This window comes from Chenopodium quinoa, unplaced genomic scaffold, assembly GCF_001683475.1.
Source record: "Chenopodium quinoa cultivar QQ74 unplaced genomic scaffold, ASM168347v1, whole genome shotgun sequence".
Classification (NCBI taxonomy): Eukaryota; Viridiplantae; Streptophyta; class Magnoliopsida; order Caryophyllales; family Amaranthaceae; genus Chenopodium; species Chenopodium quinoa.
This window is the reverse complement of record NW_018745170.1, coordinates 1,291,397-1,342,339: the sequence shown is the minus strand read 5'-3', so window position 1 is coordinate 1,342,339 and position 50,943 is coordinate 1,291,397. Positions and strand designations below refer to the sequence as shown.

At 37.3% G+C, this 50,943-nt stretch overlaps 4 protein-coding genes across 4 annotated transcripts; 2 read left to right on the top strand and 2 right to left on the bottom strand.

Moving 5' to 3' along the window:
• The first annotated feature begins 13,276 nt into the window (after positions 1–13,276).
• Positions 13,277–15,653, top strand: LOC110710283 (leucine-rich repeat extensin-like protein 4). Its single transcript, XM_021888555.1, has one exon. The coding sequence runs from the start codon at positions 13,428–13,430 to the stop codon at positions 15,588–15,590; it is 2,163 nt and encodes a 720-aa protein (XP_021744247.1). The 5' UTR covers positions 13,277–13,427; the 3' UTR covers positions 15,591–15,653.
• Positions 15,654–18,909: 3,256 nt separating this feature from the next.
• LOC110710299 (protein FAM32A-like) lies at positions 18,910–24,284 on the bottom strand. Its single transcript, XM_021888581.1, has 3 exons — positions 24,023–24,284; positions 21,435–21,574; positions 18,910–19,377 (listed from the first exon to the last, which is right to left on the bottom strand). Exons 2-3 carry the CDS (start codon positions 21,571–21,573, stop codon positions 19,142–19,144), a joined length of 375 nt encoding a protein of 124 aa, XP_021744273.1. The 5' UTR covers position 21,574; positions 24,023–24,284; the 3' UTR covers positions 18,910–19,141.
• A 1,463-nt stretch (positions 24,285–25,747) lies between these two features.
• LOC110710316 (probable plastid-lipid-associated protein 8, chloroplastic) lies at positions 25,748–30,291 on the bottom strand. The gene is made up of 5 exons (XM_021888599.1): positions 29,998–30,291; positions 29,294–29,353; positions 28,395–28,518; positions 26,516–26,695; positions 25,748–26,296 (listed from the first exon to the last, which is right to left on the bottom strand). The coding sequence occupies exons 1-5, from the start codon at positions 30,229–30,231 to the stop codon at positions 26,109–26,111; spliced, it is 786 nt and encodes a 261-aa protein (XP_021744291.1). The 5' UTR covers positions 30,232–30,291; the 3' UTR covers positions 25,748–26,108.
• Positions 30,292–45,501: 15,210 nt separating this feature from the next.
• On the top strand, positions 45,502–49,356 carry LOC110710179 (disease resistance protein RGA2-like). The gene has a single exon (XM_021888443.1). It carries the CDS (start codon positions 45,922–45,924, stop codon positions 49,216–49,218), a length of 3,297 nt encoding a protein of 1,098 aa, XP_021744135.1. The 5' UTR covers positions 45,502–45,921; the 3' UTR covers positions 49,219–49,356.
• The last annotated feature ends 1,587 nt before the right edge of the window (positions 49,357–50,943 follow it).

Here is a 50,943-nt window from a genome sequence, read left to right as displayed (position 1 = left end):
ATTAAACACACGCGTACATTAATTGATGAGCATTTTTTTCCAGCTTTAATTGCACTTCTTGAGAGCTAAGGCTCGGATTTCGAGGCTGTCTGAGACGACCGGATGATCACTTCTCTCCTAAGAGGAGCCTGATCCCCTTTACTTTCCGCTCTTTTTACATCTGAACACGTTCTAACTTGATCGTCGGAGGCGGAACTCCCACCCACAGGAGTCTCCGTTGTTTTGCAGGTATAGGCGTCCAGAGGTCAGTCTTGGTGTTGTAACTCTCCCGCAGGACACATAAAAAACCCCGAAATATTTGGCGGCGTCTGTGGGGAGAGTACTTCTAAGATGGCTTCACAAGAACCTATACCGCCTCTTAATGAGAAACGGCCTATGACCGACGTCCAGTTCTATACAAACCAGGATACAGATGACGACTATGACGTCGATACACACACGGCCCTTGAAGGGTCCCTAAAAACTAGGCACATCCGTCCCATCGAAAGGAGGGAACGGAATGACGAACAGGCGGGCCCTAGTGAACCAGTCGACCAGTCGACTAGTCAACCCCAGGTGGCCGAAGGCTCCACCCCTATCACCAAAAATGAGCTCATGACTCTCATGAAAAGTTTCAAAGGGGAGATTAAGGACCTGATTGATAAACGGATGGCTGTCTCCACCAAAGAACAGTCGGCCAAAAAGCCCTCCCAGTCTGGGAGGAACAAGCCGGTAAAAGACCGAGAGGCTACTCCTTACCCTAAACTAAGGGAAGGACAGAGGCCTTTGATAAATTTAGCCAAACTCCGGTTTCTTGAGCCAGGGAAAAGGAAGGTCATCCGACATGTACAGCCGGATGGTTCAAATAAAACTTATTCTGATGCCCGGATGTTAATCTAACAGAAGAAGAACAGGCAACTGTCAGAGTCGGCTTCAACGTCGAACTTGCAAGACAGCTTACAGAACACCTCAATGAGGTATTCACAATCAAACCGAGAGAACCAGACAGGCGGCATGTCCGCTCACTTTAATCCTCAGATGCTCCATGCGGCCCCGTATACGCCTCAACTGCCATACCTGCTGTATGGACAACCTTACATGCAGCCGACACTTTTCGGGGGGCAGGCGGCACATAATGTCCAACCCTTGGACTGGCAGCTCCGACTCCTAAGACTGGGGGAACAACCCTCTGCGTTCTCCAAGGAAATAACTGAGTCCGCACAACCGGCCTAGGTGAAAAATGTATTGGTAGGTACCTATGATGGTACCACCAATCCAAAAGATCACCTTATGGTATACACAAACCTCATGTATCTACAAGGTTTGGATGATGCCGCATGGTGCCGATGCTTCCCGGCCACATTAAAAGGCGTCGCCCAACAATGGTTCGACAACCTACCAGTCGGATGCATAAATAATTTCAAGACGCTTGCATACTTGTTTGCATTCAACTTCTCAATGAACATCCCTGCTAAGAAAACAAGTCTTGACTTGGGTGTAATTCAGCAAGGAGAGAAAGAAGGGCTTTAGTCATACATCAGGCGGTTCAATTTGATGAGAATTCAGATTCAAGGATTGTCTGATGAAGTGGCCTATACAGACTTTTTCAAAGGTTTAAAGGACGGGTCGGCCTTTAAGTTTGACCTTGTCAGAAAGAGGGTTGCTACCCTCTAAGAAGCACTGATGGAGGCGGACACCTATATACAGGCGACCGAACATTGTAACGTCAGTAAACAGTCGGACTCCGAGAAGTCTGACAAAAAAGAGAGTCGGTCAGCACAGCCGGCTAAGAAGGAAAACAAGAAAAGAAAAGAAGTCTGGGTGGCTGATACCTCTGAACAGTCGTCCTAGAAGAAAAAGAAAGAATCTAAAACATACACCCCCAAGTATGAGTTTAACAAGGATTGTCACTCCATCCTCATGGAGATCAAAGACCGGGTGACCATTGAGAAGCCGGCTGCTATGAAAGGTTCCGCCAAAAATCGGAACAAAAAGAAGTACTGTCATTTCCATGAAGACGTTGGCAATGACACCAATGACTGCTATAGTCTCAGGCGGTTGTTGGACCGCCTGGCCGACAAAGGGGTGCTCTAATCCTACATTCCGAGGTCCAAATTTACCTTGCAAACTAACCCTAGGCAGTCGTCCAAGAAAAAGTCTCAACCTGCTAATAGTTTTGATACTGACGAAGAACAGATCTAAACAATAGCAGGCGGCTATGCTGGAGGCGGTTTAACCATTCGGGGAACCAAAGACTACATCAGGCGGCTAGATGTCAGCTTAGTTGATGAGGGGCAGGCGTCTAAGGACACTTTCCCTGAAGTATTCATCTCTGAGGGAGACAGGGGCAATGTCAGGAGGCCGCATGATGACCCCATTGTCATCGAATGTAAAGTAGCCAACCGAAAGGTTGTCCGAATCCTCATAGACACCGGCAGTTCCTCTAATCTCATCATGCTTGACCAAGCTCAAGTACAAGCCTGAGAGTATGCACAAGGTCTCTCATCCCTTAGTGGGATTTGGGGGCAGAGTTGTGCATCCGGTAGGTCGAATAGACTTACCCATTCGGCTCGGAGAAAAGGGAGAAGGACGCCACTTGGTGGTCCGGTTCTTAGTTATTGAAGAGCTGACCGCCTATAACATGATTTTGGGTCGTCACACTCTAAATGAATCCAAAGCTGTTATCATTCCTTCCTTTATGCTTCTCAAGTTTGAAAGGGATGATGGAATAGTCGGCTCCCTACAGGGAGACCAAAAGACGGCTAGAGAGTGCTATCTCTCTGACGTCAAACTCACTCTGGTCGCATCTGGCCCTAGTGGAGAAACTATAGACCTTGAAATAATCAAGGACGTAGCGCCTGCTCCCATAGTAGGTGGCAAAAAGAGAAAGGCTGACCAGTTGGTGGCCGTGAAAAAAGAAAAGCAATAGCAATCACTAACCGGAGAACGGCCGGATGAACTCCGTCCCAGCCGGCTAGTGAGCACATTGATATTGTTCTGGATAACACTCGTCCAGAACGTATTGTTAAGGTGGGGACGAATGCTTTTGCTAAATTGGTTGCAGACCTGCACAACCTATTAAAAGAGTTCAAAGATATCTTTGGCTTTGAAGTGGACGAGATGCCAGGCATCAGCCCAGATCTAGCCGTCCACAAACTTGCTATGGATCCTAAAAAGAAGCCGGTAAGGCAAAAGAAGAGGAACCATGGTGAATAAAGAAGCCAGGCGGCAGCCGCCGAGGTGAAAAGCTGTTAGATGCTGGATTCATTCGGTAATGCTACTTCCCTGATTGGGTTGCCTATGTTGTCCTTGTAAAGAAGCCGAATGGTACATGGCGCATGTGTGTAGATTGCACGGATTTGAACAAGGCATGTCCGAAGGATAGCTATCCCCTTCCAAAGATCAACAATCTGGTTGACTCTACAGCCGGCCATGCCTTGATGAGCTTTATGGACGCCTATTCAGGCTTTCATCAGATACCCTTGTGAAAGAAAGATCAAGAGAAGGCGGCATTCATCACTGATCAGGGGTTATTTTTAGCTATATTGTGATGCCGTTTGGTTTGAAGAATGCGCCTACTACCTTACAGTGAATGATTAATACAATTTTCATTAATCAAATTGGACGGAATGTGGAGGAGTATATTGATGATATGATAGTCAAATCCAAACTACAGACGCGTCATCTTACAAACCTCCAAGAAACATTCACCACACTCAGGCGGCACCAGGTCATGCTCAATCCCAAGAAGTGTGTCTTTGGTGTTGAGTCTGGGAAGTTTCTCGGATTTTTGCTTGATCAAAGGGGGATAGAGGCCAACCTAGAAAAAATACAGGCGGTCATAGACATGCAGTCGCCCCGCACTTTAAAAGAAGTTCAAAAATTAACAGGTTGTCTGGCGGCGTTGGGGAGGTTCCTCAGTCGGTCAGGCGACAAGTGCCTCTATTTCTTCCAAGCTATTAAAAAGAAAACAATGTTTGAATGGGGGGCGGACGCAGAGGCGGCCTTTCAAAAGTTGAAACAACACTTGCACTCTTTGCCAAGGCTAGTTAGTCCTTTGCCAAAGGAAGTGCTGTACATGTATCTAGTCGTCTCTGACCATGCGCTCAGTGCTGTTCTCCTTGCTGAAAGAGGCGGCACGCACGGTTTATTTCATCAGTCATGTTCTACGGAATGCAGAGCTGAGTTACCCCATGGTTGAAAAATTTGGATTTGCCCTCTTTATGGCAGTCAAGAAGTTAAAACCTTGCTTCCTGGCGCATCCAATAGTGGTTTACACAGACCAACCAATCAAGCGGCCAATGACAACCATGGAATCGTCCAACCGAATGATCAAATGGGCGATTGAAATTCAGAGCCTTGAAATCTCCTTTGAACCAAGAAAAGCAGTGAAGGGACAGGCGTTTGCCGACTTTATTGTCAAAATGACAAGGCCGACTGATCCTGAAAACCTTGAACAGGTTTAGAAGGTATATATGGACGGGAGCTCCACCCTGAACGGTTGTGGTGCAGGCGTCATATGTCAGTCTCCTGATGGAGACAAATATGAATATGCACTACGTTTCAAGTTCCAAGCCTCAAATAATGAGGCAGAATATGAAGCCCTACTAGCCGGCATCCGCATTTATAAGGCGGCTGGGGCAAGGAAAGTGGACGTCTGTTTTGATTCACAATTGATTGTTAGCCAATACCATGGTGACTATGAAGCCACACATCCGGCTATGATCAAGTACTTACAGGAGGTCAAAGAAGAGGCTGGGACACTTGATGAATTTCATCTAAGTCAGGTGCCCAGGTCCGAGAACAATCAGGCAGATGCTCTCTCCAAACTTGCATCATCCGCCTCTTGTGATACATCTAGGTTTGTCTTTTGGGAAGTTATGGAAAAAAGAAGTATTGAAGAAGATACCATTGGAATACTAGACCGAGGCTCAACCTGGATGGACGGCATACGGGCTTACTTAACAGATGGCACCCTGCCGGATACCTACCCAGAGATGGTCGCAATGAAAAAGCGTACGACCAATTTTGAAATCCACAATGGAGAGCTTTTCAAGAAAGGCCATCTCCAACCTTTTTTGAAATGTGTTACCCCAGAGAGGGGACGAGAGGTCCTAGAAGACTTGCATTCGGGCTTCTGCGCCTCCCACATAGGCGGCAGGACCCTAGCAAAGAGAGTTAGGCGGTAAGGTTACTTCTGGCCTACCCTGGAAGCAGACGCCATGGAGATGGTGAAAAAATGTGACAAGTGTCAAAAGTTTGGCAAGCTTATACACCGTCCGACCACTGATCTGATGGCCATCCATAGCCCATTACCATTCGCCAAATGGGGCATGGACATTCTGGGTCCGTATACCACTGTTACAGGCGGACGAAGGTATATTTTGGTTGCTTTCGATTACTTCACCAAATGGGTAGAGGCGGAGGCAATCAAAGGCATTAAAACAAATGATGTTATCTCCTTCATTTGGAGAAATGTCATCAGTCGGTATGGGGTACTCATGTCTATGGTCTTTGACAATGATCCCCAATTTGAGACATCTGCTCTCAAGACCTGGTTAAGAGACCAAGGGATCTCTCACTGTTTTGCATCAGTCGGCCGTCCCCAAGCAAACAGCCAGGTTGAAGCCTTTAAGCAGTTAATCTCTGATGACATCAAAAAGAAAATTGAAAGATCTAGTGGCCTATGGGCTGACAAGCTACCGCATGTTCTGTGGGCCATCAGGACGATTGAAAAAGGGGCGACTGGTGAAACTCCATTTCTTATGGTATATGGGGCAGAAGCTGTTTTGCCTATTGAGCACTATGAGCCGACTCTTCGAGTTATGTTATATGATGAGGAGGCTAACTAGGAGGCCATGCGGCTAGCACTAGACACCCTTCCAGAACACAGGGGCAGTGCTACTTTGCGCCAAGAGATCTACCGTCTGAGAATGACGAGAGCCTACAATAAAAGAGTGCACAACCGGCCCCTGAAAGTGGGGGACTTTGTGTTGCGAAAAATGGAAGCAACCGGTAGGGCCAATGAGCAGGGAAAGCTGACTCCCAATTGGGAAGGCCCCTACCGGCTCTATGAAGAAGTACGAGGTGGAACCTACCGCGTGGAAACACCAGAGGACAAGCAGCTAGCCAGAACTTGGAACGTAGACAACTTAAAAAAGTACTACTTCTGAGACTTGTAAATTTTTTGTAAATGAAAGCACATCAATAAAAAGTTGCTATTTGTTGTCAATACTTTGTATTTGTACGCATCGTCCCAAAAGGGAGGGACGCCTGCCTAATAAGCAGACGGCCTTTCTATTTTCCTAGCTACTACTCCAACATGAGTGGAAATAAGCTAAGTCTAGCAAACTTAGCAGCTATGTGTTGTTCCACTCAGAACAAATGAGGCCTATGGCCGGATGATCTAAGTCAGGCCTATGGCCTGACGATCAAAATGAGGCCTATGGCCGGATATTTTTAATTTATAAAACAATATGTCTGTCCTTACATGAGCAGGCGTCCGGCGCCATCCATTTGGGTGAATTCGTCGCAGAGAGCATCTCCCATTTGGGTGGCACATTGCTCTGTGAACTGATCAAATGAGACAAAGATAACAAAGACTACCGACTGCTCAAAAAACATGCGGTAATCTATAATATCTAAGTCGGATGCCGACTGTTGTTGCTCAGGATTAACACAGTCGGAAAAATTTGAGGATATAAGCTAAATTCCACACTTAGCAGCTAATTGAGTAAAAAGCTAAGTCTAAAGCTTAGCACTTGTGAGGAAACAACATGCGGCTAACGGCCGTCTACTTCTTCTATTTACTCAAACCAAGGTGACAAAGATTGATTAATCCCAAAGGTTAACTCATAGTCGCTCGACCTGAATACCCTAAAATGGAACCTAAACGGTAAGAACGAAGCCGCTAGTCCTTTTGATAAACAGACGACATTCGGCCTCTATTCTAATTTAGGTTAGCGAAACAATTAAAGCTACCGCCTATAACCCAACAAGCGGTTGCTACTTTGGTTAAACATCCCGTTTGACGCCTGTTTCTGTACTGATACCAAACCAACGGACAATTAACAATCAACTAAGTACAAAACTTAGTATTTAAGCGTGGTTCGTCTAAAAGAACTATATTGAGGCCGAGAGCCGGATCATGCTGAGCGTATGACCGTCTGTCCAATGGCCGTCTGTCCGCCTTGTTTGGGGCAATCACCATAGTGAGTAATTGACTTAGAAATCAGCCATACTCTTGAAAGTATCAAAAATTTCCAAGTTAATCCATCAGCCTTTGAAAACCCGGCGCACAGCCGCCGAAGGGCAAAAACAGTCGGTATACCAAAACAATCGGCATATTGAAAAGTATTCAAAGCATTCATAAAAAAAGGCAAGCTATACTTAACAAAATTTATGAAATGCAAGAATTCAAAGCAAAGTGCAAATTGAAAAATCCGACAAAACTGCAGTATTCATGATTTTGTCACTATATTCCTGGGTGCAGGTGGTAAACTGACTCTTCCAGCCTTCATAGCTGGCCTCCAAAAAAAGAGCCACCCAGGTCATTTCCATGATGACATTACAATCGTCCATCATGTCCTTGATCAAGGCCTGCTTCTCCTCGTTGGCCCTAGAAGTGTATTTTTTGGCAAGCTGGGTTTCTAGGTTAGCCAGCCGCTGCTTTAGTTTGTCCACCCGAGTTTGGAGGCCGTCTGCATCCTGCTCCGCCTCTTTGAGAGGCTCGAGTTTGTCCTCGAGGTCCTTGACCAGTTGTTCCAGCTCAATGACCCGCTTCTTCGCAGCGTCCAAGTCAACCTTAACCTGCAGGTTGGCGGTCGCCTGTGAATATAGTATGTCAGTCGCCAATATTTCATTTTGGGCAATCTGAAACATGGCCTTATCATGAAAAGAGGCAGAGCGAGCATTCACAGCTTTTACCTCCTTGGTCTTCTCGTTGATGGGCCTGTGAAGACTGTGCACTCGCAGCATAGACTGCACTCAGCCAAAAAAAAGACGTCAGTTACAGGCGGCTCACAAGTTATATAAACTAGAAATAGAAAATCTTTACAAGTATACCTCAGCCAGAAGAGAGAGGATGGCGTCCAGGTTGAGGGTGCCGACTCCTCTAACTGCCTCCCTGTCCTCATGGGAGACGGCTTTCAGCATGGACTTGGCCAGATGTACAAGATCCGGCCTTTGAGAGGCATCTGCACATTCAACATTGTTTAAGTACTTGGTGTAAATTCGGCCAATAGACCGACTGCTGATTGAATTTGACCTTCAAAGGGTAAGGGAAAGGAAATAAGTCTTTGATACCTTCAGCCGCCACTTCTTTCTCCTTGTGAGGTCGGTTGACCTCAGGGACGGCTGAAGACTTGGGAAGATGACTTCTCCCTGACCTACTGGCCACATGTTTCCTAGGTTTACCAGGAGTGGTCACGTCACCAGCCATCTGTTTCCGAATCTTCGGATCCGGTTGTGAGTGAGGGGAGGGGTTGTTGGGGTCGCCCTGCAACAAAAGCCACAGAGTGAGAAGCAGGTGACAACAAATATATTTTGACTTAAACAAATGAAAAAGAGGCTCACCTTGGGCGCCTGTGAAGCAGGCGATTCCACAACAGGCCGCTTGCCCAGGATGGTCGAGCGGTATTAAGGATCAGCTTTCTTTGATGTCGAGAGATTCTCCATAGCTTTATCTGCAAAAGATGAATCAAAGAGTTAGTTTGACACAAAATCAACCAAGTCTTACAAAACACTTGAACATACGGTCAACTACCTTTCGGCATCTCTCCACTAAGGCCACTGGCGGCCAGATATGTCCCATCGTATAGCCAGTTATACTTGGGAATATAATTTTGGGGAACGAACTCCCTCGCCCCATTCTCGGGATTTGCTTGGATATCCACTTTGAAGAGGCCTTTGTCAAGGATATCCTCTCTGGCTCTACGAGGAACAAGCGGCAACTCAGATCCACCTGTTAGGAAAGGTAGGTTCCTGTTCCACCTGTTAAATTTTTTATTTCTGACTTTGTCAGGGATGGAGACAATGTAGAAGGTGTTCCTCCAATCATTCCATTTGTTTTCCTTCCCCAAAGTCATCATATAGCCCTTGTGGCTAGACAACTGGTACCATCCGGTCGCGCTTGTTTTTGGGGTCCGGCAGAGGTAGTGTATGTGGGCGAACGCTTCAAAGCTGGGGTCTACTTCGTGCATTTCTCAGCCGGCAACATAGCCCAAGATGTTGAACCAAGAGTTTGGGGCCAGTTGCCAGACTCCCAGCTGGTATCCGTCCAGGATTCGCTCCACAGCCGAATGTAGAAGAAATCTTAGGCCGGCCTTAATAGCCGCCTCATAGCAGCAAAAACATTCGTCCCCGTAGCTGGACCCCTCTGGCCAATATACGGTGTCCTCGGCATTCGGCGTGCATAAGATATAACCATGCCCCATGACATGGTAAGCTCTGAAGCTTCCTATTTTATCCGCCATCGTTTTTCGCCTGCCTGCGGGAACATGATGATAGTAGGCGGCATATTGCTCTCGGCGGGTAGCAGACGGCTCCGCCCAGTCTTCTCCCATTTCTACTGAAAGGGATTCTCTCGCTGTTGCCAGCCGAGAGTGCCTTTCTTCAGAGTCGTCAGAAAATTTGCTTGAAGTACTTGGCTCAGAGTCACTGCCTGAGCTCACAGACCTAGTGTCCGCCTGATGGGCTAGATCAACAAAGCCCGGCATATCATTTTGAACCTCCTCCCCTGATTCTTCTAAAATGGAATCACTAGGGATGCTTGAGCGCTAAGCGGCACGTCAGATATCTCACTGACAGGCACATAGAAGTAGGAGCCGTCTGAGTTGGTCACCCTTGTAGTTCTTTTAGTTCTGGGCATGGTGTCCTGCATAGACACATAGACAGTCGGACTTGGGGCAGTTCGCAAAGGGTGGTCCAGCAAGGGGCAGTCGGCACTCCTAGTTCTAGAATCAGCCGTCCCCGGTGACCGGCTGATCACTAACCTAGGCCGTGCCGTGTGCTTTTGGGAAACCATTTCAAAAAGAAAAAGAAACAAAGAGAAAGCACGAAAGAAAAACAAGTGGTTACCTTTAGTCTGTAAAGATGAAGGTGCTTGAAAAATCTTCGGCGGCTGTAAGAGCAGGCGGTCTGGTAACAGGCGGCACTCATTCTTTCTCAGAAAATGACAAAATTCTCAAGAGTTCTGTCTGAAATTTTTTTGGAAATATCCAAAAAATGATTGGGACATGCCTTATTTATAGGGGGGTGAATTTCAAGGGACGGTAAAAAAAAAAAAGGGGTAAAATCCGTTGGCCAATCAGAGTGTGACACCTGTCACAGGCGCCACGTGGCAAGCCACGTTACCCCCTGTGAAGGGCATCTGATTAGGGGATTTTTAACCCCGCCACGTGAACCAAGCAAACTCTGCCACGTGTCATCTACGTGGACTAACCAGAGTCCGCCACGTGTCACCTCGTGAGGGGTCCAAGGAGGACCAATCAGGCCACGACACGTGGCAGACAGATTGCCAATTAGGAAAGTGGCCTTTAACGGCCCAAATTCCTAGTCAAGCCCAGTCAGTCCTAGGTTTCCGAAACCTAGTACTGGGCACGCATTACGAGACCCTATAAAAGGGAGATGTTCCCCATGAGGAACATCACTCAGAAGTTATTAAACACACGTGTACATTAATTGCTGAGCATTTTTTTTCCAGCTTTAATTGCACTTCTTGAGAGCTAAGGCTCGGATTTCGAAGCTGTCTGAGACGGCTGGATGATCACTTCTCTCCTAAGAGGAGCCTGATCCCTTTACTTTCCGCTCTTTTTACATCCGAACACGTTCTAACTTGATCGTTGGAGACGGAACTCCCACCCACAGGAGTCTCTGTTGTTTTGCAGGTACAGGCGTCCAGAGGCCAGTCTTGGTGTTGTAACTCTCCCGCAAGACACATAAAAAACCCTGAAACAACACCCAACTCACTTCATTCTCAATTTAGCAACTCATGTGAAGTCTAATTTCCCAATGGTGAGACTCTCTAAAATACACTAATGTTATGCCCCAATAAATCCATATTATAAGTTTTTCAAAAAAAATAAAATAAAATAAAATTTAAATAAATTACAAATATATTATAATATTGATAAAGGGTCCACACTTTTTGTCAAATGAGACTCAAAATTGAGTATCTAAACTTAACAAGTTTCTTTTGGAGTTGCTAAGTTTAGGTACCAACTTATTGGTATCCTTTGCAAAAATACTCTCTTTCTCCTAATAAAGCTCCCTTAAGTATCACCATTGGAGATGGTCTAAGAAAGTATAAATAATGGTACTCCCTCCATTTCTAAATATTCGAAATAATTTAGATAATGTACGTGACAATCCTTAAGTTTAAGCTTTGACCATTAATATATGCAACCATGTATAATTTAAAACATATATTGATATATATTAATCTAACAGCATATTACACGATAATTAATATTTGAATTTCATGTATTGGTAAAAAAAAAAAATGTAGTGAATGTTAGCATATAAATAGTGTCAAAGTAAAACTACATGTGGCTAAAAAAACAATCCGGCCAGTAAGTTAGGAAGTAATCAAGGTTAAAAGAAGATGTGCATTTGAAAACATCTTTACTCTCTCTTTTACATTACGAAAAAACATTTGTTTATATATAGCTACATGCTAATAAAAGGTTATTAGCAAAGTAAAAGAAATAAATGGTACAAAAGTTAAACTGTTATATTTAATTTAAAATGAAGGAAGTAAATGAGAATTGGATTTATTAGACCAATTTTTGTACATTTTTATGAGTTTAGATTTGAAATTGATCCACAATCCACTCAATAGACAGATTAGGCCAAACTTGATTAAACCTTGATTAAAAAATTTACTTTCAACATTTTTTAAAAGATATCTAAAGTACTTGATTTGTATAAACAAATTTAAAACAAAAGTTTGTGATACTTTTAAAAATACGAGAATATGTTGGTTCAAATAATGTAATCTACATTTCTCTCATTGTTTGATGTTTTGATGTATTATTATTTAATTTTGATGTACTATAGAACCATCTTAATATTGGGAATATAGCACTTGCGTCATGTTTGGTAGTCAAGAATAATGTGAATTTCTATCATACAAATATTCGGATACATTGATTCCATACATTTAGCATTAGGTATAACCAAAGGCATATTATTGCTCATATATATCAAATTAGCAAATAAAAAAAAAAATAAAAAAAAAAGGGTGACAGAATTGGATATTATTAATGGCATCAATAAATATTACTGCGTATTAATTTGTAATTTTGTGTAGATGCCTCATATCAATGCTTTTAGTAATGCAGTGCAACTTTAAACCTTAAAAATGTGTACTGTGTTTCTTTATTTTCATTACTCATATCAAGCTGGCTTAGACATTGATTTTATTGATAAAAAAAAAAAATGTAATTTTATCATGCACTTTTAAATTTAGTGCCCAGTCAAAGAATGTATAAGGATTTTATGACTAGTATTGATTTGCAAACAACTTAAAAAGGTTGCAGATAAAATTAGATAAAAACAAGTTTAAATAAGTTTATTTAAAGTAAAGATTTATCAAACTTCATAATTTATTTCTAAATAATACTTTGTATGTTATAAAATAAATTTAGACAAAATAAGACGAATAAAACAAGTGTAAACGCTTATACGCGGCCATTATTAAAATTAAAAAAGGCACGAATTTCGGTGCAAGTAAACTAGGTTATTCGGTGGTGGATCCGCCATTCAAAATGATCACAGCTAAGCCATGGTCTCCATTATTATATATCTTCCTATCTCTTTGTTTTTTTAGTTTTACCTCTTACCAACCAAACCCTAAACAACAAATCTTTTTATTTTCCAAACCAAATAAATTTCACAATAAAATAAAAAATAAAAATTAGCCGCTGCCTGCATCTCCTAGTATGGCCCCACACGCTAACTCTCTTCTTTATTTTTATTTTTTTTTGTAAATTTTATTATTATTAATATTTTTTATGTTTATTAATTTTATTTTCTTGAAAGACGAGGAACTCACTAACTTAACATTCAATCAACACACAGACATCCAATGTATTTTCTCCCAATCACAGCTCACCAACTCTTTTAATTTCCTTAATTTTCTTCCTAATTTTTGTAATTATATATTATGTTTATAAAAATTATTTGAATAATAAAATACTAATAATGGGAAATAGTCTACCAGTACAAAAATTAAATGTCTATGTCAGGCCAGCAGCCCAATAAATATTAGCTTTAAATTGATATAAAAATAATTAAAACTAACTAGTAGTAGTCCAGTAAAACATTATTTTATATCACGTCAACAAATACCCAACAAAGTAACACCATATATCAACACCAAGATTCATTTCTAAACTTTCAAAAATTGTGCTTTCTTTCTTCTCTCTCTTTACACCACCCCAACATAGATGGCTCCTTCTCCATCTCCACACATCGTCCTCTTATTGATTTCCCTCTTCATTTTCTCTTTCGTACATTCGTCGATCGCTGATGGCAGCGTCGACGGCTACTACAACCCGATGGACTCGTCGAATGGTCCCGAAAATGTAACGGTTGATCCCAGTGTTCAGTTTGAGAATGATCACCTTCGTAAAGCCTACATTGCTCTTCAAGCGTGGAAAAACGCTATGTTATCGGACCCCTCTAATTTCACGGGAAATTGGGAGGGTCCTGATGTTTGTTCGTATAATGGTGTCTTTTGTGCAATGCTACCTAATACGAGTTCTGACTCGTATTATGGTAATACTTATGATAACACCCCAACCCGGGTTGTTGCCAGCGTGGACCTTAACCACGCTGACATAGCCGGATACCTCCCCGACGAGCTCGGATTATTATCCGATCTCGCGGTGTTCCACATTAACTCTAACCGGTTTTGTGGGACCGTCCCAAAATCATTTTGCTCAATGTCACTACTATTCGAGCTAGATATAAGTAACAACCGGTTCGTTGGTAAATTCCCTCCAGCCCTCCTAAATTTACCCTCATTGAAGTATTTAGACATCCGGTTCAACGACTTCGAGGGGCCGATCCCACCCGCCATCTTCGACAAGCCACTCGACGCCCTCTTCATCAATAACAACCGGTTCAAGTACGGGATCCCGAAAAACATGGGTAATTCCCCGGTTTCGGTTTTGGTCATGGCTAACAATGAGCTAGGAGGGTGCATTCCCTCTAGCATTGGTGACATGGGGTACACCTTAAATGAGATTATAATGTCCAATGATAATCTCTCGGGATGTTTACCCGAAGAAATCGGTAACCTCAAACACGTAACGGTATTCGATGTGAGCTACAACAATTTATCTGGGTCATTGCCACTAACCATTAATGGAATGGCTAGCGTGGAACAATTAGATGTGGGTTACAATCAATTTACTGGTGTTATCCCAGAAGCTATTTGCTTGCTTCCAAACCTCCAAAACTTTACATACTCCCACAATTACTTTACTGGCGATGCACCCTCGTGTTCCGCCTTGGCCGGGACCGGTAAGGTTATCGATGGATCTCAAAATTGTATCATTGGTGAGGCGAATCAAAGGTCCGCTGAGGAGTGTGCCTCACCGCTGGCTACACCCGTTGATTGTTACTCATTTGGTTGTATTAAGAAGCCTGTGTATACGCCTTCGCCATCATATACTCCTACCTATTCACCACCACCTTACACTCCTAGTTACTCACCATCGCCGTCTTACACTCCAACTTACTCACCATCGCCGTCATACACACCACCTCCAACTTCTTTCGGTGGAGCATCGTCAGGGTCATACTCACCGTCTCCGTCGTACACACCATCACCAGGGTACAACACACCGTCTACTCCAAGCTATAATACTCCTTCCCCATCATACCAACCACCAACCTACACTCCTTCACCAGATTACTACTACTCCTCACCTCCACCACCGTCAACACCGTCTTACAACACTCCGAATTATCCACCTTCATCATTACCCCCACCACCACCCGCCTCAGGGTACACTCCTTCCCCTGCATACTCAACACCCCCTCCAGTAGGATACAATAGTCCATCGTATTCACCATCGCCATCAAACACACCCCCATTAACCCCATCATATTCACCATCGCCGTCTTACACACCACCATCAACAACCCCTTCATATAGTCCACCAACAGATACCCCTACATATTCACCATCACCATCATATAGTCCACCATCAACAACCCCTACATATTCACCATCGCCGTCTTACAGTCCCCCATCCACAACCCCTTCATATAGTCCACCAACAGATACCCCTACATATTCACCATCGCCGTCTTACAGTCCACCATCAACAACCCCTACATATTCACCATCGCCGTCATACGGTCCACCAACAGATACCCCTACATATTCACCAACGCCGTCATACAGTCCACCAACATATTCCCCAACACCATCATACACCCCATCAACACCGGAACACCACCATAAACAATCTCCACCACCAAAAGGAAAATGTCCATCAGAACAATCACCCCCGCCATCACACGGCGAAACACGAATGCCACCAGTTTACGGTGTTTCATACGGTTCACCACCACCTCCAATCTTCCCAGGCTACTAATTAACTACACCCCATTATCTTCATATCATATTTTGTAATATGTTATAATATGTTCATTAATTATTTCTTGGGGGTTGATCATACATTCATCTCATCTCATCACATTTTGTCATAACAAATCCTTCCAATGATGTCAGGAAGTTCAAAAAAAAAAAAAAAACTTGACAGATTCTTTAAATTATACGTTTTTTTTTTTTTTTTTTTTTTTTTTTTTTTTATTAATAATATGTACTTTGATAGATTCATTAATTTTACTTTTGTGCTTCTTTGTGTTACATACGTATACATACAGTAAATTATACCAAGTAATTACACAGCAAATATACATAATATAAGTTGATCTGATTCTTCAATATTCGTTGACAGCTATAAATTTTTTTTGTACAATAGTTTTCATTATTAGTTTATTTTAATTTAATTTGTTGTTGATATGAATTAATAATGTTAGAATTATTACTATTGATGATATCTGTCAACTCCCTTATATTATTGCTTTCAATGTTGGCTCGTGCTACAAAATTTATGTTGTCTGCCCCATTCAATTGTTTTATTTTTGCATCGAGTAAAAGCACTTTAATGTCCTTCAAGTACGGATTATGCCCCCCCTCTTCAAATTTGCAAGTTTGCAACGTTCATATTCTGAATTTTTAAGCTAGACTAGACAAAGTACTATGGTGAATACTCTATAAGAGGCTTATATATATCGAGTGTATTCTTGGGTGTATCATATAATAAGCATCGCTAATATTGTGCCGGTCTTGATTGAGTACTTACTACTTACCTCCTTTAGCTTCGTCTCTATATGTCCTTTCTGTTTGACTTTTCTTTCCTTTTTGAAAAAAAAAAAAAAAATAGGAAAAACAAATTGAGATGTGTGAACCATTATTGTGAAGGTAAATAAGCTCCAATAATGGAATATATGATATATCATATGATTAATGATTTGGTGCTCACATGAGAATAAATCCAAGTTAAAAATAGGAATATAAAGATCATCATTGTTTTAAAATCTATAATTAAACGATGTTATAACAGATTACTACAAGATATGATGAACTCGCCTTTTTTTTAAGAGAGACGAGGTGACAAATTAGTGTAAGTCAATCTCACCTAAAACTCCATCGATCCCTAAAATATTTTATTATCTCATCGACCATTTAGCAATATGAACTTATTACTCGATCCTACTACTATGTCCGTAACTATTTTGAGAGCAAACAAGGTTTATTCTTTCCCATGTTCTTCTGAACTTTTCTATATTTTCCCAAGTCTTACAAAACTTTCACACTTTATAAGAATTATAAGAAAAATAAGGATGAAGAAAGCATATATCTGTACTCCATCCGTCTCATATTATAGTACCTGTTTTCCTATTATTGAGAACCAAAATGTTTTCTTATTTCTATTTTTGAATAGTATGTAAAGATCATTATACCCTTATTTTTTTAACTTTAGTTATTGTACTTCCTAAATTACCCTTGAATTTTTCACTTGTTTTGTACTTTTTTCCACTATTTCTAACTTTTTTCAATAATTGTACTTTTTATCTTTTTTATGTATGTCATGTACTTTCCCCTCTCTAACTTTTGTCTATAATTGTACTTTTCACTTTTTTTTTTATTTTTTTTTATTTTTTTTATGTATTTCATCCACTTTCTCCTTTCATTTCTTAAATACCGTGAAAAAACACAAATAATTGAAATGGAGAGAGTAGTATAATTTTTTTTAGGTATCTATGTGTAATTCACTTTGGATACCTTACAGGCCTAACTCTTATAAAAAATTTCCATTAAAACAAGTATGTGACACACACTGACTCCCAAAAAAGGAAAACCAAAATTTTTTGAGAAGTCCCCAAAAATCAGAAAAAAAATTTCAATTTTCAACAAGATTGGAAAAATATTCGAGAAACTATATTTTTAATTAATAATTTCAGGTGATCTAAATTGATTTGTCTTTTCCTCAAAAAAAAAAAAAAAAAAATGATTTGTCTGCCAACTGCCATTGTCTCCAAATGGTCTTACACAAAAATAGAATTTAACTAGAAAAAAAAAGATGGAAAAAAGTATGAATTCATGTAATTTTCTTGAATTAATTAAATGGATTAACTAGGACAAAAACATAATAATGCCACAAATTATTAATCTAACTACTTCAAATCTTGAAGTTTTCTGCCTTCTAGATATAAATTATTTGCCGGCACTAACCAAGACTTTGACAAATTCGAGTATAAACTACATAAATAAATACAATGCTTAAGAATTAATATAAGAGAGAACTTGGTGACCTCGATATATAACGTACACCTAATTGATTATAATCTTATACTTCGTAAGTAGTTGATGATGAAATCCAGGATATTCTTCAATAAGATCATAATCATCATGGTCATATTATGTTACCTAATGAAGAAATAGCCAATAATTAATTAAAGCCAGCCGGAAAATACATTATAGTCATGGTGAACAACTAAATATTTTTACGTGATTGCAAGTAACACATTGATAGTCACTTTACATAAAAAGTCTAAACTATCAAATTCATAAATATATATGGTTTATAATAAATTATAATTCGTACGTATTTGTATTTTAGCAATAGGAAGGATTAGAGAAACTTCATGAAAATGAATAAATATGATCATAACATGTGGCCGTCTTTAAATTGCACGTAATATGATTAATAGTAACAATTATTGTTCATATACTGTCTTCTTTGTTATCAGCTGCATGTGTTCAGACCTTCCTGCTATAAATGTTTCATTATTTTTTTGGTGCAATGCTATAAATGTTGAAGCTGTAATTGTTACTGCTCTAACACGAGATCTAATAATATCTCCTTTTCTTCGGATATGAGTAAAAGTACAGTGAAAATTTACATCTGAATTTTTGTTGAAGCTGTAATTTTTACTGCTATAATTTCAATCACGAGATCTAATTACTTTTTTTCTTCAGATATAAATATAAGTACAGTCAGAATTAACATCTGAATTTTTGTTTACTGTTTTTCCAGTTAAGAGGATCAACTGAATTTTGTGCTAAAGTTTTATCGGACTTGCTTGAGGATTAAAGAGGTGTGTTAGTTGCCCAACTATTAGGAAATTAGTTGGACTCACTTCCGTATCTTCCCAATGTGGGCAATCTGGTTATACTGGTTATGACAGGTTGACTAGTATTGTAAAGTTTCCTGTATAAAATTCAAGAAATGGAAACAAATGGTCAATTTGGCGGTTAACATTATCCTCATCTGATGAATGCAGAAAATCTGCCTGCAGTCACGGAATTTTAAGCATGAATCTGATAAGGTTGGAGAAATGGCATAAATTAACAAAGATATTAACAATTATCATAAATCCAGCAACAAATGGCTACAATTCTCAAACATGTCTGCTGATTCATACAATCTGGATTTGATTCTAGGCATAATAACACAACCCCAGCTGCATAATGTGGCAGAATTTTCAGGTCTGTCATACAATCTCAATCATCAATCAGAATCCTAAATCCAACTATCACCTAATAGAAGTCAAACAATGTTAATTGATACAAAAATTAACCAGGTCCCACTTTTGGAATGTCATAGTGGTCACTCAGATTTGCCAGGTACTGGTTAAATCTTTGAACCCGATCGCGGTGTGATTCGTTAGCACTCTTGAGTAGTCGTCTTACTTCAAGTTGCTTCCACTGCTCAAGGTATCGTCTCTCAGCTGGTGTGAGCCGTTCACCATAGTTAGCAGACACTTCGTTCCCACCGTCCACATTTTTCTCAGTATTTATCTCCACAAGATCTGTCAAAATTACCATTTGTTTCCAGCTTCAGCCCATTTATGCAAACACAGCGATAACAGTGATGCTAATCCAGTCAAAAGAACACAATAGTAGACCACAGACATCAAGCACACATCAGATAACAGGTAGATATGTACTGCATTCCTAATATAATTACCAAATTAGGAAACATGTTAAGGGTTTATAGAATCAAAGTTCTAAGCAGAAAATTTTAAGTTAAAAGTCTCGATTGACATTTTCGGTCAAAAAGGAACTCGCACTAGCTGCACAACTTTTATCAGCAACACAGTTATTAAAGTAAAACATGATCATCAAAGCTACAATTCAATCTTGAAAAGGGCTTTCTGAGGCTAGCATTAGCGTAGTCTCCATAGACAAAAAATGTGAATACAAACACTTGTCAATCCTTATCCTATTGTACCGGATATTCTTAATGCTTCTTTATGAGGACATCACCTACCTCACCTCCACAGTAACACACAACAAAACAAAACAGGACTAAGGAATCCATTCAATTTAACTTTTACACTAACGGTGTGTTTGGATTAAAGGAAATGGAGGGAAAGGAAGGGAAGGGAAATGGAGAGATGAGGTATCTTTCATTTGGATAACATATGAGGAAGGAAGGGAATTGGAGGGGAGAGAAATGGAGGGATTAAATTGTAGGAAATTGATCCCTCCAACAATGGAGAGATTTGGAAGGAAAAACTCACCATTCTTCCCTCCCCTCCCTTTCTCTCCCCTCCTCTTCTCCTCCCTCCCCTTCTTTTCCTTCGCCTTTCTTTATCCAAACATAATGTAAAGATAACTTTTTATGCAACAACAAAATTGAGAAAATTAAGACCCAACCCCTGATAGATCACTTCTTTGGCTGACCAAGAGCAAAACTGTTAGAAAATCTAGAGACTATACCAATACACCTAGCCAAAGCAAAGCTTCTTATACACGTGCCGACCGAATTTAGAGACAAATATTAACATTTGAAACTCTAGTTCTGAATTTTAATCCTTGCCAGAATAGAAATATCAGCCACAGGTTCATATGACTGGAAAACACTCCAAGAGAAATTCTCGCTAAAATCAGTAAAGACTAAGGGCTAATCCATATGGTACTGATACATAGTATAAGGCAAAAAGGAACAAGACCAGAGTGACAATAGAGAACTTGAGAAATGTTTTCAGTTCTTTGACCTAGCTATGGTGTCATGTCTAGAGTTTAGTATATCTGAATAACACGAACAAAATAAACAGTTTTGGAACAATCATAGTTGAGCTAAATTTGGGAACATATAATGATAAACCCAAAGGAATGAAATAATAATTGAATTACAAGCAAACTTAACAACTTGTTCCAAGAAACCAATCAATGCAGTGGACTTTGGGAAGACAGAGAAATACAGGCCGTAATATAACTGGTCATCAAGGTAAGTAGGTAACTGATATCCCATATTCCCATTTGGTAGGCAACCAATGCAGAGTAGGTTTCCAAGGAATCCAGGAAAAATGAAGCAATGGATGCACCAATTTGTAAGCATTCATAGAAAGAAAACATGTTTGACATTGAGTTGCAGGCTTGCAACATATTGGTAGATAGGTATAACATACATGAGTTGGCAACGTCATGACAGCATTGAAACAGCATTAGACAAGGAGGTTTGGTGATCAAAAGTATACACCAATGCGAGGTATGGTGTAATTAGATCCTAGATCTGCAATTCCTCTTTCTTCAAGCTTCACTTCAATCCTAGTAAGATAAGAATGCCTTAGAAGTGAAATAACAATATATACTTGACAATCATAAATATATATATTAGCATCATGGTTCATAGAAGAGTTCAAACATATCAATGCACAGTATAAAGCACATCATACCAAAATTCTCAAAAGTAGAAGTTACAAAAATGTAATTGTTTCAAAAAAGGTGAAAGGTTGCGTTACATGTTAAAATTTCCCTCTCCTTTTTAATCTGAGGAAGCAAAAATGAAAGGAAAATATCCATCAAAGAAAAAGATACCAAGTAAGTGAAATATAAGGGGACTAGGAAAACACAAATATACCAGTGGCAGTTTTTTCAGTTATAAACCGTTCAATGTTCTTTCTCTGTTTCTTTTTCTTCGTAATTCCACCTGCTTTCACGTCAAGTGCTTTTCCCTTCAACCTCAACTTTCCAGCAATAACATTTTCATATTCCGACATCCTACATATTCCATTAGTAGAAATTAAATCTCAACATTGATTAAAAAAGAAGAAGAAAAAAAAAGATAAAAGTATGTCTTAAGTTCTCCACAATAATCAGATATCATTTATCAAACATCTCACATACATCACAATCCCCCTCTCCTGAAAATCCTGAATCAAAAGATCCCTAAGCAAAATCAATATGGTAAATCACTTTCTTGGGATATGGGAATATGGTCTCCTTTTAAAGTAGATCTTACAGATGTGATCTAAGTGAAAATTGTTCAAGTCATACTTTGTGCTGATCACAATAAGCTATTCACATTACTGTCCTCTACATACACTTAACATCCCATTCTTCTACAAATCTATAACTAATACTAAAATAGCAACAGCTAATGTCATCTTTTTAAAAAGTTGTACACGCGGCACTACCTCATGAAAAGATTTCCCGCTCAAATGCTAAGCCCATCTAACCTTTTTCAATTCAAATATGGTATATGGTAACGCTCTTTTAGCTAAAAAAAAACTGAGTATTACCCTTATTTTCGTTGGAAATTTGAATGGACTGAGTCTAAATGTGGACTACATGCACTCCCCTAATAAATACCCTTCATATTCTTAATAATTTCATTGGCTTTAAGTTAACTGTTAATTTTGAAAATACATTACTCCTTCCTCTCTATTAAACTCATACTCTCCTATGGTTGATTCTCATTTAATTAATCCTTTTCTTTTACCTTAAAAGATTTTAGATTAATCTTCTCTTAATTATCTATGAATTTATGAGGGGTTTTTTTTTTTTTTTTATGAGTGGTTTTTTTTTTTTTTTTTTTTTTTTTTTTTTTTATTTTTATTTGAACGAGTAGTTGTGTGGTCCTCTCAATATATGTTAAAGATACTATAATTCATTGTTAAAACCGTGCATCGCAGTCCTAGTTAGATACTATTATACACGAGCGCATGATGGAACACACAATTAGAACTAAAAGAACATACCCTAAATTTATGTTTTTATCAAATGCTAAAATGATGTTCTTTTATCATGATCCCATGTTTCACTATTTGGTTTTTTTTTTCCAAGCTCTTGAGTAAGCATTGCCTTTCTTGTTTCTCACACAATTTATTTCCGAAATACTTTTTGTTTAATGTAAATCAAAATATGCATGAAATTCGAAAATACCATCCACATAGGCTTACTATAGCCAAACCAAATTTTGTTTGTGTCAACTACATCATAATATCACAAAAAAAGCAGAACTAAAAAGTTGAAACCACTAAAATATTAAATCTGTTAACCTAATAAGTTGGCTTTAAACTTAAAACACTGCATAGCTATGACTGTTAACCTAATTAGCAGTTTTTTACTAACATGATCAGTTTGTCCAACAAATGATATGAAATTTGTATTCCCAAGCCAAAGGATGATCCTCAGGGAATTACATCTGAACCTAGTGAAAATTCATTTACTTTTTAATTTTATATTTGGTGAATCAGTTTGAGGCTCATTAGCTACAAAGCATGCCCAAGGAGTCTAAATGCTAAAACCTTTAGTGTCAACAAAATTTTGGCAAAAACTTCATTGGCAGTGTAAAGTTATTGTTTGTCTATCCCACAACTAACTTATTTGTAGCAATCACGCCTTTTCTTATTTCGCCATATCAATACCTCGGAATCAAAATGAGGCAGGACACCAGATGAGATATGAGAGATGTCTTATATGATGCAAAAGAAGGTCTGGACCTCTGGATTCTTGTAAGGACTAGCTTAGATCCACAAGTTAAAACTATATTAGAACTCCGTCACTATATTTCAATCAAATGATCAATTCACTCTTTATTAATTTTCTCCTCCCTTGAACTCACAATAGTATTTCTTGAGCTCCAAAATCAGCAAGTAACGACGCCATCTTCACAATCAAATCATACAATCATTCAAAAACCCTACCACTACATTTTCTCAGGAAGAATTATTTAATCGTTGATTTGCTACCCCTTCAATCTCACTATAGTCTTTCAAAATTGGAAATCCTAGCTATTCTTAGCATGAAAATTCCAAATTCAGTAATCAACAACATCGATTCCACAATCATATTATTCACCATTCATGAACGAACTCAAAGTTTCTCTCTCTAACGCCTACATTGGTACACAAAAACCAATAGCCTCCAAACTCAAACAATCTACAAGAAGCCAATTCATCCTAATAATTTCATTGAAATAATTTTAAAAAATCAATTAAGAGCCAAACCCTAGGAATGCAATTAAAGCCAAAATACCAAAATTCACAACAGATCATCAAACAAACTCATGATTAATGGTGTTTTATACAAATTTTTTGCTAATTATTCAAATATCGAAAGAAATTGCGCGAAAAAGAAGGAAGGAGAGATTCAAAGGCTTCAATATTCAAGCTGCAATTGAAATTAAAGCTTAAGTAAACACTATAATGATGAAATTGCACGTACCTTAAGAAGAAAATTGCAGAAGAACGCAATGATAATCGCAGATGATGTTTGAAAATCGATGGAGAAGTTGAACAAAGTTAAGAGAGACAGAGAGAAGGACTAAGAGATGATGTTGAGAAGGAAAGAAATAGAGAGAAATCAAGAGAGCTCTTGTAGTCTTGTGAAGTACCCAGTAGTTTCCAGAGTTGTCCAAAACGGCATAAACAATAGTTTCCAGAAATATCAATTCCATATTTAGGTACTAGGTTTTATTTATTATTTTTTTTTTAGGTATTACTCCCCCGTTTTTAAATACTTGCTCAAAGTAATAAATATAGAGATAGTGGGGTAGGTGGAAGAATAAAAAATTGTAAAAAAAAAATTAGTTGATAAAATCGGAGGAGAGAATATAAAATTACTAAAATACGAATTATGTTGGATCCACTAGTTGAGAAAAATGAATTAAATATTGTAAAAGCTTTCCAAATAAGGAAATGGAGCAAGTATTCAAAAACGGCCGAAAATAAAAAGTGAAGCAAATATTTAAAAACGGAGGGAGTAGTATTTACATTGTGGTTCATACGATTATATGATCAAGTATTAAAATATACGGAGTGAGAAACTCACCTTGTAATTTTGAGGTAATGAGTTTGAATCCCATAAACAACAAAAATGCTTGGGAGTTGAGGGATTCTCTTATCTTCTCCCTCTACTCTCAAGCGTTAACCTGTGGAGTTGGATTGACTTACCTGTGAGAGGTCCTTCATCTTACCATTAAAGAAAAAAAAATTAAAAAAAAAACATGAATTGAAATATTATACTTCGTATACGGAGTACCAAGCAAGATTCAAACTAGTTGAAAAGTTAGCATTTCACAGCCGTGAAATTGAATCAAATTCAAAATTCCACTAGAGAACTCTTTTGAATGGGGTTTTTTTTCCTTCACGGTTTCCCAATACCGTGTACTCGTATAACAACTTAAGCTCAAATCTTAATAGATTTGCATTCCAATGCTCTTATATATTCTTGAAACTGTGTACTCTATAACAATTTAAGCTCAAATCTTAATAGATTTTGCATTTCGATTCTCTAATTTTGAAAAAACCGTGTACTCGTATAAAAATTTAAGCTCAAATCTTTAATAGATTTACATTCCGATTCTCTTCTTTTGGAAACCTATTTTGAGGAACAAAGTTACAACATATTACAAGTTTGGAAATTTTGATAGGCTACCTTGTGTTGTTCACCATATGAAGTCATTTACTTAAATCATCTTTACTTATAAAGACCATATAAATAGAAAATATTGATATAATTAATGTTCGTTTGGCTGACATGTAAATTTCTCAAAAATTATAAAGTCAATTTTCTTGTACGTATAGAAGCTATCTAATCCCAACTTTCCAAGTCTATAAAAATAAAGTCGACAATAGATATTAGGGGCCTTTTTTTTTTTTTTTTTTTTTTTTTTTTTAGGAAAAAACAGTCAGGATTATAGAATTATAAATCAAACTCCGTCAAAGTCCATAGGCTTTGTGGAAACGACCCAAAACAAATTAGGGACATTAATGACATGGGATGGAAATTCTCATTCCCATTTAACCTACATACCAAATACAAGTTTCAAACTCTCTTGAATTCACACTTCCTCTATTCCAAGTAGATTTGATTGAAGTATAAATGCATGGAATGTTTGTTTTTATAGGAAGTAGATTTATGTACTCTTGTTTGGTTGGCAAATCGCAATTTCATAGGAGCTGGGAACTTTCTTGGTAGTTTCAAATTTCACAAAGTGGAGGAATTAATTACCTGCTAAACATACATTCCTCAGCTGAAAATAAAATCCAGATTGTTCAAATATGATACAAAGACCATTGCTACAGTTCATACTTTGTAGCTCGGTTTCTGTTAACAGTCAGCATCTCTTGATGAAAATCGGCATGCTGGTTGTTTACTGTCAAAACGGACTTATGCATCAGAAATGGCAACCGAAGTTTGCAGGACCAGTGATTCGCACTTATAAGCCGAAAGAATCAACCCAAGTTGCAGTACAAGACTTCTTGGCAGTTGTGTATTAGATAAGAATATAAATAAATAACATAATTCATTAACGTCTTTGGAAAACAAACAATGATCCTCTAGAACCTTTCCCCAATCTGACTTTCTTATCTACATAAGTAATCTGCAGCTTGACCTCACTCTGTCCACCATACTGAAATTCAAGTCCTCCTACCTTCAATTCAGGGGCCTCGAATATAACCTGAATCCAACTCTCATCCAAAGCTATCAGCTTACCTGTACAAATAAGAATTTTGGCAATTAGACATGAAAATCTATAGGATTAAGCTATAGAACAAGATTCAAGATGAAATTTTGAGACATTGATGCCTCATATCAAATTGCATAGATGGTTGGGAATCTTGGAATTTGGACTGGAAACTAACTACTATCTACAGAATATTACAGTAGCTTATAAACACATGATCAAGTATTGATTGCTTAATCAAGACTTACCTTTCAAAGATACCTCACCATCAAGGAAACCAAAAGCAGAAAAGGATACTTTGTTCCTCACAATATCAGGAGCTTCAACAACTTGAATCATTTCGTTTGTCTTAAACACAAGACGTCCTATTGCACTCCGGTAGCCACCACCAGGTGAAGTTGGATTTGAACAATAAACCACATCCCACTCTGCAGCATTAAAATATACATGTTACTTATTTGAATTTTCATGCCAATTATCCAAATTCCAACAATCAGTCAATCGCATGTTCATCATGTTTGGATAGAGGGCATTTGGAGAAAGGAGAGTAGTTAAAGAACAGGAGGAAGACTGAGGCAAACAGCATCGCATGTTCACATGATTGACCATTCTTCTAGAAGCATTCTTCTGCCCTTTCTTATTAAACAAATACATCTCAATTTAGATAGATTAGGAAGGAAAAAACTGTTATCTAGATGAAAAGAATAGTTTCTAGATGAAATTTCTCTAGTACGAAAAGATTAGTTTCTAGATTACAAATACCTCCCTCTTCTTCCTTTCCCAAATCTTTAGTATAATCTAGATGAAAAGAATAGTTTCTAGATGAAATTTCTCTAGTACGAAAAGATTAGTTTCTAGATTACAAATACCTCCCTCTTCTTCCTTTCCCAAATCTTTAGTATAATCTAGATGAAAAGAATAGTTTCTAGATGAAATTTCTCTAGTACGAAAAGATTAGTTTCTAGATTACAAATACCTCCCTCTTCTTCCTTTCCCAAATCTTTAGTATAATCTAGATGAAAAGAATAGTTTCTAGATGAAATTTCTCTAGTACGAAAAGATTAGTTTCTAGATTACAAATACCTCCCTCTTCTTCCTTTCCCAAATCTTTAGTATAATCTAGATGAAAAGAATAGTTTCTAGATGAAATTTCTCTAGTACGAAAAGATTAGTTTCTAGATTACAAATACCTCCCTCTTCTTCCTTTCCCAAATCTTTAGTATAATCTAGATGAAAAGAATAGTTTTCTCTCCTCTCCCTTTCCCTTCTCTTCTTTTTAAAATTCCTATACAAACACACAGTAAAATGCAACTGAAATTATCCATCAACCATTTATAAGTATGCTGAACAAGAGACGTGTTAGAGTCTGTTATGCCACAAGAACAGAATGTGATTGCACTTCAAAAGTGAACTGAACTACATACCTTTATTTTTTGACGAGAACTATTCTATATACGTAGGAAATAAATTGACTAGTAAAAGGTACATGGGCAAGCTGTCTTCAATCTGACACTTCTATTAATGTACATATTAGCACAATTACTTTGAATCTCCAAATCAAGCAAGAAGCGACACTTGAAAGCCCCAAAAGCAAGCTACATAAATTACCCTATCCCACAGCAGTACCACACTACCCTGAGATTGGGAGGATATCTTCTGCTTCTGCATGCTATTTTATGCAAAAAAATAGCTTAATGTGTGAAAGGATAGTTGACCCTATCCCACAGCAGTACCACACTATGCTGAGGTTAGGATGATATTTTCTGCTTCTGCATGCTATTTTATGCTAAAAACAGTTTTAACGCGTGAAAGGATAGTTGCTGCTATGCTGAACATTTGTTTTGAGTGAGTTTGTTAAAAACATTCAAAATCTGTCTCTCAAGCTCAAACATTCTCTAGTTATAAGGCTACAAAGTAACAACTGACAAGCATCATTCTACCACTTTTTCCCAAAAGCGCAGATTAACTTGTCATTGTACATCTTTTCAGCAATTAGACTGGAACATCAATAGCAGATACAAAAAAAAGTACTTGATTATCATAGGATGCTGAAAAACACCAAATAAAAATCTAAAATGTCTCTGTGTTGAGAAAGACAATACTATCACAACTCTTAAATGTATTTACCTCCAAAAATGAGAGGACATTTTACTGGAGCATCAACACAATATTTCTGTAGTTCTTCAGCAATTTCACCAACTTCCTTTTGCTCTTCTTTTGTTAATAAAACACCTCGATCTGTTTCCGTGACCTGTAGGGAAACACACTAAAAATTACTACCACCAAACTACGCAAACTTGCAATATTGACCTCATACAAGGTACGGAGTACATCATACAGCCTCAAGTTTTCAGTCTACTTCATATATAGAGGAGATTATTAGATACTTTCTGAAGAAGGAAGATCACACGCCACATTTTACTCCCCATTCCTTACCATATCCTCCTTCTCTCCTCCCTTGCATCTACATTCTTCCTTTCCAATATTTCTAGTACGGAACCAAACAAGAGAAATGAAGTTTGAAAATGGATACTTTTTATTGAAAAATTATTTAGCCCAAATTATTTTCCTTCAAACCACAGCCAGCAAATATACTGTTGGGAAATGTACTTTCAGTTTGTAAAAACCAACTTCTTTTCTGTTTTGCTTGTATTATTAATTTGCTTTTGAAGTGTTAGCCTTAAATCAAAATAACAGGGGTTAATTTGCTAGGTATATTGTGGGTAGACCCAAATTGTCCTTATAGGAACTCACTACAATTCATTACGTCTTGTAGTAGTTCGTCTCAACTAACATTGTGTCTGATCAGTAAGCAAAATTACAAGAAGTACAATAACTGAGTAGAGTGAGCACTGTTTTCTCATTGTCTCTTACTCCTCTTTCTTCCTCCACAGTCCACACTTATACCGTGTGCAATCTCACATTCTCACCATGAATTCAACCACCCGATTACATAAACACACAATAGCACTTCATACCAAAAAGGAAAAATCTAGGTAAAATGGGGAACAGAAACATATTCAAACCTTAGAGAGGATGTCCGAGACGAGATCACCGGCATTATTAGGCGCCAATTTGGCTTTGATCTTTTCACCTCAAATAAATAAGATTCAGAAAAGATATATTCAGAAAAGAGCCTACAAGTTCAAATAAGGGCTACCAACTTCACCTTACAACAAAAAAATAAATTCAGGCATGTCATATAAGTTCAGAAATAATCTTAGAAAAGGGACATATATGTGACAATTATCTTTAATTTTCTGTAATTTCAGCTTACTAATCAAAACCATCATTTTAATCTCTTTAGAATCATCTGTATTATGCTGGTTCGCTGCAAAATGTCACCAGAATCACGAATTTCATATTCAATGTAACGCTCGTCAAATAGCACAATTACAAGAACTACAATAACTTGATCACATTAAAATACAAGTTTTAGATGTTTATCAAGATGGCAAATTTGTAAATATATAGTAAAAAAAATAAAAGCATTTGTACCATGAACAATGCACATTTTTTGTAAAACAGCTAATGGTGTCAGCGTTTCTACCATAAACACTGTAAAATTTTGGCCATTTATTTACAAGTTTGCAATTTGATAAACAGATTAACTGGGCGCCCTCATTTTTCACATTTATTTATAACTTAATAACAAATAATCACAACAAACAAGATCAAATAAAAAAAAAAAAAAAAAAAAGGGAAGAACAGAGAAGTAAAAAATTCAAACCTTGGAGAGAATAGAGGAGACGAAATCGCCGGGAGAATTTGAAACCACCGGAGCCGGCGAAGATACGGCGGCGGAAACTGTGAGAGGGCGGTTAGGTAGGCGGAATTGACGGCGAGGAAGAGAGAGTTTGGAGTGGAAGGGGGTGCGGTTGGAGGAGAGAGAAAATTGAGGTTCCAAAGTTGAGAAGAGTGTTGACGAGGAAGCTGAAGCTGAAGCTGTAGCAGAAGCAGCCATGGCGGAAAAGAAGTGAGTAGCAATGGTGATTGTGCTTGGTTATCGTTATGGAGAAGAGAGAAATTTTGGTGGATTGGGTGATTTTGGAGATGCCACGTCGGCTGGGAAATCTGTTGTGGACCCACTGTTGCCACGTGGATCTTAGTTAAGTTATCAAGACTAGAGACTAGAGGTGGGCACCGTGCCAGGCCGGGCCACTGCGGGCCATGCGTGACTTGTGTAGGGTCGTGCCATGCCATGCCTGCAACTTCGCGGGCCGTGTCGTGTCGGGCCACCATTCATGCATTGAAAATAAATATCAATTAATAAAAATGTGCCATCATATTTTTGCCTTGGATCTAATATAGAAGCAAAAGTATAAATCATAGGAATAGTAGTGTAATATTTACGCCATTTTTCTTCCATTGATGGAAGATATCCATCATAATCGTGTTGTAATCGGTGTTCATCAAATAGTTGTGCAAGTAAACATGCATTGTTAAGAAAAGAATGAGCACAATGATTATAAACAGAAGAAAAACAATGTGCCATACTATATAATAATTGTAAAAACTGCATATATTTTTCACAATTAGACCAATCATCATCTAGTAAAGCAAATTGTGGAAATTTTTTATTATAAGAAAATGTTAATGGAGCCTTGTACTCAATTGCCCTACTCAACATTTCGTAGGTGGAGTTCCACCTAGTTGCACAATCCGTTGATATTTTAATAGCCTTTATCCTTTGTTTCCTGCAAAAAGTTTTTCATTCCTGAAATCTCATGTTAGAGCTGTTAATAGACATAATAGCATTTCTAATTTTGTGATAAAATGGACTAATTGCTTGTGTTCCATCCTTCACACATAAGTTAAGAACATGACAAATGCATCTAATATGAAGTGCATCTCCATCTAATATGAAGTCGGTCAATTGTGCTTTAACTAAATTTGTACAAAATGTCATAGAAGTTGCATTATCAAGAGTCATAGACATGATTTTGGACCTAAGATTATATGCATCAATAGAAAATACTACCTCTGTTTCGTATTATCTGTAACAACCTTAGTGCGCAATCCCCAAGACAACATTTCTTAAGCAATGATTAGTAAAATGAGGGGCATGTGATTGGACGAGAGAGAAACTAAACACCACCAGCACCCACCTTGTAACCACCGATCACCACCACTTAGATCTGAAACCCCACCACAACCACCCAAAACCCACCCAACCAACTCACATCAGCAACACCCCACCCTTTAACCACCCTCTCACGGTCTCACTACCACCAAGATCTGAAACCCACATCACTACCCCTAAAATCGAAACCCCACCTCATCACCACCAACAAATCGAAACCCCACGTCACCAACCACCACCAACGAACCGAAACCCCACGTCACCGGTCACCAGCCACCACCAACTAACCAAATCCCTAACTCACCACCACCAACGAATTGAAACCCCACCTCACCACCACTTAGATCTGAAACCCACCTTGCCACCACAAAGATCGGAAATGTACAACCATGAATACCTTACCCTTATTGGTTACAAAAAAATCATCGAACCTTACCTAAATTGCGAGTTGAAAACTTTGAAAAGGGAAAAGGAGGCGGCGACGAACTAACAAGGTGGAAGTGGCGGAGACTATGATGAGAACGGGCGGCAAATCGATCGAGTGGTGGCGGTGTGGTGGTGGTGAGAGAAGAGGGAGAAGAGAGAGAATAATGTTGCTGCTGCTACCGGTGGTGGTTGAGATGGAGGATAGAGAAAAGTTAGTGATGTTGGTGGTGGATGTGGTTGTGAAGTAGAAAGAATGTGGGTAGGGGTTTTAATTAGGGATAAATTAATTTAGGTTAATAAGTTAATATGTGGTTTATTGAAGTTAAGTACAATTAAGTAAGGGTATGGTGGTAATTTTACAAAAAAAATTACTAAAAGAGGAAACTTTTAGTTTGTTGCAGATAATGTGTATCATCTGTTTTTGGAAAATGTTGCAAATAATACGAAACAGAGGTAGTATTAAGCATAAATTAACATTAATTACACCAATTTGCGCGTGATTTTTTCATGAATTCCCAACTTAATTTCATTTTAGGAAGTAGATTTAATGCTTATATATAGCCTTAAAGGTTACATATATCATTACCCTCATTTTTTATTTTTTATTTTTTAGATTATTCGCCTTAGTCATTTTAATTAATGTTACTCCCTTTGTGTTTTTTTTTTTTTTTTTTTTTTTTTTTTTTTTTTTTTTAAAGTGTTACAAAGGGCATATAGTTTGCAATTTAATTGACTTAAATATATAAGACGTAAGTGGAGTATTAAATATTTGTAAAACAAAGATAACGAGGTTAATAGTTTATTGAATAGTAATGAATATAAGAGAAAATATTGTAAAACAAAAATAGTGGGTTTGGGTCGGGACCATGAGATGGGGGAGATATAATATTAAATTATAACTTTTTGACAAAAAAAAAGTGTAAGGCTGTAATACCCCGCATTTTTATACGTATTTTAATTTAAATAAGTATTTCTTAAAGTATTTAAATAATTCGAAATGAATTATTTATGGTTTTATTAATTTAAAAAGAATTATTATAATTAAAATTTTATTTTTAGTTATTTAATAATCTTGAAAATATTTTATCTTATGATTTGGAAATATTGGGGCATATTATTTTATAAAAAGATAATTTTTAAAGTCAATCGTATTTAAGGAAAGTCAAAATACTAGTTTAACTAGGAAATGGACCATTAAGGGTAGTAAAGAATTTTAAGTAAGAAGGATATTGAGATGGGGTATAAACACCCATCATATGCCTAAGGTGGAGTGCACCCAAAGGTAAACTCTCTCTCTCCTCTTATTTTACTTTCCCCTTAATTTTTCTCCTTCCCCTTATTTTCTTTTAATGTTTTTCAATCACCACCCACACACACCACCACACACCGGCCGGACACCACCACCGGCGCACGCCAGCAACAGCGGCCACCAGGCGGGCGCACGATAGCCGCCCAGCCATGGTGGTTCGTACGCACCTTTCAAAAAAATTATTATTTTAATTTTTGATTTTTAATTCAATCTAGCCTAAATCTAATTATTGTTCTTGGGTTTTTGTGATGATTTTAAAATGTTTGATGATAAGTATTATATATATAAATTTTCAGATTTGGTTTTAAATTAAAAAGCCCCAAATTGAAAACCCTAGGTTTCTAAATTAATGTTTATTGATGGAATTCAATTGTGGTTGATTAAAACTGTTGAAATAAGTATTTTAAAACACAATTACAGCATTTTTACAAGTTTTGATAATGCTGGAATTTTTATATATAACCTATAATTATGATTCTTGGAAGGATTTTTAATTTCCCATTAATTAGGAATAAAAGTAAGGGTTTTAAATAAAATTTCAGCTTGTTTTAGAGGGTTTATGAATGATTTAAAGAGTGTATATATTGCTGGAAATTTGTGTGGAAGAGGTATTAATACTTCTTTGTAATTTTGGTTTGTAGGAGACTTTCAAGTGAGTGATTTTATTTAGTCGTGGCAATTTTGAGGTCATATTCAAGGTACGTTCGCGTACTTGGTAAGTACTTGAATATGTAGAAGCATGCTAGGCTTTGTTTAGTTAATTCCAAGTAGTATCATGGTAGGTGATGATTGGAATTTGTTGATTGGATTGATGTTGGTGAATGATTTGTGATGTGTGAATTATTTATGGTGAATTGGTGATTGGAATGAATTATGTTGGTATGTTGATTGTGAACCACACTTTTATTATTGGCATGATAGAGAGCATGTTTAATTAAACTAAATGTTTAATTTGGTTTGGAATATGAAAAGGGAATTTTATTTTAAACTAAATGTTTATTGATGCTATAAGCATAAGGAAGGAGCTATTTAAGTGTCTTAGTACACAGGAATATATTATATTGCGGTGCTTAAGTGCACTTAAGGTGTTTCTAACACCAAGGGATAGGATTTGCGGCGCATTATGTGTTTAAGATGTCTTTGACACTGAGGTAGATTAAAAAGGGTTCAACTATTAAATTTATGTGGTCACTAATTGTTCAAGAATTAAATTAGTATGTTTGATTGCTTGAATGAATTATAGTGTTTGATTGTGTTATAATTTAAGAGTCATCACCAAGTATAATAACATGTAAACAACGTAAAGTGAAAGAGATTACACACCAAAAATCTTGGAACGTATATACCTTGAGTATGAACATATGGGGGAGTTATGGGGTTTTATATTTAACCATGACTTCTACTGGGAGTACAGGACGCTGTATTTTCCTTTTTACTTATCTTATGCGCAGGACGTCCAGTCACTTCATGTGACATTTGCCTACCCGGTTAGCTCCCGGTGTATGTAGTTTACCTGGCAGGGATTTGGTTGGAAACCCGTTCGATGTGTAATCAAAATTAAATGAACATTGGTATTTGTCTAGTTAGGTGTTGAATGTTTTGTATGCTTGTAAACAGGTGCTACACGGTAAGTTGTGTGATGATAGGATGGAAGCATGTTAGTGTTTTTTTATTACGCTTATGTACTCAGCATTGCTGATTGTGTGTTTGTATGTTTGTTTGGCCTTGTCTTTACCTTGGCCCTACGACGACCCATTTCTAATGGCGAGTATGGGGACAAGTAGAGAGAAGCTTTATAGGTGGTGAAACATATTCATGATGGGCATGAGTGAAGAGCAAATCATACTTAGTTCTCATTGGAATATGATGTGTTTTATTTGTTTTGAATATTATTTATTTTATTCTGATCATGAGACTAACGCTAAGTTTTTTTTAGTATTGTTTGGTTTTAAGGGCCTACAATGGTTCCAAGTTGTAGGTTGACTTTGTTTGACTTTTACTTTCGTTTGGTTTGATTTTTACTTTCGTTTGGTCTGACTTTTTAAGTTGACTTCTTTTAAAGATAGTCTTCCGCTGTGTGAGTCTTTGATATTTGCCTTAGCCATTTTCACGGTGGTGGTAATGTCTTAGATTTTCCTACTTCGTATTTTAAAAGGGCAAAATAGGTATTTTAAAGGAAATAAATTCCTACGGTGTTACGAAGGCCTTGTTTAGTTCAACTTCTTTTTAATAATTTCAGAAAAATGAACAACCAAGCTCGACACATTAAGGTAAAGATGGCACAAGGCCAAGTCAGGCGTGCATTGAGGTAAAGATAGCATTACGTCGGGTCAATTCGACTATTCAAGACACGACATGACTTCACACGAATTGGGATTTTACAACCCTGACAAGATGTAGGTACAACACGACACATTATTTGGGACAAGCATAACAATGTACATCCCGACACCACAAAGCATTCTAAAATTGTGAGATTTGGCATGAACAACCAAGCTCGACACATGAACTTCAGCCATGCATGGATCATCTTATTGAAAATTTTGGCACGACATTTAGCTAATTAGGAGTCAGGCCTAGGCCGCCTAACTAACCCAAAAGCACACAGGTTTAACACGAGACACGGCTAACAACCATCTTTACATTAAGGATGTAGTATCAAACCCTACTAAAGAAAAAATCAAAGTATATAAGGTACGAATTCTCTTAGCCCCCACCCCCCTTAAAAGAGCATTGCAAGCTAAATTGCTAAGTTGTTGACTCATATTGGGTTGACATATGTGGAGTTTCAATCCTTTATGACCTTAAATGAATTTTTTTGTAAAAATAAAAATAAATTTTGTACATTCATAGTACAAGGAGGCCACCCCAGTCAATCAGGCTGATTGATGAATATTGTAAATCAGCCTCTTTTGTGGGCCAGTTTGCAATATAATACACTTTTTTTATTTTTATTTTTTGTTTAAAAAAAAATCCCTTAGATCTAGCATCACGATTCACAGTGACGAACCACCACCATCTCTGTCTACCCCCTGTCATCTCGCTGGTCATCGGTCATCGCGTCCCTCTTCTTCTTCCCTTCTTCCTCCTTCCTCAACAACCACTCCAACGCCGCTTCGCGACGGTAACAAAAAAACACCCTACTAGCAAAAAGGTGTAAATTAGGGCCATATCAACCCCTTAGGGGTAGCATCGTCTTCGTGGAAGCAAATTTAACCAGCTTAGGTGGTGATGGTGTTGCTGTGATGGACTGATGGAGGAGGAAGAAGGGAGGAAGAAAGTGTAGTGAGCTGTAATAGAGGACTTCTTCCAATCATCCTCATATATAGCATTGTTTGGAAATTTTTGGTTGTAAAAAATTGTCAACGGATTCTTGTACTCAATTGCCTTGGTTAACATGTCATGGTGGAATTCCACCTAGTTGGGCAATCGGTTTTGATTTTTATTGCTCTTATCTTTTTTTGCTTTAGAAAACTCTTCCATTCTTGGTATCTCATGTTTGAGCTATTAATAGACATAATAGCTTCTCTAATTTTGTTGTAGTATGGACCAATTGCTCTAATTCTATCCCATACACATAAGTTAAGAACATGGCAAACACATCTAGTATGAAGTGTATCACCATCTATAATTAGCAGTATATGTCATTGAGGTTGTATTGTCAAATGTCATAGACATGATTTTTTCTCGAAGGTTGTATACATTTATTGCTTCCATTAAATGGTGAGCAATGTTAATATCGGTGTGGGGCATTCCAGCATTTTGAAATGGATTATTCGTTTTTGTAACAACCATTGATCATATACCCAATGGCAAGTCACACATAAATAGTGATATTTATAACCACTATCCCAAGAATCGGCAGTCATAGACACTCTACAATTAAGTTTACTCAATTCGTCTTGTAACCGTATTTTGTACTGTAGGAAGTTTTTCATGGCGGCGGAATGAATGGTTTTCCTAGAGATTCTTGTATGTTGGGATTGTAATGCTATGTTAATGTAAGTACGTGTTAAATGGGTCACTTTCGGAGAAAAGAAAAGGTTGTTCGGCGTGTACTATCATTTTCCCTAGTTTATCCCTATCACTCTCATAGTTGTAGGTAAATCCGTGTGGATGGAATTGGGAAATTTTTGGCTGGGTTGGATCGCTAGCTGGTTTTGCACAACTTCTCATGTGTCTACTTAAGTGTCCCGTCCCGGACTTGGATTGTGCCGAGTATGTATGACCTCATGTTTTACATTTTGCTCTTGTTTGGGCTTTATTTAGGAGGAAATAATGCCATACATCACTTTTGCGGCTTTTGATATTTACCATGTCACTTTCGGTTAACCATTCCTCTTGTGTGTTTGGGAATTGGGTGTTTGTAGATTCGGGAATTTGTTGGTTAATAGTAGAACCGGAGGCACATGGGTATCTTGTTGGCTACCTTGGCTAGAATAAAAATTTTGTGGGTCAAAGAAATTAGGTGGGAATTGACCGAATTGTGAAAATTGGTTTGGTGGTGAAAATTGATTTGGTGGTGGAAATCCGGGCATATTATTCATGTTATAGGGTTGAAAATCGGAAGTACCATCGTGCCTAAATTGGTCAAAGCCTAGGGGAACGTTACCGGGGTCATTGGTCGGACTTGAAATTGGGGGTAAAATTGGATTAGGTGATTCGCTAGACCTATTACCACGGGCTTTCCTAGAGGATGATGAGTTGTTCGTGTTTGGTGATGCCATAATTAACAATAATAATAATTAACAGCAATAATAATTAACAGCAATAATTTTAACAATAATAATAACAATAATAATAATAATTACTAACAACAATTATAACAATAATAATAACAATAATACTAATTAATAACAATAATTATAACAATAACAATAACAACAATAATAATTAATAACAATAACAATAACAATAACAATAACAACAATAATAAATTAAAGATTAGTTTAGATCTTACAACCGTGCTTCAACGCTTTTCACTAATTACGATTACGAACTTTTAATTTGATTCGATATTAAGAAATAATAATTAGAGAATTTAAGAGATTAAGAGAATTAATAGAGAAAATAAGAGATTAAGAGTAGAGATTGTGAATTTGTGATTTGGAATGAAGAAGATGGAGGTATCTATAGAAAAATGGGAAAAGTAGCCGTTGGAAAGAAGGGGAAAAGAAGAACGTTGCTCAACGTTCTCCATTGACATTTCCGTTGAGCAACGTCTATTAACAGGCGGCACGCGGGCCGTGCTTGGCGGGCTGGCACGCGGGCAATAGGACGGGCTCGTGCCGGAAAAAAACCAACTTCTATCCGTGGCATGGCCCTCGGCACGCCTGGCGACCACCGTGCCAGCCGGGCCAGCTGCCGGGTCGTGCCGTGCCACGTCGGAATTTGTGCCGTGCCGGGCCACCCGCAGGCCAACCTAGCCCGTGCCCAGCTTTAGGAAGAAGGGGGGAAAAAGTACAAACTTATCCCCAAATAAATAAGTAAAACATTTGAACATGTATTTCCACTAGTACGAGTATTCACTATTTTTAATCATTGGTTTAGAAAATCAATGCTTATAATTAACAATAAGTGTCATGAATCGAATCAAGCTTAATTTTATCTTGGCTCACTCAATGTCTCAGTGAACATGGTTTAAGTAATAAATAGCTTGTTTTTCTAATAAGTGTTACTCCCTCTGTTTTTTAAATTCTGCTTATTTACATTTTAAAAGTTTTTAACACACTACTTTGATTTTTAATATCTTTAGATATTAATGAATGTCATAAATTGTAGGATTGAACTCCTAATGTGTATATAATGAATGATTTCAATGATTACTTTTAGAATTGGGGGATTTAATTTATGGCGACTATTTATTTCTGTTAATTTAATTATGTAAATGCTCTGAGGTTTTTTATTACCATTGGTAAATAATTATAATTAGTTTTGGGTCTAGCTAATTGTTGTTCATATCTTGAATTTGAATTTGAGTTACCTAAATTGTTTATGGCTTGATTTGTTAAACAATGTGCATGCTCTAATGAAGTCTAAATTGATGTGCATTTATATTTATTTAATTTTTTTTTTCTCTCTAAAATTGACAATTTTGTAAACATGTATGTGTACTCATCAATATAGTCCCTTTTAAAAGTTCTACTTCGTAACACAATATTATACATCTATTACTCTATACTAAATTAAAGTGTTTTTTTTCCTCCCAAACTCCCTACAAATCCCGCCAAAAATAACAGTCACTCGATATTTATTCATAATAATTGTTATCATATATCTATTACTCTATACCATAAATTGAAAAGACTGGAAAGTGATAAATCAAATTAGTACGGAGTAATCCGTAGTATTTTTTTTTGGAATGTGATAATATTTTCTTTCTCATGCTTAATATCTGTTCATAATAACTGTCATCACCCTTGAAAAATGATTAAAAAAAAAAGGTACTTTGTAAATATTATATTCCGTCCGTCCTTTTTTGATTGACTCATTTGAATTATTGGTCCAAAATGATGATCCCATTTGCATTAAAATACCTCTAATTTGCAACAATATTTATGCAAAGTTAGTTTTTTTATGTAAATTTTGCTTTTTCATATTTTTTTTTATTACTTTCTCTTTTTACGGAGTACTTTTTTGCAAACTCCATGTGATTTTAACTTTTCAATTTACTTTTACTACTTCCACTTTCCCCTTTTTAATTCCCGTGAAAATTGCTCAAATGAGTCAATAAAAAAGGGACACGAAGGGAGTATACGGTAATAAAAGTAATTCAATAGCTTAAATACAATTAATGTCCATTAAGAAAGGCTTAGCAACTTCTCTTTTATGCAATGTATCTTATCTTATTCTTTCATGCAACTAATGTATCTGGACTTTTCCCCAAAGTGAGCCAAAACCAAAATCTATTTACGAAATTGGTTGCGTGGCAAAACTATTTACCAAACTAAGCTTCCAGGGTAAAACGCTGCCTCGGACAGCGTTTATGCCCTGGTTTTTTTAAAAAAATAAATTCATTTGTTAAACGCTGTCTGAGACAGCGTTTTATGTACAATTTTTTTTGTATACAAAACGCTGCCCCAGACAGCGTTTTTCTGCTGGACTGCATCACCAGCAGTCAGCAGGCTGTCTTCTCTAATATCTGCCCCATTTCTGCCCCCAACAAGCCACCCCCAGCCTTCAGTAAGCCACCACCCTCAACCTTTTACTAAAATACCCTTATAAGGGGATGGAATACATATGTAAAACCTTTTGGTATCATGACAGGCGAAATTCCAATTTCCCTTATAGAGGCCTTTTTTCGACTTTTTACCCAGCCAAACCCCCGTAAGGAGTTTGGACGGTGTAGATCTCGTCGAAACACCCAATTTGAAAAAAAAAATCGCCTCGATCGGACACCCGGAGACAAAGTTACGGGTCCCCGAAGTTTAAGGGTAATATCTCTCAACCCGGGCATCGGGGGACCTATCCGAGTAGACGCTTGCGTAGTGCTCTTGGAGATAAGGTGTTTCAAAAAAAAAATCGCCCCAATCGGACCCTGGTGCTAGGATTTATGCCCTTCCGAGTTTACCATGTCCTCGGGATTCTACTCAAAAGTAGGGAATAATGCGATTTTTGCTCTCGAAAATGCTGTATTATCGTAGATCTTGATTTTTTCGTATGAAAACGAGTATTCACTTGACCCGAGGGGTTTTGTATTTTGTATTTTATGACAATTTAAAACTTTCGTTTTACTTATTTCTTACAAACCGCAATTCTCCTTTGTGATGTTATAAAGCTATATAGTATTTATCTGCACTAATTATTCCATAGTTGCGCATGGCTCAGATGGTTGGTAATTGTCATTTCATATATTTACATCACAGGTTCGATCCCCATGTATGACTTGATTTTCTTTAATTTTTTTTTTTTTATTTATTTTTTTTAAATTGTACATAAAACGCTGCCTCAGACAGCGTTTTACCCCTTTTTTTTTTGGCGTTTTACCAATTGAATTTTTTTTTTAAACCAGGGCATAAACGCTGTCCGAGACAGCGATTTACCTATTGAATTTTTTTTTTAAAAAAAATCCAGGGTAAAACGCTGTCCCAGGCAGCGTTTTACCAATTGAATTTTTTTTTAAAAAAATCCAGGGATAAAACGTTGTCCGAGACAGCGTTTTACCCTCGAAGCTTAGTTTGGTAAATAGTTTTGCCACGCGTCCAAAGTGGTAAATATTTTGCCAATTTGGCTCAATTTGGAGAAAAATCCAAGATTTTCAGTGTTCGAGTTTGTACACACCCGATTTATGTTAAGATATGATTTGATATTATTGAGATATATTAGTTGTCATAAGATAGAGATGTGTTAAGATTTGATCATAGCTTGGATTCTCTACTTATTTATCTCTATTATTATTGTACTCTATATATTTGGCCAAGAGCCTCAATACAAAGCAAGTGTTTTCCACATAATTATTTTACGAAATGGAAAAACATCCTCAAAAAATTTCACATCTTTAGAAACGAAAAACTCTTTTCTATCAAGATCATACAATATCCACCCCTTTATGCCAAACGGATACCCCAAAAAAAAAAAAATTTCGACTCCGACTCTCAAATTTATCACCTTTGGTTTTCTGATTATGGGCGAAACATAAACACCCAAAAGTACGAATAGCATTGTATGAAGGAGGAAAGCCAAATAAAATCTCAAAGGGAGTTTTGTTGTCTAACAAAGGAGATGGGGTCCGATTAATTAAATGTGCGCTGCAAAAATACACTCTCCCCAGAAATAGATAGGTAACTTGGCTTGAAAACGCAAGGCTCTAGCAACATTCAAAATGTGTTTATGTTTTCGTTCAACTCTATCATTTTGTTGTGGAGTCCCAACACAAGAGGTATAAAACAAAATTCCGGTGGCATTAAATAATCGCATCCAAACAATTAAATTCCGTACCATTATCACTTTGAACAATTTTAATTGTTTGAGAAAATTGACGATCAATCATTGCAATGAAATTCATAAATATACGAAAAACTTCTGTCTTATCACCCAACAAGTAAACCCACACAGCACGGGAAAAATCATCAACTATTGTCAAAAAATAACGAGCTCCACAAGAAGAAGCATGTCTATACAAGCCCCACAAATCACAATGTATTTTCTTAAATATGCGACTCGCTTTATTATCACTAGAAATAAATTTGTCCCTAGGGTGTTAAGCCCGAAAACAAACTTCACAATTTTAATCTAAGCTACCCTTAAGACTATCAAGAGGAAGTAACTTCACTACATTTTCCGAAGGATGACCAAGGTAAGCTTGTGCCATAGTTCTAACTGAGATGTCACACCATTCACCGAAATATATTGCACTGAGTTTCCTTCGAAGTAGTAAAGTCCATCTCGTCTAGCACCCGTTCCAATCAGCGTCCCTTTTTGGTCTTGTATAGCACACAAAGATGAGTTAAATTTGACAATACAATGCACGCAAATCATCGTTAAGTTGTGAAACTAAGATCAAATTACAAGCCAAGTTGGGAACATAAAGAACATGTTTTAACACAACTGATTTCGATAACCGAACCGAGCCTTCCTTCTCTGCAAGAACGGTCTCACCATTCGGTAGGCCAATCGGACAATCAAATATAGGTGTTGAATTAAACAACCAAGTGTCATTGCCTGTTACATGATGTGAGGATCCCGTATCAACAATCCACAAATTATTATTGAACTTACCGTTCAACCTATTATCCGACACCTTACGCAATAGCCTTCCATTGATCCGCAGTGAAAATCTGAGAAGCCGACGAAGACCTATTGTTGCTGCCAGGGACAGCAACCCCTATGCCTGTGCTATGCGTGGCATTGGCCCGAGGTGTGCCTCTACCTCTACCTCGACCACGCCCCCTACCATCGGTCTTGGTCTCATTTTCAAATCGAACCGAAACCTAACTGTCAAACCGTTTTGACAGTACTAATTAAAACTCAAAGGCAAGGAGTATCCTATCACCATGTGTAACTTTCTTTTATTATTTAGCTACGTCATCAAATATTGCCACATAATCATGTGAATAATAATTGAGATGATTATAAACAATTGGGCTTCTAATTGGCTTGATTGTAAAATTATATCATTTAATTGTCTTTATTGTAAAATAATACGAGTAATTAACTAATTAAGTGATTAAATTGAATAATTAAGATGATTATAATAATTGCTTGAATAAGTAACTTGTAGGCGTCATTCGAAGCGCGCCTATGTTAAGCATGTTGTGAATATGCTTGGCACTCTTAGGAAGTGGGAATTGACATTATACGATTAGGGACAAGGAAAGTAGAGAGCCGCCAACAAGTTTTTAAGGAACTTGTAAACCATTCACGGATCATTTAAGACAACCACGATTAAGGAACAACGATAGGCAACAACAATTGACCCGTGAAGGTTACACACCATTCATAATAATCCATGAGATTACTAACTCCATATGGTTCGGAACCACGAAAGGAGGATCGGGGATGATGGTACGAAGTGAGCCATGGAGTCACATTCGCCCGTATTGGCCTCTACTCGATTCTTATAGCGAAAAGTGATTCTTGCGATCTCAAAGGCACACAAATAAAGATTCAATTTGCTCCAAACTATATTAAGCTAAATTGGTTGAATATTAATGCAACATATAACTCTAAACTATTGTGATCACTTCAATTAAACAACAAGATTAAAAAGGAACCTAAACCGGTCGTCCAAATTGAAAATTAATTTAAACTAAAGTAGAGTTGATTTGGGGCCAAACTCTCAAACAGTTTTACCTTTCACGCCTTGGTTTAAGCGTAGAGTTGTGGGTAAAGTACAGGCTCCGGGGAGTGCTTAGGGGATGTATTGTGAGAGAATAGGGTAGGCTAGTGTTTAGGCTAGAGCATAAGAAAGAAAGAGAGAATGATTTGGTACCCCGAGACTGAGGAAACAGCCTCGTATTTATAGAGGAAATGAACAGGGTGATGCACGAAACCCTAGAAATGAAATGCGCCGCGGAGGAAACCCGGCCGCGTCACTGCAGGATTTGCCGCGACACGACGCAATTTGCCGTGACACGGCAGGAATTGCCATGGCGCGACATTTCTGCTGTGACATGGCAAATCTGTTTCCAGAAATCCTTCTAAATTCATTTTAACCTTTTTCTTAAGCATTAAGCACGTGTTAATTAGGCGTCATTTTCAGCTGTTTCGGACTTATTTCAAGCTTAGGGTTTTATTATTTATTAATCGGGCTTAATTAATAAATTAAACGAAATGAATTAAAAAGGGTTGGGTTGAAATGTGAGTTGGACTTAGTTGGAATGAATGTTTAGACTGGTTTGTTGACTGATTTGTATGCTGTGTTTGACTGAACATGGATTTTAAGCACTCACGAGATTAAATACTTGACCCGAACAATAATGACGGTGAAAGTTTGTTCATCATCGGGTTTAGTTTTGGAGAGACATTTTTAGGTGTCTTCATAACTGTTATTTCTATTCAAAAAAAAAAAAACATAACTGATATTCCAAAGATTTTTGCTCGAATATAATTCTCTGATTAAATTAGATCTGCATGTAAAAACAAAATTCAGTAAACAAAACATAAGCATATAATCAATAAGTATCCGAATAAACACAATTTAAGCAATAATCACAAATATACATTTAAACATGGGTTTTAAAAATTAGGCTAAGAATTACCCAGCCATTGATGACCTAATAAAACTGACACAAAATTAATGACACAAAATTTGCTTGGTTTAGTTTTGTATTGATACGAAATTTTGTTGGTGTCATATGATGCGTCACTTTATAATGGTAAATATCACAAATTTTAATTTAATTATAATTAAGGAATTATTTTTATTTCTTATCATAAACACTATCAAAATTTATCTTATAATAGTATGTACGTAGTATATAAATCCTATATCTAAAGATGATTATTTTAAAAGATAATTTTTAGTTTTTTAAATAAATTAAATCCTAACAAATCAATATTCGTTGTTTTTACTTACGTGGCAAAATTCATAATTCTCATTCGTAACTTTTGTTTAGGTGGCAAACGAATTTTTAATTGATCAAAAATATACCTTTGCTTATGTAGCGCGCCGAATGCTCTTGAAAAATACTTACTTTATTTATATATATTAGATTTCAGTAATAAACATATCAGATCAGAATATACAACATTTGTCACCAATCTCATTTTTATTTAGGTTTAGTTTTTGTTAATTAAATATCATTAACTTCATTAGTAAAATTTCAACAAAATTACAACATTTGTCACCAATCTCAGCCTCAGGTAATCTGCTTTAACTTCCATTGCTCATACTATTAATTCAGTTCTTTTTATTTAATTACGAGTATTTTTTTATTTTTTTTTTGACAAATAGTTTATTTAATTTTGATTTATTACACTTTAATTTCTTTACTGCCAGAAATGCTAAGCTAGGATTGTCCCCACTCATCAGTAGTATCACTAGTGTAAAAATGGAATAGCAACTTTATAAACATGGAAAAGTCGAAGAAATTACAACTTACTGATAAAATTGTCCCCACTCATCAGTAGTATCACTAGTGTGAAAATGGAATAGCAACTTTATAAACATGGAAAAGTCGAAGAAATGACAACTTACTGACAAAACTGTCACCATTCATCAATAATTCAATATCACTATTATTTACAAGTGTGAAAATGAAAAATCAACGTCAACATGGAAAAGTGGAAGCAATTACAGCTGGCTTGAAAGTGACTTTGTTGATTCAATAATTGAGATGTAAATGATGTGAACCACTTATTGTTGTTAGGATAACTGTTGAAATACAATTACTTGGATGGTATTTGGTTATCACCCCATTTTCACCATTACTACTTTTACTATCACTCTTCTCTTCTCCTCTTTCTCGCACAAATTTCTGCAAATCAAATCAAAAATGGACATTGGAACAGCCATGTCTGTTGCACAAACTTTGTTAGCAGCGCTGCAGTGTTCCCAGCTCAATGAGATCTGCTCCATTGCTGGCTACAAATCCAAACTCGGTGAGCTCCGTGCCACTGTCGTAAGAATCAAAGCTGTGCTCGAGGATGCTGAGGATGCTGAGGCCAAACAAGTGCTGTCCAAACAAGTACAACTCTATATTGAAGAGCTCAAGGATGCAGTTTATGAAGCCGATGATCTCTTCGATGAGTTTGTCACTCTTGCTGAGCGGAAGCAGCTCACCAAGGATCGTGTGTTTTCCGTTTTTAGCAAGTTTGGTACTGCTTACAGAATGCGTCAGGCGGTTACCAAGGATCGTATCTTTTCCGTTTTTAGCAAGTTTGGTACTGCTTACAGAATGAGTCAGGCGGTTACCAAGATCAAGAATAAGCTGGATGCTATTGCTTCTGATAAACGCTTCAGCTTGGGCGTTGATCCTAAGCCCATTAAGGATCGAAGGCCTGAGACCTGTTCCTATGTGTATGAAGCTGATGAAATCACTGGAAGAGGGCTTGATTTAGAGAAGATTGTTGGTGTGTTACTTGATTCAAATGTTCAGCAAAATGTTTCTTTTCTTTCTATTGTTGGGATTGGTGGGTTGGGAAAAACAGCGCTTGCCCAACTTGTGTATAACGATGAAAGAGTCACAACTGCATTCTCATCAAAAATGTGGGCTTGTGTCTCTGATGAGAATGAGAAGTTGTTGGATGTGCAAGGGGTTCTTGATAAGATTCTAGCTTCGGCCACAGGTGAAAAGAAGATGAATGGGGACTTTACCATGGATGTGCTGCAAAAACGACTTCGAGAACAACTTCTTGGGAAAAAATACTTGCTTGTTTTGGATGATGTGTGGACTGAAAATTATGAGCAATGGCAAAATTTGAAGCAATATTTGATGGGAGGTCAGACTGGAAGTTGGATTGTGGTTACAACGCGCTCACATCGAACTGCGGAAATCATAGGAGAGGGTCTAAAGCATGAGCTAGAAGGCTTGTCAAAGGAAGATTCATTGCGTTTACTTAAAAAAGTAGCATTTGGATCACAACACTCAAACCCTCCCGAAGACTTGGTCAAAATTGGTGAAGATATTGTAAAGGAATGTGCTTTTGTCCCTCTTGCAATTAGAGTGGTGGGAAGTCTTCTCTTTGGCCAAGAAAAAAATATTTGGCTGAAAATTCAAAAGTTGGGATTAGCGCAAATTAATAGAAGCGAACATAGCATCATACCTACATTGAAGCTGAGTTACTACCAGCTTGAATCCCCACTGAAAAGTTGTTTCTGTTATTGTGCAATTTTCCCTAAAGATTATGTGATGGAGAAGGATACATTGATAAGGCTTTGGATGGCACATGGCTACATCCCATTGAATGATCCTCAGAGTCCGGAAGATCTCGCTGAGGAATATTTCTCGATCTTGTTGCGGAGATGTTTCTTGCAAGACGTGAAGAAAGACGAAGATGGTAGCATTGAATCATGTAAGATACATGATTTAATGCATGATCTTGCTCAACAAGTTGTGGGAAAGGAGATTTGCAGAGGGGAAACCATGAATGGGGATGTAGACAAAAAAGTTCGCCATCTCTCTCTTAATTTCCCTTTTACTAATAAGAAGAGCCGCCTACGTTCATTTCTTTTGGGGTTTGATTGTGATCAGCTTTGTGTGGCTGCATTAGTAGGTAATTGGAAGTATATAAGGGCATTGGACTTGCGTGAGTCAACAATCAAGAGTTTGCCGGGCTCAATAGGTGACCTGATACATTTGAGGTACCTAGACCTCTCACATATGAGAGGTCTAGAAGTTCTCCCAGGATCTATTACAAAACTATATAATCTCCAGACTTTAAACTTAAGTCATTGTAGAGATTTGAAAGAATTGCCAAAAGATTTGAGCAAGTTGGTTAAGTTGAGGGTCTTGGATTTAACATATTGTTATGAGCTGAGGTATATGCCAAGGGGCATGCGTAAGTTGAGTTGCCTTCACACTCTTAATTTGTTTGTGTTGGGAGACATGAGTTCAAGTGAGAATAACTTACTTGAAGGGCTGGAAGATCTAAAAGCTCTAAGTAACTTGAAAGGTTCTCTTGATATCTGGGTTCGATATATGAAGACAGGTTATAAAATAAATGGTGGAAAGGAAGGTGGGTGCCTGGTGAACAAGGAACATCTGAAAGAAGTGTGCATTAATTTCCTCAATAATGGAAGAAGGGAGTATGAAGAAGCAGTGATGGAGGAGTTGCAGCCACATTCTAATCTCAAGATATTTCGGATGGTGGGATATGAAGGTGTGAGAATGCCAAGTTGGGCAAGGGACAATTATAACTTGGCAACCTTTCTCCCTAATCTTGTTCGAATAGATTTTTATTGTTGTGAGCAATTGCAGCATTTGGGACAATTACGACTTCCTCAATTGAAAAGATTAAGGTTGTTTAATTGTCCAAACCTAACAGCTATTTTGGAGTGTCCTGCATTGGAAAATATTAAGCTAGAACTAAATGAAAATATTAATCTTTCATTCAATGAAAGATTGAAAATAATACCAATATCAGGGGGAGAGGCCTCACCTTATGAAATTGGTCCCAATTTAAGGAAGGTTACAATCGACAATGTGGCATGGCTTAATTCACTGCCCATGAACTCTTTTCATGATTGTGCAAAGCTTTGCATAACTAGGGACTACAAGGTGGAAAGTTTGGGAGAAGCTATGGAGGTGTTTCGTAGCTGTTCGGCTTCCCTGAAGTACTTAAAAATTGATGGTTGCAACAAATTGAAGAGTGTACTACGTGGAGGTTTAGAGCATCTCTCTGCCTTAGAGGAGTTAGAAATTAACAATTGCGATAATTTGAATGAATCTGAAGAAGTAGAGAGAGTATCCTTTTGTCAATCCCTTCGCTCATTAAAATTGGGTTCTCTTAATCAGCTGGTACAACTGCCCAATTGGATACAGTACTTGTTTGCCCTCCAAACCCTTACTATTCACAATTGCAAAAAAGTGGAATCAATGCCAAATTGGATTTCCCAACTCACCTCTCTTAGAAAGCTTGATGTCCGGGATTGTTCAGCACAGCTGAGAGAAAGATGCCAAGAACCAACCGGAGAGGACTGGCCCCACATTCAACACATTCCTTCCATTAATTTCGTGTTCTGTTCATTATAATAGCTCCTCTGGTTTAATTATGATCAGGTGAACTATTCAACTTTTTGATCTCTGTTGTATAAGTGTATTTCTAGACTTAAGGATTGAATAGCTTTGTTAGTTTGTCAATGAAGAATAATTACTAATTCCCGTGTCTTGTGATTTGATGAAATGACTTCTTTTACTACAAATCTCAGCGACTCCGTATTATATATACTAGTAGGACAAGTTTCTCTTTCCGTATTATGAAATGGGTTTTGTGATGGGTTTATTAGGTGACCTAAGGTTGGTACCATTTAATTGACTTAAATATATAAGACGTAAGTGGAGTATTAAATATTTGTAAAACAAAGATAACAGGGTTTTATTGAATAGTAATGAATATAAGAGAAAATATTGTAAAACAAAAATAGTGAGTTTGGGTCGGGACCATGAGATGGGGGAGATATAATATTAAATTATAACTTTTTGACAAAAAAGAAGTGTAAGACTGTAATACCCCATATTTTTATACGTATTTTAATTTAAATAAGTATTTCTTAAAGTATTTAAATAATTCGAAATGAATTATTTATGGTTTTATTAATTTAAAAAGAATTATTATAATTAAAATTTTATTTTTAGTTATTTAATAATCTTGAAAATATTTTATCTTATGATTTGGAAATATTAGGGCATATTATTTTATAAAAAGATAATTTTTAAAGTCAACCGTATTTAAGGAAAGTCAAAATACTAGTTTAACTAGGAAATGGACCATTAAGGGTAGTAAAGAATTTTAAGTAAGAAGGATATTGAGATGGGGTATAAACACCCATCATATGCCTAAGGTGGAGTGCACCCAAAGGTAAACTCTCTCTCTCCTCTTATTTTACTTTCCCCTTAATTTTTCTCCTTCCCCTTATTTTCTTTTAATGTTTTTCAATCACCACCCACACACACCACCACACACCGGCCGGACACCACCACCGGCGCACGCCAGCAACAGCGGCCACCAGGCGGGCGCGCGATAGCCGCCCAGCCATGGTGGTTCGTACGCACCTTTCAAAAAAATTATTATTTTAATTTTTGATTTTTAATTCAATCTAGCCTAAATCTAATTATTGTTCTTGGGTTTTTGTGATGATTTTAAAATGTTTGATGATAAGTATTATATATATAAATTTTCAGATTTGGTTTTAAATTAAAAAGCCCCAAATTGAAAACCCTATGTTTCTAAATTAATGTTTATTGATGGAATTTAATTGTGGTTGATTAAAACTGTTGAAATAAGTATTTTAAAACACAATTACAGCATTTTTACAAGTTTTAATAATGTTGGAATTTTTATATATAACCTATAATTATGATTCTTGGAAGGATTTTTAATTTTCCATTAATTGGGAATAAAAGTAAGGGTTTTAAATAAAATTTCAGCTTGTTTTAGAGGGTTTATGAGTGATTTAAAGAGTGTATATATTGCTGGAAATTTGTGTGGAAGAGGTATTAATACTTCTTTGTAATTTTGGTTTGTAGGAGACTTTCAAGTGAGTGATTTTATTTAGTCGTGGCGATTTTGAGGTCATATTCAAGGTACGTTCGCGTACTTGGTAATTACTTGAATATGTAGAAGCATGCTAGGCTTTGTTTAGTTCATTCCAAGTAGTATCATGGTAGGTGATGATTGGAATTTGTTGATTGGATTGATGTTAGTGAATGATTTGTGATGTGTGAATTATTTATGGTGAATTAGTGATTGAAATGAAT

Coding starts and splice junctions, on each gene's coding strand:
- LOC110710283 (XM_021888555.1), top strand. CDS start 13,428: ATGGCTCCTTCTCCATCTCCACACATCGTCCTCTTATTGATTTCCCTC.
- LOC110710299 (XM_021888581.1), bottom strand. CDS start 21,573: ATGTCGGAATATGAAAATGTTATTGCTGGAAAGTTGAGGTTGAAGGGA. Junction 19,378..21,434: donor AACTGAAAAAACTGCCACTG/GTATATTTGTGT, acceptor TAATTTTGACAG/ATCTTGTGGAGATAAATACT.
- LOC110710316 (XM_021888599.1), bottom strand. CDS start 30,231: ATGGCTGCTTCTGCTACAGCTTCAGCTTCAGCTTCCTCGTCAACACTC. Junction 28,519..29,293: donor TCTCGGACATCCTCTCTAAG/GTTTGAATATGT, acceptor GTTTCCCTACAG/GTCACGGAAACAGATCGAGG. Junction 26,297..26,515: donor TGGTGAGGTATCTTTGAAAG/GTAAGTCTTGAT, acceptor TTATTTGTACAG/GTAAGCTGATAGCTTTGGAT.
- LOC110710179 (XM_021888443.1), top strand. CDS start 45,922: ATGGTATTTGGTTATCACCCCATTTTCACCATTACTACTTTTACTATC.